Below are 72,089 nucleotides of genomic sequence, written 5' to 3'. Positions count from 1 at the left end.
CTTGCATAGTAGGTTCCTACATGTCATTGTGTGCCTCTGAGATTAGATGTCAAATTTTGTGTTTGGAACCTTTGAGTTAGTATACTTTTAGGATTCCTAGACTTATAGAGATATGTGCTATGTGATTTTGATAGCTTTTTTTGGACTTGAGATTATCTCCTTAGCACGGTGGGAGTGGACCACTTAGGTACCACGAGGTCGGGTGGTAGTGTATTTTTCACTCTTATCATTTGAGATTCATTGAGACATTATGGCTGATGCATCCTTCATGATGGTGGATATGTATCCTTTTTCATTGATGATTAGCATATGTTAGATGATGTTATCTTATGCTTTTATTTGCATGTTAGATTACTTCTACATATGATGTTGTATTTATTAGGAGTGACATTCCTACTATGTAGTACCGATGATCTCTTCAGTGATTTGGAATTTTACGCACGAAGGGATGGCTAGGATCCACGATGGTCTAATGATGTTATTGATGGTTGGGAGGAACTGTGCACTTAGTTTATTACATTTGATCTTTATGATGGATGTATATGTTCTCTATGACGTTGTATCATGTGATTATCTCTACTTTGATGTATCATGGATTAGAATAGGATGATGTACCTTATTCTATGTATGTATATTTTTGAGCTTGTCATACCCTGTGACATGTACACTGGATGAATGAGCATTTCAAATGTAATGTATAAAAATTGGACTTATCATTTCATGAGGATGTTGTACTAGATGGATTCATGTATGTAATTCAATGTTAAGGGATCTTATAGAATGTAATCTGTTATTTATGTTATGTTTACTTTCAGATGGACAATGCTATTGATTTTTTTACTGTGCATAAGTTATATGTGATGTTTACTATCAAGAAGAAAAAAATTTGTTTCTAAACTTACTGAAAATTCTAGGTTAAGTCTTTGTATCCTTTGGCGGGGCATTACATTTGGTATCAGAGCCCGAGTTTCTACATTGGGAGCTCTGGGTATTTTGGAACAACTAGGACTATGAACTATTAAGTATAACTTTCCAAACTTGAAACTAGGTGAACTAAAACAGGACTCAAACTGTTACTTGAGTATTTTTTTTTCATACTTCAACACTTAGTTTCAAAACTGGAAATTTTACTTAAACCTAGACATAGAATTGAACTTAGTACCTCGTACTGTTGTAGGATGGTATCTGGGACTAGGTCTTCTGTTAGAGGCCATGGTAGAGGTCGTGGTAGAGGTTGTGGTCATGGCAGAACTATCAGTGTCCATGAGTCTGCCCATGAGGGATCGGCCCATGTAGAGAGCAGGGAAGAGCACTCTAGTAGACAGCAGGAAGAGAGCTGTAGAGAGGACCAAGCTGAGTCTAAAGAGGTCAGTTTGAGACAAATGATGCAGACTATTCTAGAATGGCTACCTCCTATTCAAGAACAACCTAAAGTGCATCAGTCAGAACAAGAGAATAGACCCAGATCTAGAAGTCCTCAGAAGGAATGCCAGAGGTCCATTGTGTCCACTCAGATGAAGGATTTTTCAAGATCCAAGGTTAAGCGATTCAATGGGCAAGGTTCTGGTTATCTGGCCGAGCAGTGGCTTATTTCTCTTGACAGGATTTTTGCCATGTAGGAGTTTGAAAGCAATGTTAAGGCAAGGTTTGCGATGACTAATCTAGAGAATTTTTGGGCCACTTGGTGGACAATTGAGGAGAAGAAGTTGGGAATCGATATGAGCAATGTCACATGGGAATTATTCCTAGAGAGTTTCCATGAATGATTCCTACTAGAGGAATGGAAATAGGAAAGGGCTAACAAATTTCACAACCTCAGACAGTACACCTTTTCAGTGACTGAGTATGAGCATAAGTTTTATGAGCTTATGCCTTTTTTAGGGTTCAGTGAAAATTTAGCTCAGTTGACACAACATTTTATTAGGGGTTTGAATAACCGTATTATTGGGGGAGTTAAGGTATTTGAGCCAAAAACCCTCAAGGATGCAGTGCATTGAGCTATCCTTGTTGAGAAAAGTGTCAACCTTGGTCAAGGTGGTTTTGTAGGAGCGCCAGCGGCATCAGGATCTAAAAGCAACTACAATTCAGGTGGTAACAAGAAGTTTTCTTTCTCTAAGAGGAAACAATATCAACAGTAGTCTCAAAAAACACATCAATAGAAGGGCTCAAATTCTCAAGCTCAAGGTGGTGGCAAAGGTTCTAACACTAAGAACAACCGCAATGCTCAATGCAATAGACAGAATCAGACCAATCAGCCAGCTCAGAGTAGCCAGTCTTTTGTAAGCAGGAACAGTCATCAGCAATCAAATGTACCACCTATGGGAAGAGGTTCTGGCAAAAATATGAAATGCTTTTCATGTGGTCAAATTGGACATTATGTAGCTCAGTTTCCTCAGTGAGCACCTCAATTTTTAGGTCCTAGACCTACAGTTTCAGAACCTACAGTTGGTGATGCAGGTAGAGCTCATAGAGTTTTTGTAGCAATTGAGCAGCATCAAGCAGATCACCAGGGAACAGTGGTTGAGACCACAAGTTCTATTAGAGGTATATCTCTTGCAGTATTGTTTGATTCAGGAGCTACAGATTCATCTATTTCACCATCTATAGTTTCTAAGTGTAAGCTAGATGTGGTGAAGCAAGATCGTGTTTGGCAAGTGGAATTAGCCTCAGGCAATAAGGTCTTCACAGATTCTGTAGTTCATAAGTGCGAGCTTAGTTTAGGAAGCTTTGATATAGTAGTGGATCTTCAAGTCATACCCCTTGGTTCCTATGATGTGGTTTTAGGCATGGACTGGCTTGGATCTCATAGAGCTAGTATAGATTATAGGAAGAAGATTATTATACGCCAGGATGACCAAGGGAATGATGTGCAGATAGTTGGGATACCGAGGCCTATATCTCTATGGATGATTTCTGTTATGCAATGGAAGTGAATTTTTCATAAGGGATGTCAAATATTTGCTATTATGGTAAATTATCTTGATGAGGAAGACTTTGGATCACCCGATTTTACAGGAGTACACAGATGTTTTTCCAAGTGAGATTCTAGGCATGCCTCTGAAGAGAGACATTGACTTTAGTATTGATCTGATTCTTGGAGCGAAGCCTATTTCTAAAGCTCCTTATTTCATGACTACTCAAGAATTGGGTGAGCTACATCTTCAGCTAGAGGAACTTCTGGCCAAAGGGAGCATTCAACCTAGTGTATCACCATGGGGAGCTCCAGTGCTCTTTGTGAAGAAGAAAGATGATTCTTTGTGCCTTTGCATTGACTATAGATAGTTGAATAAGGTGACTATTAAGAATAGGTATCCTTTACCTAGGATTGATGACTTATTTGATCAGATCAAGGGAGCTACAGTATTCTCCAAGATTGATCTTAAGTCAGGATACCACCAGCTTTGCATTAAGGAAGCAGATATTCACAAGACTGCTTTTCGAACTCATTATGGGCATTATGAGTTCACAGTGGTACCTTTTGGATTGACTAATGCTCCATCAGTTTTCATGAGTTTGATGAATGGTGTGCTCCAATATTATCTGGACAGGTTTGTACTCATGTTTCTTGATGATATATTAATATATTCTAAGACTCAGAAGGAGCATGAGGAACACCTGCAGTTGGTATTGTAGTCTTTAAGGGACAATCAACTTTATGCTAATGCAGCTAAGTGTGAATTCTTCAAATTAGAGATTTAGTATTTAGGGCATGTTATTTCAGGTGATGGTATTTCAGTGGATCCTACAAAGATTTAGGCAATAATAGATTGGTCGACACTGACTAATGTGTTAAAGATTCATAGTTTCATGGGTTTAGCTGGTTATTATTGCAGATTTGTCCAGAACTTCTCCAGGATAGCACATCCTATCACTTCTCTTCAAAGGAAAGGAAAGAAGTTCATATGGACAGAGAAATGTGAGGAAGCTTTTCAGAAGCTCAAGGAGCTTTTGACCAGTGCACCGATTCTAGCTGTACCTGATCTAGAAGGTGATTTCATGGTATGTACAGATGCTTCTCTTAAAGGGATTGGGGAAGTGTTAATGCAGAATGGACGGGTGATTGCATATGAATCACACAAGCTCAAGGATTATGAGTTAAATTATCCTATACATGATCTTGAGTTAGCAGTAGTAGTTCATGCTTTGACAAGGTGGAGACATTTCTTGTTGGGGCACAGATTTGAGCTACATAGCGATCATCATAGTCTTCAGTACATTTTTACTCAGCCTAATTTGAATGCTCGCCAGAGGCGATGGATGGAGTTTCTATGCGAGTATGATTTCAAGGTTAAGTACATTTAGGGTAAGGAGAATGTGGTAGCGGATGCTTTGAGTCGTAGGAGACATTTGTTATGATCGATGACTCTTAGTGTGGATTTGAGGAGTTGGATTCTTCAGGCACTTCCTACAGATTCTTGGTATCAAGAAGTGTGCAGAGAGATAGATTCAGGAAGATCTTTGGAAGATAAGTTTATAGGTTACGTTCAAGAGTTAGATGGTCTTTTGCGACATTTGGGCAGGATTTATGTGCCATTTTTGGATGAGCTTCACACCTTGATACTAGTAGAAGCCCATCGTACACCTTACTCAGCACATCTAGGTGTCAAGAAGATGCATGCTGATTTGAAATGTTTGTTCTTTTGGTCTGGGATGAAGCGAGATATTTCTTGTTTTGTGGCTAGGTGCCTTGAGTGTCAGAGAGTTAAGGCAGAACATCAGCACTCGGGTGGACTTTTGTAGCCTAATCTCATTCCTTCTTGGAAGTGGGATATCATCTCCATGGATTTCATTGTGGGATTACCTATGATAGTTCGACGTCATGATGCTATCATGGTCACCGTTGATCGGTTGACTAAGGTGGCACATTTTTCATCAATTAGGTCTTCCTACATAGAAACTTCTATAGCTAATGTCTTTATGCGTGATATTGTGAGATTAAATGGTATTCCTAGAAAGATCATTTCTGACAGGGATCCTATATTCACATCTACATTCTGGACATTGCTGCAGGATGAGCTTGGAGTGTAGTTAAACTTCAGTTTGACATATCATCCAGAGACTGATGGTCAAACAGAGAGGGTGAATCAATTTTTGGAGGATATGTTATGGATGTATGTGATGGATAGGCAGACACATTGGGAGGATTATCTCTACCTAGTGGAGTTTTCTTACGAAAATGGATATCATAGTTCTATTGGTATGGATCCATTTCAAGCATTATATGGATATCCTTTTCGTACACCATTGAGTTGGGATAGTCTTGAGGATCGCATCCTGCTGGGTCCTGAGATGCTTCGTGATATGGAGCAACAGGTAGTGCGTATCCATGAGCATTTGACTATGGCACAAGATACGCAGAGGAAGTATGTCGATGCTCATAGGATTGATAAGCAGTTTTCCTTGGGTGATAAGGTTTTCTTGAGAGTGCGACCATGAAAGAGTCTGATTCGATATGGAAAGGGTTTTAAGCTAGCACCTCATTTTGTGGAACCATTTGAGATTCTAGAGAGGATTGGCCCAATTGCTTACTGTCTTGCTCTACCACCTAGCCTAGCTTGCATTCATGATGTTTTCCATGTTTCAGTGCTTTGGCAGTATATTTTTGATATTGTACATGTTCTTGATTGGAATGCATTGCAGGTAGAGGACGGGCAGCTGGCTTTGGAGCCGGTTCGTATTTTGGAGTAGCGGGAGTTGACCCTAAGGGGTCGAACCATCAAGTAGGTAAGGGTCCAATGTGACCCTACTAATGGTTCTTTAGCTACTTGGGAGGATGTAGCTAGATTGAGGGAGTTATATCCCTACTTGTTTGCAGGCTTCTAGGAGTAAGCATAACCCAAGGGGTGGTGGAAGTAGTGCCTACCCTCGTTCACATCTTTTCTAGACATTGTTGTTATTATCAAACTTTAATAGACTAGTTTTATGTTGATGGATTAGTGGTATTGTTTTGACACTATCAGACATTATGTTATGGATTCAGTGGTTATATGATGAGATCATTTAGATTTTACATTTCATGCATACATGATGATCATTATACAGTTTTCAGTTATTATTGATGATTAGATGGTTGGTTTATTATCTTATGTGTTTTATTATGGATACTTACCCCATACTTGCATGTGTATGGTGTGCGTGTTCTCTTATTGTATGGCATTTCTGATGTGGTTAAGGAAGGGAGTTGTAGTCAGCTACTTAGTCGAGATCTACACGATGCACCACTTCTTTCCATTGTCTGTTTAGCTTAGCATTATAAATATATTGTATGTACATGCATGGTTTTTTTGTAAGTTGCAAGTACCGGGTATCGACTTGCCTGAATTGCTAGGATGAGCGTACCCTATTATACTATCTCAATGATAAGAGAAGGGAGAAAAATTCTCAAGTCCAAATCCCAAACCTTTAAACCAATTGTCCTAGTGAGGTAGGACAAGTATCTGGATATTTTACCCACTGAATGTGTCGGATGACATGATTCGTGATTTTTAACCCTTTAGACTGATTTTGAGTGATTTTCTCTATGATGGGTTTTCATATTTTATCTTGGAGGTCTATGGTGAATTGTCTATTAATTAAGTCTTAATAAATGGATTTAATTAATAAATTAATTATTTCAGAAAATTAATATAAAATATCATGTTATTTGATATTTTTATTGTAATAAATTAAATGTGAATTATTGAGGAAAAAGAATTAAAAGAAAATTAGAAATTAAAATTAATAATAATAATAAAACAATAATAAAGTAATAAATAAATAATAATAATAAAAGTTATAAAAATTAAAACGAAAGTTATAAATATTTAAATGGAAATTATATAAAAAGTGAATTGGAGTTATAAGCTTTCATGAGAATTAACACACTTTTCTATTTTTCATGTGTCAACAACACAGAGGTTAGTGCATCAATTAAGCACATGGTGTCTACTACCCTATGGCTCATAAAAAAGGTTGGAGAAGACCCATGCTTAGTTGGTGACACCTTCTAGCTTTTTCTAGAAGCATTCTAGATGTTTCTTGAAAGCTCTTTATATTCAGGCATTCCTAGAAGCTTAGTCATAGCATTTGGAGTGCAATTGGAGCATTGGAGGATTCGAGAATTCTGAAAAAGGGAGCTTTCTTTGCGGGTTTTTTGAGGAAGAGCGATTTAGCATCAGAATCTGGGTAGATTCTTGTGTTTTTACTTATGCTATTTCCGCATCATGCATTTCTTCTCTTCTTCGTGTCTTCCATATGTCTTCTGAAGAATTTCATAATTTACTGTGCATTCTCAATATTGGTAGATTAATTTATTTGAGAGTTTTTATATGGATGGATCTAAAAAAAAAAAAAAAAAGACGGGGCTAGGGTTGAAATTTATAGTCAAACCCAGTAGATTAATTATTGGAAATTTTTGGAGATTAAAGGTCTATGGAGGAATTCTGAAAATTGAAGTTTGTATTCATATATTGTCAATTTGTTTATACATACATACATACATAAATACATATATATATATATATATATATATGTGTGTGTGTGTGTGTGTGTGTATATACGCTCATATGCTGTGATATTTTAATTCTATATATATATATATATACATACATATATATATACATATACCCTTATATATATATATATATATATATATATATATATATATATATATATACATACGTACATATGTATATGATATATATATATGTTTGTTAAAAAACCAGATAACATACCCGTGGGCGGAAATGTTTTAATAAACATTTTTCGCAAATGAAAATTGCATAGCGATTGTTAAAAGAATAAACATTTTTAAGCATTGAGTCGGGGTGGGACAAGACCCGCACCCCACTACGGACGCATCGTACGCCGTCGCAGGTACTACGATGGCAGTTGTACGTAGTACCACTGATGCCGCAGGCCCTGCAACCGAGGGTCCTTTGTATTGGCGGTTATATTAATAATGTGTGTGTTGTTTTTTAAAAAAAAAATGTTTGCCATTTTCAATTTGGCATTAATCGAATTTGATTAAATCGATTTTGTTAAATGATAAATAATTTATATATTCATATATGTATATATATATATATATATATATATGTTTTATAATTATGAATTTGTTAATTGGTATATATCAAAGGCTCATTAAAAATGGATTTGGAAGGGGAACATTTGGATTGAAATTATAATTAAAGAATGGATTTGTATTCATATATAAATGTTCCTTCAAATTCTTTCTCTTAACTTGGAAACCTAAATGGAGATCTCTACATTTAAATTCAAGTTGTAAACTTAGCCAAACCAGAACGTGTGTTTACATTGTGTATTCTTAATGCTATTGTTTTGGGTTTTGGGTTGACTAGTGTTGACCAGTATAGGACGTTTACCAAAGGCTTGGGGGTTATGTGATTGTGGTGACATGATGATGTTTTAATCTCGATCTTTATAAACCCAACCATGGTTATGTCATGGAATGCTCTATGCATTGGTTGTGATTACTGATTGTTATAGTTGAGATTCTTATGTATGAGATACTTGACTTAACCATTATTTTGGTCATCGATCAGTTATCCTTGGTTATTTTTCTAGTCGCCATGATGGAACTGTAATGTGGATTTATTTTGATGATGTCATGATGTGACATGTTTGACTCAACCATTTTTGGAGTCTTCGATCAGTATGATTGAGATATATATATTTTTTGGTTATTGAGAACCATTGGATATTTGATTATCAGTGATACTTCAGTTGCCAATAGAGAGCTGTTGTGTTCATTATTTTCTATGGATGTTAGCTCATGGAGATTTGATGCTTTTATGCATATTTGATGATTTTATGGATTATCTTTTGTAATTTTGAGATTTATGAGTCCATGAGCATTAGGGTAGGATATCTGCATGTAGTGACGGGAACTGGCTTGCAATGGGGGTTGGGGCCCTAAGATGCTACTAGGGTAACTCATTGTAAGTTCATTTAATAAGTGATAACATTCACACCTAATACTAACTGAATGAACCTAAAAAGATAAATGTTTTGTTCTTCCCCATGCCTTGAGTGCTTGTACGGGCTAGGATGGGAGTAGTGAGATGCATGGTTGTGACCTTGCATTCTGTAGTATGCCTCATCAGTATGAGAGGATACTAGTGGCCGCATGAAATCAGTATGGACCCGTGGAGTTTAGCTAACTGCCAGGGTAACTTGTACGTGATAATTGCGATGACACTTTCCTGCTTGCATAGTAGGTTCCTACATGTCATTGTGTGCCTCTGAGATTAGATGTCAGAATTTGTGTTTGGAACCTTTGAGTTAGTATACTTTTAGGATTCTTGGACTTATAGAGATATGTGCTATGTGATTTTGATAGATTGTTTGGGATTTGAGATTATCTCCTCAGCACAGTGGGAGTGGACCACTTAGGTACCACACGGTCGGGTGGTAGTGTGTTTTCCACTCTTATCATTTGAGATTCATTGAGACATCATGGCTAATGCGTCTTTCATGATGGTGGATATGTATCCTTTTTCATTGATGATTAGCATCTGTTAGATGATGTTATCTTATGCTTTTATTTGCATGTTATATTACTTCTACATATGATGTTGTATTTATTAGGAGTGACATTCCTACAATGTAATACCGATGATCTCTTCGGTGATTTGGAATGTTACGCACGAAGGGATGGCTAGGATCCATGATGGTCTAATGATGCTATTCATGGTTGGGAGGAACCGTGCACTTAGTTTATTGTGTTTGATCTTTATGATGGATGTATGTGTTCTCTATGATGTTGTATCATGTGATTATCTCTACTTTGACGTATCATGGATTAGAATAGGATGATGTACCTTATTCTATGTATGTATATTTTTGAGCTTGTCATACCCTGTGACATGTACATTGGATGAATGAGCATTTGAAATGTAATGTATAAACATTGGACTTATCATTTCATGAGGATGTTTTACTACATGGATTCATGTATTTAATTCAATGTTAAGTGATCTTAAAGAATGTAATATGTTATTTATGTTATGTTTACTTTCAGATGGACAATGCTATTGCTTCTGTTATTGTGCATAAGTTATATGTGATGTTTACTATCAAGAAATTTTTTTTTTTTCTAAAATTAGTGAAAATTCTAGGTTAATTCTTTGGATCCTTTGGCAGGGCATTACATCTTATTCTTCCTCCTCGGCACCCTCTCCCAACTTAGCTTGTAACTTCTTCACTATCTTTTCATTTTTCTTCAAAGTTGAAGCAGTCCTCAAATTCATAGTAATATTTGACTTTACCATCTCATAATTTCCAAAAAACTTTTTTTGTTTTATCTACCTCTTCTACTAGTAAAGTCAGTATAGCTATAAAGACTTCATCCACAATTATTTTGTACCCTAAAGGTCTTAACCATCTTACCCTTAGTGTCACAACTTCTACAACTGTGTAATTAGCATCTATAAGAAAACATACATCATTATAATGTTTCTCAACTAAAGATATTGGAATTCTTAGTCTTTCCTTCACTTCTTGAATTCTTCAAACTAATAGTTCATCAAAGATTCAAAGTTCTCTCCTAACTGCTTAATATATTCACCAATCTGTACATCTATTGATCGATTTGTTTTCTATCCCACAGTACTAAATGAGGGGAATGTGTTTTTCACATAAAAGAGATTAAAAATAATATAGAGATAAATTTGCATTGTGCACTCTTAGTTTTCTTGATTGTTCCAAGGTTCTCCATCAATTGGTCCAACTGTAGATCTACTAGATCATATGTATGATATTTCTTGACAATCTTGTATCCAACATCCATATCTATATAGGGTATGCTATTCAATATATGGGATTGAGAGGACTTGTGTGACATAACCATTACAGAAAATTTTATTAGAGGATCAGTGATTGTGTCTATTGTCATGTCTCTCTTGTTCCAGAAAGCTCCAATATTCCTTTCAATCACTTCCTTTCAATCACTTCTTAGTGTCTTAAGAAAATCTAGGGTTTGGTAACCAGTAACCCTATGGATTATTCTCTTAGTAATTCTAATAGGTCCATTGTGTAGCTATAATGAACCATCATGAATTTAGCTAAGCACTATCATGACCCATTCTATCTTGAATACATTCAAAAAATCTAGGGCTCATATTAATCCCTTCCTCTCAATGATTTTGAATTCTTCTTTCATAACACCATTATCATAAAGTTTTTTGCATGCTTCCCTAATTTCCATGTCTTCAATGCTTCCTATCTTTTAGTTGTAGCATTTTCTCACATCTTGTATCATTGTCACATTTGATGGAATCATCAAAAATGCACCAAAAGGTTCTTTCTTATAAGAAATGTTAGGAATAGCTTTGAAAGTGAGCCACTTGACTTCATTACTTACTAACTAAACATTCAAAACTTCCTTTCCCTCTACATTCTTCAAACTTGATGCCATAATGTAAAACTAGTGATTAAAAAATTTTAAACTACGTAGCTCAAATCTTCATAAATATCTTGTGAAATCTGATTAATGGGTGTCAGATCGTTGCTAGAATATTTTGAAACTGCTTGGAATTGATTTATAGATCACCTTCTTCTTTGCTTGTTATTTCTCAAATTTGAAATGATGAAGAATGAGATAAAATTGATCAAATACCCTTTGAAAGCCCTACAATTAATATTGAGTGCTTACACAACTGTAAGCTCAACATCAACCAATTTTAGGCTCACTCCACATCCACTGAAATTTCCATCACTCAGTAACCACTATGAGCTTGACATCAACTACCTGGTTTGATATCTCAACATATTCTAACATTTGACTCCGCACACATAGGAAACTTTTCATTCTTGGCAACATTCCTAGCAAAATCTTGCATCTTTATTTATGCTAATATACCCTTTCTGTACTAGAATATTTTGAAACTACTATATGATATAACTTTTAGATATAAGTCCCATATACCTTTTGATTGCTTGGTTTGATGAGGTGTGACCACCTGACCCATTGGGTGAAGTGATCCCTTCTCCATTTGATGTGTTGCAATCATCTTTCCTTTTCCATGTCTTGTTCATCTCATCTCTGATGTGTTCAATATTTACCTTGCATTTTCCTTTATCAAATTCACAACTTGGTGCCTTTGACTTTGTTGGACAATAGCTACTGATGTGACTAGTCTTCAAGTAGCCAAAACATGTTGTTTAACTCAACCACCTTTGGTAGTAGCCACTGAAGTGTGTCCTATTACAATTTTTAGGAACATGTCAATATTCTTCACAACAATGACAACTATCTCTTGTATAATAATCCTAGTTATAAGAGTAGCCATTTTTCCTTACCTTTGCTTGCCTGTTTGATGACCACATAGGTTTAGATCTGCATTCAAAAGCTCTACGTCCATGCTTATGACATTTGTAATAATATCCTTCAAATCTTTGTGTATGCATGGCCTTGGTTCTACATTCACATGCTTGATGACCTTTCTTATTGTACTTGTAACAATGAATTGGCCTTAACATTCTAATTTGTAGTCTTTCTCCTACACACATTAGCAATATGTCCTTTCTTACCACAATTATGACAAGTAGGTTTGGAGTTCTTACCTTTTTTGTTCCTTCCTTGTACACTTATGGATAATTCTCCTTCTTTAGTATTTGTATATCTAAGTCCAAATGTGTCATTATTGGATCTAGGGGATCTTAATAATTGCTCAAAGTATTTGATGTATTCATTAGGCTTGTTAATTTTTTTAGCAAATTCCTTTTCTCTCTTTAGATCACTCTGCACTTGTTTGTTCTACAACTTCAATGTAGTTATCTCAACATCCTTACATTTAACTCATAGTTGGCATTCATCATTTGACTTAGATTACCCAATTTCTAGTTGGAATTCTTGGTTATCTCTATTGACTTCTCTTCTAATTTCTTGGCCAAAATTCTTTTGTCTTCTTCAATCACGGCTTTTTCTTCCATAGCTTTCTTCTTTTGTTTAGTTACCTTACATAGTAGTATGGCTTGTGATTCTTGCTCTAATTTGAGATTTTTGATTTCCTCAACTTGGACTCTACTCTTTTCAATTAGATTCACAATTGTTGCATCAAATTCATTAGATTCACCATTGAGAAATAGCTTGGTAGTGTCAATCTCTTTATATTGTGTGTCATTTTCTACAATAGAAATTTATTTCCTTCTCTTCAAGGACTTCATTAGTTATCTTGCCTCATCTAATTGATGTAGAATGAGTTTTTATCTCAATTCCCTAATTCTCAATAGTTTTTACCAATTTTTAGACTTCCATTTTAATATCTTTCTTGAATTTGTAGACTAATTGTTGGAATTACAATAAGAAAATTAAACTTCTAAGGGGGGCTGAATTAGTATTTTAAACTTGGACCCATAAAAATTTCACCACCCATACATCTCATGCATTCAATGAATAACATATAAAATATTTATGTCTAAATCATGTAAACACAAATAAGTAATCAAACACATATGACACTAGATATGATTACCCAGAAACCCTCCAAGTGAGAGGGTAGAACTAGGGTAGGGATGACACCCACAAATCTTCACTACCATAGAAATAAAGTGTATACAGTGAAGGTTACAATGTTTTGATAATGAAGCATGATCTACCCTATTAAAGGCCTACAAAGACTATTAGGTCTCACCTTATTAGAGGATTTCAACACCCTATTAGAAGTGTGCCTGATTAAAGGACTTTAACTTACAACTAAGTGAGAACCCTATTAAAGGATTCCATGCAACCTATTAGGATGTCTCAGCATAGATCCTATGGTTGATACTTGCTTGCCTGATAACATATCACCTCTAAACAATGTCTTCTTGATCCTTCTTGATCTAATGTCTCTTTCCTATGTTCTTTTCTCTATCATTTATTCTGCTTTATCTAATTCTGCAATGTAGTTTCACTTCATAACTTCTAAGCCACCATGAATAATCTATTTTCACATGTAAATTATCCTATTTTTTAAGTCAACACACCCTTATAAAGTTTAGGTTTTCATCCTCCTTAAGAAGATGTTGGTGGCTTAGAGTTAGGTATGAATCTATGGCTAAGATTCATCCATTTTTCTACTTAATCATTCCTATGTTCTGATTGGTTTCATGTAATTGAATAGGGAATCCAACTATCCTTATCTCCAAAATATCAAAATTCAATCTTAAGTTGGCTCAAAAATGGTTTACATGGTTTTTTGTGCCTTTACAAACAAATATGTCAAATTTGTCTTGCTCGACATCTGAAGCCTCTGATCCTTAGCATAGACTAATCTTTCTATTGTGACTTGGCAAGTGTATTGTTTAGCATCCACCATTTACTCAGCTCCTCTATCACTTAGCATATACTATTTGCTCTACACTTGAGTGACTTGGCACATGAGTGGCTCGACACTCACTATGACTTGGCATAGTCTATTATTTACATGTTGTGCTTGGCATGTACTACTAGTTTGACATGTACTAAGTAAATGGCTTAAGTGTGTTGACACTCACTTGTCAAAACCAATGTGAGATCAATAGATAATGTCCTTAAGAAACCCTTTTCATTTCATCAAATTGAAATGAAAAGTAATTTTTTCCATATCACCACTTTTTGGCCCATTGTGATCCTGCACATGCCTATATGCAACCTTAATAAGGTTGGCTCATAGAAGATCTCATTTTAGAAGAGTAAATATTTTTAGGTTGTTAGTCCCAGGTGTTTTTTCCATTCATAGGTTTTTCACTTTATAATCATGGTGTCATGTGTGTAAATGTTATTTGTGTTCCAAGTGATATTATATTGAAACTTGGTAATAAATAATAATCACTAGGTAATAACTAAAAAGTTTACTATCACTCGATAATGTCAGGAAAAATTAGTTAATAGTTTGCATGGACATGAATCAAAGAGTTAAGTTTTAAGTTGAATGGTTACACTAAGTGATGGTTGATAATATTTTTCTAGTACTATAATATTTGAAGGGACTTTATGATAACTAGACATAACTAATTTCCTCCCCTCCTCTTGACCTCCTAGTTATCTAACAATTCATATCAAAGTGAAATGCTTGGAGAAAGAAGAGAATGAATATACTACCCATATTGGTCCCCTAACTATGGAACAAATGAATGAGAAAAGGAATCATAATAGCTTGGTGATTAAGATTGTATCTTCTTTGAATGATGATTAGTTTGATGATGTGACACCTCACCCAGACTATCATGGTATAGATGACACATTTGCATTATGATACTTATAATTCTATGTTTTGATACACTTTTGAGACTATAGTGTGATGCCATTTTAATATCTGCATTTTGATGATTCACACTTATGTCTGCATATTAGGAGTCAATTGATATATTTAATGATTTCATTTCATGTTCTAAATTATTTCAATTGCTTGATGGAAATTGAATTGTAGAAATACTTGAATGTCAAATTGTAATGTCCTAATGAAAATTAGTGCCAAATGATAGATTTAGATATGCAAATGAACCCAACTCACATGCCTTGTAACTTAATAGTCATGAATTCCATATTTCATCACTATGATAGAAAATAGATTATGAGTTTGCTCAGAATGTTAATCTAACCATGCTACATAAGAATCAATGTAATATGTAGGGATTTGTATTTTAATCTTTTGATTGTTTTATAGAAAAATGATTAAAATAGGGAAGGTTAATTGGAAATGATAGAATATGCAACCCTAATGTTGAATATGAAAGTGATTTATTGAACTTATTTATATATTGCTTATATGATTTCTTGGACTACTGATGCTCAAGTTTATTATGTAGGAATTTGACCATGGGATTTAACGAGGGACCAAGGCTCAAACCTATGTGAAAAATGACATGGGCAAGGTTGGATCTGTGAAAGGGTTCATACCTCTTTGTAATGTGTTTTATTTGATAATGTGAATGGTATATGGGTGATAGTTGAATGCCTAATTTATTATAGACAAGTCTTTTTAAATGTAATATGTTGTGTTTGTGTCACTTGACACTTATTTTGTCCACCTGGAGACAACTTGGAATTTAGGGTTTTGGGGAAGTAACCTGACCGAAACATAACTCCAGCATATTATCCAAGGTAACCCCACATTAAGAAGTGCTAGGATAAGTCCATATCCATTAAATTTCGAATTCCAACTTTCCATTAACTTTTAGGGACCAAAAATTGGTCCTAGGGGATTACCATGGTGAAAAATAAGTGCCCACATGATAATAGTATGGGTTGGGGATCTAAATATAACCTTTAGTAGGCCTGGGTAACCTTGGTAACCCTCCAAACATGTAAAATTCTTAGAATTTCGAAATTGAAGAGTTCACATGTTTCCTTTCTCTTGGTCAAGGTACAATTTTAGAAAGGGGCAAGGATGTAAGAAAAGGGAGGCTTCTTGTTTGAGCCATTTTAAGCTGAGTGAGAAGTTGAAGGATGTCATGCCAAAAATATGGGGCAAAAACACACAATTTTTTTAAAAGGAAGATTAATAAAACTAATAATTTCATTAAGGGGTTTTGAAAAAGTTTACTGTGTTTGATTTACAAGATAGACTATGGGACACATTGCAAAACAGATAATTGTACCCTTATCAGAACCTAAGATCTACATCACAATTTTAAAATTTCATAAATAAACCAAATAATTTATTTAAACAATTCAATTTCCATTTATTAAAAGATTTAACACATCATCACCCTTAAAAAAATATTATTAAATAATATATTAAATTATTTGAATAATAATTTATAATTTAAATAAGATAAGATAATAAATCTATCTAGTCATTAATTACTTTATCAATATGTCAAACTAATAATGAGACTAACTTACCTAGCATACAATTAGACATTAAATTATTCAAACTAAATTATAGGATAACAACTAACTAAAACTTTAATATACAAACTTCAATTAAAGACAATAAAATCGGTTAACAATAGAATATTCTAAAACTTAAAACATGTCAATTTTATTACAAAAGAAAAGATAATTAAAACTAATTACTATTTAAACTACACTTTAAGATTTGCTACCTATACACAACCATAAAATAATAAGCAATACTAATCATCTAATAACATATAAATTAAAAGCACTATCAATTTTTAAAAAACTAACTAATGTTTAAACTAAAAATAATTTAATAAAAACTAACAATGACTTGCTAATTATTAATCCTAAATTAACATACTAATCCTGAATAATAAAACTAGACTAACTTTGAAACTTTATCTAAAATACTACTAACCTACCTCGACTAACCATCTAACTTAATTCCTTTACTAATTAAATTTCCACTCCCATCCTACCCATGTGGGCACGTGGCTCTAAAAATAACCCCATGATCTCCAAGCATACCCCTTACAATGCATGACAGGACCCTCAAAATGGGTGCTCCAAAAAGCTATGAGGTGGAAGAAGGAAAGGTCAGAAAAGGAGTGCTATAAAGAATATCTAAAAATATTCATTTACATTGGTCCTAACCTCCACCAAACTCCAAGATTCCTCTCAAGAGGGTCAGCACATGATCCAATCAAAACAATTATTTATTGTCAAGACGATTTCCAAGCAAGGAATAATTCAAAAAGACTTTTGTCAAACATCTAGTATGACTTGCCTTTTTCTTTAAAAAAATTTACTCGACTTCCTCTCTAGGTGTCAAGTGTACTACATGCAGTAGAGGTGGGTTTCACGTTGTCCAAGGAGATTGGGTAGCAGATTTATGGAAGGTGAGTAGAAGTTTTTGTTTTTGTTTTTAAAACTTTTAATTCAATTGCACACAACCTAAACTCTTCCCTCCTACACTTTGCATGCCATGTCATTCCAAAGGTAGCAAGGATAATGAATGGAGGGGAAATTAATGTTAAAAGGCCTTTCTCAAAACAAGTTGGGCAAGTTTATCTTATCATGCAATAAAGACATAAAGCTTTATACTCCAATCTCCTCCACAAAACAAGTTGATGCCCACTACTTTGACTTGATAATCCAACTGACAACTCATTAATGACAATAAAAACTAGCATAGTCCTAGGAAGGATTGAATTCCATGCACTCAAAATAGAAGTAGTTATCTTTAAAAGTTTGTTTAGTGAGGTCTTAGGGTAGGAGATATTTTTATTTATGAATTTATTTATTTGTTTAAAATTCCTTTTTTGATATTCAAAGAATTTAGCATTAGATTTTCAAACAGAATCAAATAAGAATATTCTCTGACACTCCAAGGATTAAAAGTTTTCCCTCATACAAAATTCAGAGGGCCTTTTACTCTAGGATGTCTTTTTTTTTTTTCTAAGTGTTATTTTTATCTAAGTGTTAGTTTTTTTTCAATGCAATTATTATTTTTCTTCAAGGGGTTTTTTTTTTTTTAAATTTATTTATATAGTGGATGTAATTGTAATGCTTGAACACTTGAAAATGAGCATTATGCCCCAAAAACTTATGAACTTTATGAAATGAAGAACCAATCGTATAATCAAAATTCATTAACATATTTTGACATTTTTAAATGCAAATTATACATCATCATTTTATCTAATTTACAATACACACATGCAAAAATAGAAATACTAAATGATTTAAATGTAAGAATATTATTCAATCTCTTTTTAAATTAAACCACCTTATTCAAAGACTCCACCAGGAAAGAACTAGTAGGAAAACCCAAAAGTGTTACCACTTCAATAATGAGTTTAAAATACATTTTACATAGGATTTCAATCCTGAGGAGAAATCTCCTCAACATAATTGAATTTCAATAAAACCTTGAATTTTCTTCTTGGCCCTTAACAAGGGATCCATTTTGAATTCTAAAATACATCATAGTGATCATGGAGAGAATGAAAACTAACCAGGAGACAACCAATCATAACATAAAGACAAAATCAGACATTCACTCCCATACTAGGTTTTCATAATAGGTTCGACATTGAACCAAACTAGGGAGAAGGTGGATTTTTCCTATAGGAGATATCAGACACAACACCAAAATAGGTGCCCTATCAGGGCTATAAAATCAAAAACTTTCATTCTTCCATTCTTACATTCCAAAACTCATACATGGTTTGCACTGATGAGTAGGGGCCCATAACACCCTACCCTCTATCCCTCTTCTTGTCCTAAGAAGAGACTCTACACTATTGGAGTCAAACTAAAGACCTTCCCCTATACATGGCCACTTATGCTATATATGAGGGTAAGGAATGCTAATACACCCATACAATCCCTTCAAAAATTCAAAACAAAACATAAAGGAAAGGCGTCTAAGAAAACTAGTTTCCCATCCCTCCCAAACATACTGAACACACACATACACACACACATAAATATGCAATAAAACTGAAGCATGAAACACAACATGAACAAAATGAGATGAAGTATTCCTACCTTCAAAAATTAGGTTATGGCAATTGAACAAGTTTGAGATTATCTTGCTTTCCTATCCCTCTCCTTCAATTCTAAAATCCACTCTAAAACTAGAGGTTGGGTGAACACCCAAAACCCTCTCAAAATTGCCTCTAAATAAGATCCTACACACAACCACCTCTAAAAGAAATAACTCCCCCACTTGGCCTAAAACTCTAGAGGCTTTTGACACAACTAGACTTAATGCTAATCTCCAGGTGAAGTTAAAGTCATTCAACTCATGATGAAAACTATCACTTTTTGCAATAAAACAAAAATTAGGTTTTCAAGTGTACATAAAAGTCAACAAAAGGGGCTAAGGGGAGGTCAAAAATTACCCCAACCCATACCCCTACCCCTTGGGTACTTAGATTTGATGTTTTTAGGCCTTTAGGATTAATTAGGGACCTATAATTTAAGCTAGGAAATTTTATGACTATCTAACAACCTTCAAAATGTAGATTAAACACTAATTTGAATTAGGGGTAATTAATCTCAATTATAAGATAATTAGCAAAAATTTCACTATCTTAGTTTGAATTAGGTCTTTAGGTTACTCGGCTAACCCTAACTATCATGCTGGAGTGCATATACAATTCATGAGTGTCAAGCGACACTATAAAAACACTGTTACAAAATATTAACATTTACTAATTACAAGATGATACATTCATACATCTCATGATAAATAAAATATTAAAAAATAGGGATTCCAAAATGGTACATAGGGTTTAGATTCATTTCTCCATTAGATTTCTCAGCTAAAATATCCTACACACTCATTGCACACATCAGTAGCTCAAGAAAATCACACGTATTTATGTATATGATGTATGAGGGAAATCACATAAATTAAAACCTCTATCTTTAAAATAATCAATTGTTTGTCTCATTCTACTCATATTCTCAATCATTAAAATTGGATAATCACAGTGTTAATTTTGCATTCACTTACTTCATCAATATACATGTTCATAAAGCATTAAATGATGAAATAAAAAATATGAAAGTAAAACATCACACAACATGAAATAATATAATATCTTTAGTGTATCTGATAGTGTCTCAACACATCAAGTCATGAGTATCAAAATAATAATGTATCAACTATCCTATGATGGGTTGGGGTGAGGGCTCACATCCTTCCCCACTAGGCATGAACTTCCTCCTAGAGTTCATCAAAAAGATAAGGGTACTGAGATTGTATCTATGTTGCATCTTCCCATGAAGCAATGACCTTATCATAACAATACCACTAGACTGTAACTTGGTCTAGGTCTTGACCTCAAAGAGCTAGGGTTTGTCAAGCAATAATACGGATGGGCTCCAGCGCTAGCTACCCGTCTGACTCCACCTGCAAAGCATCCCAATCTATAATATGAGACTTGAAATAAATATATCCTCTAAGTACTGAAATGTGAAACACATTGTGGATGTGTGACAAGCTAGGTGGCAAAGCTAAATGGTATGCAACTAGTACTATTCTCTCTAGGATCTTGAATGGTCCAACGAATTCGAGTGCCAACTTAGAGCCCCTTTCAAATCAAATCAAACTCTTGTGTAGTTGCACCCTCAAAAAATCTCTATCACCAACCTAATACTCTTGATCTATCCTCTTCACATTAGCATACTTCTTCTGCCTCTCTCAGGCACTATCTAATTAGGGTCACCTATTACTCCACCTCCTTTACTAACTGAGAGCTAACAGATACTTGATCCTTGATCCTTGATCCTATCCCAACTCAAGGGTATCTTGCAAGGTCTTCCATACAAGGCCTCATAAGGTGGCATACCTATGGAGGAATGGTGTCCATTGTTATAAGAAAACTTGACAAGATGTAGGTATTATTCTCATTTGACCTGATGGTCCATCATGTATGTACGTAACATGTCCTCCAAAAAATAATTCACTCACTCGGTCTAACCATCGGTCTAAGGATGGTACATTGTACTGAAATTGAGCCTAGTGCCCAAAGTTTCCTGCAACTCTCTCCAAAAAGATGAAGTGAACAATGAGTCTCTATTAGAGATGATCTTATAGGGAATGCCATGAAGTCTGGCAATGTCTTGCAAGAACACCTGAGCTATCTCTCATACTATGTATGTAACATGAATGGGTGAGAAATGGGCAACCTTGGTCAACGTGTCAATAGTCACCAAAATGGCATCATGGTGGTGAGATGACATGGGGAGACCAATAATAAAATCCATAGATATAGCATCCCACTTCCACTCTACAATGGTGCTCTACCTTCACCCTCTAAAACTCGAGGCATCTCGCAACAATGCTAGCAATCTACTGCCAGTGATATAACTATCTTAAATCTACATGTAACTTCTTAACACCGGGGTGCACTAAATACAGTGCTCTATGAGTCTCAAGTATAATAAGCTCGTGCGAACCCCCAATGAAAGGTACATACATATGTCCTCTATGACACAAAAGTCCATCAAAATCCAAAGAATAATCTGAATACTTCCCTTCCAAGGGCCTCTAAGAATGCACTATATGACTAACCTCTACATAAATCTCATGTGCTGGCAAGTGCTATAGGATCCGCTCTCTCAAGTCAGTGCAAGTAGTCATAGATGAAAGCTCATGATGCCTTCTACTTAAGGCATCTACAACCACATTCTCCTTTCCCTTGATGTAATGAACATCAAAATTATACTCACAAAGAAACTCCATCCACCTTATTTTCCTAGCATTAAGGTTTGGCTAAGTAAATATGTACTACAAGCTCTAGTGGTTAGAATGAAGCTTGAATCTATGACCTAGAAGGAAGTGTCACCACCTCACTAAAGAATGAACCACTACTGCAAGCTCTAGGTCATAATTAGGGTAATTGAGTTCATTGGTCTTCAACGTCCTAGACTTGAATGAAATAGGTCATTCTTCCTACATAAGGACTACCCCTATACCATCCAAACATGCATCGGTGCACACCACAAAATCCATAGAAGGATCTGGCACTGCAAGAATTAGTGCACTCATGAGGGCTCTCTTGAGCTCTTGAAAAGCTCTATCACACTTCTCTATCCACGCATACTTCTTCCCCTTCTTCTGAAGAGATGTGATTGTGTGTGCCAATCTAGAGAATCCCACAATGAAGCATTGATGGTATCTTACTAGTCCTATAAATCTCCTCACTTCAATGAGACTAGTGGGTGCTAGCCAATCCATGATGGCCCCAATCTTTGATGGGTCTATTGATACATCATTTCCTAATATGACATGACCCAAATAATGTATCTCAAGTATATAGAATGCACACTTCAACAAGCTACCAAAAAAATGGTTCTCTCTCAACTTCTGCAATACTTGTCTTAGGTGCTCCTCAAGCTCTTTCTCATCATGAGAATAAATTAGAATGTCATCAAGGAAAAAACCACAAACTTATACAAACAGGTATAGAATACTCCATTCATAAGGCTCATGAATATAGCTAGAGCATTCATGAGGCCAAATGGTACCATAGTGAACTCATAGTGACCATACCTAGTACAAAATGCATTCTTGGAGATATCACTATCCATAATCCTCAACTAATGATAACCCAACTTCAGATCAATCTTTGAAAATAATTGGGCACCTTATAACTGATCAAAGAGATCATCAATTCTAGGAAGAGGATATCAGTTCTTGATGGTTACTTTGTTTAACTACTGATAATCAATACACAACCTTAGTGATCTATCTTTCTTCTTTATGAAGATCACTGGTGCACCCTAAGGTGACACACTAGGTTGAATATTCCCTTCTCTAAGAGTTCCTCCAACTAAGTCTTTAGCTCACTAAGCTCATGAGTAGTCATCCTATATGGTGCTCTCGATACAGGCTTGGCTCCTAGCACAAGGTCAATATGAAAATCCACTACTCTAGCTGGAGGCATACTAGGGAGCTCTGGAGGAAACACATCTACAAACTCCTGTAGGATTAAAAAATCATTGAGGGATGGCTCTCCCTCTAAATCTTCCCCTCTGTCACTAATGGTGATAGCAAACAACTGACATCTCTTTCACATGCACTGTCTAAGCTACATAGTGGAAATCATACGAAGGGATACAAGTCTCTTTACTCTAAAGATCTCTTTAGAGTTATTATCTTCATCCACACTTTCCACCCTCTTCTATTGAAAATCCATCTTGGCAATGTGGGCATAAAACCAATCCATGCCAAGAAAAACATCATAAGAAACTAGAGGGGTAATGCATAGATCAAACATTGTGGACATCTCTCCAATCTAAATTGGGCAATTATGTACCATGGAACTAACTGATACTCTAGCTCCTGAGGCTAACTCTACTTCCCAACTGGAATCATATCTAACTGCCACTAGCCTACAAGGCTCCACTACATATGGAGATATAAAAGAGTTAGTAGCTCCAAAATCAAATAAAACAACAACCATACTACCTTGTATAATACTTGTAGCCTCGATAACTTTGGCCTAATGCTCAGCTTGGCTATTATAACCTACTGCAAAAACTCTATGGGATCTACCCATGTCACCAATTGTCAGCTCTAAAAAAGCCCCTCTCTAACCACCAGATGACTATCCCTGTGGAAAATCTCTAGCTATATGACCCATGCCACCACAAGTGTATAATGGTCCTTAGGTATAAGATCATTCCCCCTATGATCTAGACTATTGTGGGCCTCCTAACCTACTAGATCCATTGTATCCACCCCTGGAAGACTGTTGAGTCTTCACTGAGTAAGACTCTGGGGTATGTACCTTCTAATCTTATTTGGGACCCTATGTCTACCACTACTTGGGCTTGGAGCCTTGATAACCCTATGAAGGTTTCTACTAGTGTTCCTGCTCCAATTTCTACTACTGAGACTATTGGCCCTTAGAGGACCATGCTAAATAGTTTTGATTCCCTTTCTAAGGGGGTTTCTGCTGGGTAAATTTTTAGTTCTATGACTAATCTCATGACTCCTATCTACCTTGAGTATCCTCACCAACTAGTGCTATCTCAACTACCTATTTTAAGGTAGTAGGGAAGGCCAAATGAGCTAGACCCTAGAGTGAGAAATTTAGTCCCATGATAAAGTGATGTACTCATAGTTTCTCATCCTTCATGTATTCAACATAAGGAAGGAGCTCGAGAAACGTTCTCTCATATTGAGCTACTATGAGGCCCCTCTGATATAGAGAATGAAATTCCTCTATCTACTTTAGTCTGAAGTGCTCAGATAGGTACCTCTCTCAAAATCTCTCAAAAAATGACTCCCATGTGAGGGTCTCTATCCTCACTCTCCTATAGTCTCCTCTTGATGCCACCAATTGGAGGCATCTCCTCTAAGCTGATGGACTACTAGACATGCCTTTAGATTACTCTGATAAGGACATAATCCAAAGCATCACGTTAGACCTATAACTAGGCCTCTACTACTATTCCCTCTATGGAACTAGTAATGAATGGTGCCCCAAGTCATATCAACTCCCCGATATCATCTAGAATATTCCTAGGAGGTCTATCGAGTGGTGGTCTTCTCTGATGTATTGACTCAACCTCATGCTCACCCTATCCCTCTACTTGCCTTGGTGGGGGACTCCTACTCCTCTCTCTACCATTGGCCTGACTTCCTTCGGGTCTGTTTGCTTCCACTTCAACAATCTGTTGCCTTGGCTATACTACAGGTAGCATCCTCTACTAGACTACACCAATCAATGTCTAAAGGGCATCCAAAATATCCTAATTTAGATTCGATGGTAGTGGTGGTTGTGGATGTGGTGGCCCATCCTCCTATTTTGCTCAACCACCTCTCGCCCTATGACCTCTACCTCATTAGTTGCTTTGAGTAATAGGAGGCATCCTTCACAAATTAAAGTTTAACTTAAGTTTCAAAGAATAATGGTTTTAGGTTCCTAGTGTTGAAACAAGGGCTCTGATATCAAAATGTTGTGCCCAAAATATGGGGCAAAAGTACACAATTTTTTTTAAAGGAAGATTAATAAATCTAATAAGTTCGTTAATGGGTTTTGAAAAAGTTTACTATGTTTGATTTACCAGATAGACTATGGGAAACATTGCAAGATAGATAATTGTTCCCTTATCAAAACCTAAGACCTACATCTCAATTTTAAACTTTCATAAATAAACCAAATAATTTATTTAAACAATTCAATTTCCATTTATTAAAAGATTTAACACATTGTCACCCTTACTTAAAAAAATATTATTGAATAATACAGTAAACTATTCGAATAACAATTTACAATTTAAATAAGATAAGATAATAAATCTATCTAGTCATTAATAACTTTATCAATATGTTAAACTAATAATGACACTAACTTACCTAACACACAATTTAACATTAAATTATTCAAACTAAATTATAGGATAACAACTAACTAAAACTTTAATATACAAACTTCAATTAAAGACAACAAAATCACTTAACAATAGAATATTCTAAAACTTAAAACATGTCAATTTTATTACAAAAGAAAAGAGAATTAAAACTAATTACTATTTAAACTACACTTTAAGATTTACTACCTATACACAACCATAAAATAATAAGCAATACTAATCATCTAAAAACATATAAATTAAAAATACTAACAATTTAAATACAATCAAACTAATGTTTAAACTAATTTTTTTTAATAAAAACTAACAATGACTTGCTAATTATTAATACTAAATTAACATGTACTAATCCTAATGATAAAACTAAACTAACTTTGAAACTTTATCTAAAATACTACTAACCTACCCCCACTAACCATCTAACTTAATTCCTTTACTAATTAAATTTTCCCTCCCATCCTACCCACATGGGCATGTGGCTCTAAAATTGAACCCCCGCTGTCCAAGCATACCCCTTACTGCACATGATAAGACCCTCAAAATGGGTGCTCCAAAAAGGTACGAGGTGGAAGAAGGAAAGGTAAGAAAAGGAGTGCTAGAAAGAATATCTAAAAACATGCATTTACATTGGTCCTAATCTCCACCAAACTCCAAGATGCATCCCAAGATGGTCAGCATGTGACCCAATCAAAACAATTGTTTGTTGTCAAGAAAATTCTCAGGCAGAGAATGATTTAAAAAGATTTTGGCAGACTTCTAGTATGACTTGCCCTTTTTAAAAAACATTTATTCCACTTCCTCTCTAGGCCTTAGGTGTACTACATGTAGCAGAGGTGGGTTTTACGTGCTCTGAGATTCGGTAGCAAATTTATGGAAGGTGAGTAGAAGGTTTTTTTTAATTTTTATATCTTTTAATTCAATTGCACACAACCTAAACTCTTCCCTCCTACACTTTGCATAAATCTTTATACTCCAATCTCCTCCACAAAACAAGCTAACGCCTAATATTTTGACTTGCTAATCCAACTGACAAGTCAGTCCCCTTTAATGGCAATAAAAACTAGTAGAGTCCTAGGAAGGATTGAATTCTATGTGCTCAACATTGTAGTTATGTTAAAAAGTTTTTTTGGTGAGCTCTTAGGGTAGGAGATATTTTTATTTATGAATTTTTATTTATTTTTTAAAATCCTTTTTTGATATTAAAAGAATTTAACTTTACATTTTCAAAGAGAATCAAATAAGAAAATTCTATGTTACTCCAAGGATTAAAACTTTTCTCTCATACAAAATCCAGAGGGCTTTTTACTCTAGGATGCTTTTTTTTTTCCTAAGTGTTATTTTTATCTAAGTGTTAGTTTTTTTTTCAATGCAATTAATTTTTTTCTTCAAGGGTTTTTTTATTTTAAATTTGATTGATAAAGTGGATGTAATTGTAATGCTTGAACACTTGAAAATGAGCATAATGGCCCCCAACACTTACGAACTTTATGAAATGAAAAGCCAATCATATTATTGAAATTCTTTAACATATTTTGACCTTTTTAAATGAAAATTATACATCATCATTTTATCTAATTTACAATACACACGTGCATAAATAGAAATACTAAATGACTCAAATGCAAGAATATTATTCAATCTCTTTTTCAATTAAACCACCTAATTCAAAGGCTCCACTAGGAAAGAACTAATAAGAAAACCTGACTTCATTGCCAGTTCAACAATGAGTTTAAAATACATTAAATTTTAATTTGAGGAGAAATTTACTCAACATAATTGAATTTCAATAGAAAATTGAATTTCCTTCTTGGCCCTTAACAAGGGATCCATTTCGAATTTTGCAATACATCACAATGATCATGGAGAAAAGAAAAAATGACCAAGAGATAACCAATCATAACGTGAAGACAAACTTAAACATTCACTCCCATACCAGGTTTTCACAACAGGTTTTACATTGAACCAAACTAGGGAGAAGGTGGATTTTTCCAATAGGAGACATTAGACACAATACCAAAATAGGTGCCCTGTTGGGGCTATAAACTCAGGAACTTATTCTTCCATTCTTGCATTCCAAAATTTATATGTGGTTTGTGCTGACAAGTAGGGTCCCATAACACCCTACCCTCTCTCTCTCTCTTCTCATCCTAAGAAGAGACTCTACACTATTGGAGTCCAACTAAAGACCTTCCACGATACATGGCCACTTTTTCCCTATCAAAGGGTGAGTAATGCCAATACACCCATACAATCCCTTCAAAAATTCAAAACAAAACACAAAGGAAAGGCATCTAAGAAAACTAGTCTCCCATCCCTCCCAAACATACTCAACACACACACATACATACATATCTAATAAAACTAAAACATGAAACACAACATGAAAAAAATGAGATGAAGTATTCCTACCTTCAAAAATTAGGTTATGGCAATTCAACAAGTTTGAGATGATCTTGCTGTCCTATCCCTCTCCTTCAATTCTAAAATCCACTCTAAAACTAGAGGTTGGGTGAACACCCAAAACCCTCTCAAAATTGCATCTACATAAGATCCTACACACAACCACCTCTAAAAGCAATAACTCCCCCACTTGGCCAAAATTTCTAGAGGCTTCTGACACAACTAGACTTAATGCTAATCTCAAGGTGGAGTTAAAGTCATTCAACTCATGATGAAAACTATCAAATTTTGCAATAAAGAAAAAATTGGGTTTTTTATTGACCATAAAAGTCAACAAAAGGGGCTACGTGGGTGGAAAATGCCACCAAACCATAGCCATACCCCTTGGGTAGTTAGCTTTCATGTTTTTAGGCCTTTAGGATTAATTAGGGAGTTATCAAAAGCTACGAAATTTTATGACTATCTGACAACCTTCAAAATGCAGATTAAACACTAATCTGAATTAGGAGTAATTAATTTCAATTATAAGCTAATTAGCAAAAAGGTTACTAACTTAGTCTGACTTAGGTCTTTAGGTTACTCGGTCAAGCCTAACTATCATGCTGGAGTGTATATATAATTCACAAGTGTCAAGTGACACTATAAAAACATTGTTACGAAACATTAACATTTACTGATTATAGAATGATACATTCATATATCTCAAAATAAATAAAATATGAAAAATCAGGTTTCCACAATGGTTCATAGGGTTCAGTTTCATTTCTTCGTTAGATTTCTCGGCTAAAATATCCTGCACACTCATTACACACATTAGTAGCTCAAGAAAATCACATGCATATATGATATAACATATTAGGGAAATCACATAAATTAAAACCTCCATCTTTCAAATAATAAGTTGTTTATCTCGTTCTACTCATATTCTTAATCATTAAAATTGCATAATCATAGGTTAATTCTACATTCACTTACTTCATCAATATACATATTCATAACGCATTAAATGATGAAATCAAATATCTAAAAGTAAAACATCACACAACATGAAATAACATAATATTTTTAGTGTATCTAATAGTTTCTTGACACATCGAGTCATGAGTGTCAAAATAATAATGTATCAACTATGCTATGATGGGGTGGGGTGAGGCCTCATAGAGGATTTTTAGAGAGCTTGGGAGAAATTAGTGGTTTTCCTACCTACTATCTAACTTTAGAGACTCTTAGGGTTGGTAAGCTTTGGAGGGAGCTATTCTACAACCATTCATTACCATTTTGCAAAAGGAATCAAGGTTGGTCTCTTCTTACCCATGTATTATTTCTCTTCAAACTTCCATGATAGTATTGCATTCATGAACATGTGGGTTGTGAGTTCATATTGTGAGTAGATTCCATGACATTGTATTGTGATGTAGTATTCATGTAAATGTTTAAATGGTGTTCTTACCATGTAGATAGTTTGATTCCATTTGAAATTGAATCTTGGTATTGCATTCATGAGTATGTAGGCAAGGAGAGTGTCATTGTGAGAAGGAATATGTGATATCTTCTTGTAGCTTGTTGTGTTGTATTGTGTTGTGATGAGCATGGAGTTTGGATTTTAATTTTTCTCTTGTTTTTCTTTTTTTTTTGAGTTTCCATGATTTGTGCATGAGTGTTGTTATGGGTGTGAGGGCTTCACTCACCCTTAGGGAAGGGAAGAGAAGTCTAGGGTGAAGGGCATGGTTGGGCTTGAAAATGTATTTGAAAACCTTGGAGTATGGGCTCTATTGTATGCCATTATCAATCATATCTTGCTGGGGGTGATAAGGGAAGTATAGTGTGGAGAGGAACTTTTATGGAGTATGGGTTTCCAAGGAAGCTACAGCTGATGGTTGTGTGTATGGAGGATGATTTGTGAAGGCCTCAAAAGGGCATGAAATTTGTTGATTTACTATAGCCCAGAAAGGGCATGAACCTTGTTGATTTACGATAGCCCCAAAAGGGCATGAAAATTGTTTATTGCAGATATAGTTTGATATGAAAAATATCCATTTTTGAAGTACACCTTCTCCTTATGTTTATGGATCCCTTGGTGAACCATTGTGTAATATCCTTGGGAAGGAATTGTTCAAGTTTTAAAATGTAATGTTTTTGCAAGTTGTATATAAATCCCAATTTTAGCCTTGTTCCCTTAGTGTGGGGTTGGTCTCCTTAGAGGCCTATGGTTGGGTGGAAAGAACTCATGCTCCTTTGTTTTATTGTGATGAATTTGTAGATTTTGTGCTCAAAGATTTCATGGGAAAAGCTCAGAGTTGGCTATTGTGATGATGTTACATGAAGGAGAACTTGTCTTTTGTGTATTTCATAGTATGTAGGGATCTCCATCTTAATTGTATTGTTATAGTATTATTTCATATTAGAAATATAAGGATTGTGAAGGTATAGATGGGATCATTTTGTTGAGATGAAAAATTTGTATGTAATAACATGAAGAGCCAAATGTCCTTAAGGATGCAGTTGTAATTTAAGATAATTTATTTCCACTAGATAGTTTAATGGTTTATCCCTAATAGAAAGTGTCAAACATTGCTTGAGTAATGTTCATTCTTGAGTCATAGATGGAAAGTGTATTTAGTTATGATTTCTCATAAAAGGAGCTCCATTATGTAAATATGTGAATTCGTTTAATATTTCATTATAAGGATTGTTCTAACAGATGTGATTAGATGGATCCTATTTAATGTAATAGATAAAAATGATGGAGTCTATCAAGTAACTTGTATGAACAAACTTAAGGATGTAAGCTTATATTCCAAAGATTTCAAGTAAATTTAATAGCTTTGTCAACCTTAACATACTCACTAGAATGATAGATAATAACATCAAACTAATCATCAAAACCATGATTTGAATAGAGGAAATAAATCTAATAATCCTATGATAGGAACTCATCACTAAAACTCTAATCCTATATGTGCATAATACCTCTCTAGATTTTGTATGGGGATGTAAATATAGTCCAGACCTATTACAGACAAAGAATATCCTTAGCATCTAATCTCACAAACAAGAATTGACTTAATATTAAGCATAAAGAAAAAAAAGAAAGTCATATCACCTAGCCTAATAATAATAGTCAAACAAGATACTCTAGCACCCCGTGACTATATCTAAGTCGCCATATATATATATATAGTCCTTGCACAAAGACCACTCAATAATATATAATTAAAAGTGCCTTATTAATAAAATTAAACCCTAGGAGATGAATAGGCCATGCGAATAATTGAGGGGAAAGACCTTTTTAGAGATCAAAGAAATAAATTTTTTTTTTTAAATGGGGAAGTGGTCCATGATCAATGACCACTCCCCATCATCTATCAGACATGAAGATGGCCAATAACCAGTGGTGAGAATCATCCTCATGTCCCACACCAAACCTGTCACCTCCTCACTACCTGAGCCATGGGAAAAGATGCCACCTCACATCCCATGGGGCATGTGAAGGAATGGGGATGATGGGTGCCTAGAAGAAAGCACATAAGGTAAAGGGAGGAAAGTAGAACTTAAAATAAAAAAAAAACAAGAAGCAAAAAAAATTACATAAATATGTGGTGGCATGCTTAGCTAGGATGTGGTGGCATTCTTAGCTAGGCATAGACAGTCTTCAAAGCAATGCGGCATCATTCTCCATGCAAGGAAAAAGGTGCCTCCTTAGGTGCAAGACATGTTCGATTAGGGAACCACATTTTGGAACGGCAAAGTAGGTAGTGTTTAAGGCAAGAAGGTTAGAAATAAAATTAGTACCTAGATAGAGTTTGTCAAAGTATAGTTAGGAGATTTGAATTGTAGCATAGGTAGTATGCATAGAGTATCTACTAAGTGGATTAGTTAGGGATAAAAAAAATTTTAAAATTAAAAGAAAAATAAACTAAAGTGGGTTAGCAAGTATTACAAAGAACTTTAGAATTAATTTAATTTGAGTAAGTTATATATATATATATATATATAATAAAGTTAGTCAGTAGAAATTAGTAGTATTATAGTTAAGGGGTGAAGTATTATCATGGAACTATTATTTTTTAAGTATATCATGATATAAAAAATGACATGTATAATAAGAATATTTTAGATTTGATTTGCTATATGAATGTTATAATATAGTAAAAGCATATATGTAGGCTAATATATACATATACACGTTATGTCATGTGATTTGATACATATATAATTAGGTCACATAATTTGATACATATATAATTAGGTCACGTAATTATAATCCCTCTAAATAGATCTAGGTGATCTTGAATTAGCATTTTATGTTGAAAGAAGTTGATCAAAATGAAGCTTTATATGTTGAATAATATAAGAGAAGGGTTATATGTTAGAGGTTTGTCATTACAAGGAATTAAATGAAGTGTAGGTACTTAAAAGGGTTATTTTCTAAGTCCATTAAGTTAATAGTCAATGTTTTAGAATTCGGTTAGTAAATTGGGAGAACAAAATATGGATATCTTGGAACTTAAGATAACCCCATTAATCTATGTGTTTAGTTTTTTTTTTTAAAAAGAGTGAGTATTAGTAAGGGGGAGTTTAATGGTGAAGATGTAGATAGTTAGTTAGAGGTGGATTATCTAGTACATATTTTATGGATGGAATAGCTTAAGTATTATGGGTAGTTCCATATATCTATATCGATATATCATAATGAAAGCTTTACACATATATATGTATGCTAATATTGAAAACTTTAAGAATCGGATTTTCTTTTAATAGCGTATAATGCCCCCAAAGCCTCCCCTAACCTCTAGTACCAATTTAGGATGCACCTTTGACCAGCTTAGTATGGACTGCCTGGTGAGGGGTTTAATTGTATGTTACAAACACCATAAGCATAACATCTATATACATTTACATCTCCAATGGTAGTACCCTTTTCATCGTAGCCTTACCCTCAATGCACGATCAAGTTCACACAAAGTGTACGCCATGACTTGATAGCTAGTAATACCTAATATATAAAGTAACATTGAGAGCATAGAGGAGATTGATTTTGTTTCTTAGAACCATGATGATGTATCTATAAAACTACTCCCTTATTTTTTGATGCAAAGTAGAGATGAACCTTCATTCTACCTAGCAAGGATCACTTCAGTTAGGAAATGGTAAGTAAGTTAGAAACCTATGAAGAGGAATGTTAGATATTTTGTACTCTTGGTCAATTAGTAACCTAGTTGGCAATGTATAGTCCTTGTCAGAGACTCTTAAGAATTACATTTCAAAAAAAAATGTAGTTGTTTTTTACCCTAAATTTTGGGCATGACAGATGATATCAATAAGTATGAAAATACTAAAAAACGGTGTGATAAATTGAAACTAGTACATGTTGGAGCTGATAGTGTAAGGAGAGCCAAAGTGAAAAGCTTGAAAGATAAGTATGACAATATGACAATGAAAGAAGGTGGGGATGTTGCACACTATGTGAACTAAATCAAGCATGTTCTAAGTGTAATTAGAGTTGTTGAAGGAGATATAATTGATTGTGAAATTGTTAAAGCTCTTAGAACTCTTCTACATGTTTATGCTATCAAATCTTTACTAAAATTATAGAAGTAAGAGATATGCTTGAAAATTATTTGATAGTTGATGATCTAGTTGGTTTTTTGACTACATTTGGTTTGAGAAATTATAATAATAGTACAGGTATAATGGGAAATTCATTTAAGTATTCACAAACCATCAATAATTAAAAGAAGAGAGAAAAGTAAAGATGAAAGTATGTCTAAAATTGAATATAATTTGGGAAATATTGGATCATTTCTTTCAAGAAGATTATCAAGAGGTAAACTTATATTCAAAAGTAAACAACCCTTGATCTATTTCAAATGTATTGAGGTTGGTCACTTTGCTACAATATGTCCTAATGGAAACATGTTTGATAAAAATGATGCAAATGAAAAGAAAGATTTCAAGTACAGGAATAAAAAACATTACAAAGACAAAGGCAAGAAGTCATGCTGCAATTTTTAGGAAGAGCATACTATTTCTAGTGCTAATGATGATAAGGAAGTACTTGAAATGGTTTATATTGTAATGAAGGAAAATAAAAATGGTGAAATGTATGAAATTTAAACTACTTTTATTGCACATGTTAGTAAGAATGATTCATGGATTATTAATAGTAGTTTCCCACATCATGTAACTTGTGATCTAAGTTAGTTTAATAAATTTGAAGAAGTTGATGATGATGGAATACTCAATCTCTACAATGATATTCCATACCTGGTGAAAGGTAAAGGATCAGTAATATTGAATGGTAAGATCAGATGTGATGATGCATATTGTATTCAAGGACATAAATATAATCTTTTGAGTTTTTCCCAACTAAATAACTTAGGCCACAAGCTAGAATTTGAGAAAAGAGATGTCAAGATATTTGATGATGAAGGTAATATGATTAGAATAGGAATGGAAACAAAAAGTAACTTTGATACATGAGCATCCTGGGTGTGAGGTCAATCTTGCATCACCAAAATGTTTTTTTTCATTTTCAATCTTTTCTATTTCAATCAACACTAGTAGAAAGGAGGTTACTATTTCTGTGAACTAACTATTTTTAGTAAGTTTTTCATACGAGCTTGAGATGTCCTAATTTTAGAGGTGGATATTCATCTTGGATATATCACCTACCAGTTGAGGCTCAGTCTCATATCATGTATAGTCATGTATTTATTGAGGATTTTTGGTTTGCAATTTTGCTACATAAATATCAAGCTCATTGTTGGAGGCCTAAAAGTGGCCAGATGAGGCCTGCAAACTCAAAGGATGGGTGATTGCACCAATCCAAACTTGTTGATAAGGACTTGGGATTTTCAAAAAGTGGTTATTGATGGGGACACAACAGAAGAACAGAATGGACACAACAGAAAAGGGAAATTGTATTAAGTTAAAAATAAGCTAGTACATTCAGTCAATAGAAAATAAACTTCAAAACATGCCCTAAGGTCTTACAATAGCATAAATGTGGAGATAATTTCTCCTTTCAGTACCTCCTCTCAAACTCCACTCCGAACTGCCTTTTACAATGCCAGAAATCTCCCTAAATAGACCCCGAAGGGTTAAGGACTAGGAGTACATTCTAGAAAGTGCTAGTAGGCATCCACTGACCAAATAGAAGGTTCCAAAAGCAGCATTGGAAGTTGACACAAATCTAGAAGAATCCAAAAACGGTAACCAAACTTCTGGGAGGCATAACTTTTGAACCATAGCTTTGATTAATGAACCGTTTACATTTTCAAAAAGCTCTTGAATTGCTCTATAGCCCTATGGACTAGCTTCACTTGTCCCCCATTTTTTGACCCTTTTTGAGGTCATTTAATGTCCCTAACCTAACTTTGAAGAATTCTTAGGAGGTCTCCACAACCCAAAAAACTACAATAACTCTCAAACCGTGGGGCCTTTTGACCTGATTATTTTTTTGGAATGCTCTAAATTACAATTACATTCATCTAGCCAATTTACACCTCCTAGTTCACCAAAATGATGGCTCATTTACATACTCCTATTTTTTTGGGATTTACACAAACACTGATAGTGGAACTATGAGAGTTGGAACCTTTATTTGACCCAAATGGGTATCCAAAACTAAAAACACATGAAACAGAAACTAAGTCTAAGTATATTTTTTTGGTTGACATCGGATTTCCCTTATACCTCTGGATGCTCCTGGATCAGACACCCAGGGTAGATTGAAAAGTGACCCTGTCACTTTATGAATGGTAGAGGAAATCCCAAATGGGAAACCTTAGCTGCTGAAATCCAAGTTGAGTCCTTGATCCGTCGTCCTTTCCATTTGACCAAATACTCTTCATACTGCCTATTTCTGGTACTCCTACCCACATGATGATCTAGAATGTCTTTTATCTCCTCCTTCTTAGAAATAGGAATTGGACATGGCTCTAACACTAGCTCCTCATCTACACCATCATCATGATATTCTGTTAAATCTACAATGTTGAAAATGGGAGAAATGTGAATACCATCTGGCAGCTCCACTTCATATGCATTTCCTGAGTCATGTTTCTTCAAAATTTTGCAGGGGCAAAATTTCTTCATTTTCAGCTTGTTGTAAGTACCAGCTGGAAATCTTTCTTTTCGTAAGTGCACCATGACTAGATCCCCTACTTGGAATTCCTTATGTCTTCTCCTTTGATCAGCCCTAGCTTTATACTCTTGATTCATCTTGGTAATGTGTGCTTGAACCTCCTCATGTAGTCGCTTGATATGTTCAACAAATTCCTTAGCTTCAACACTTGTCCTCTCCCCTTGTTCTATCTTCTTTAGCTCTGGTGCAGTCCTTGGGCTACTCCCATATACAATTTGGAGTGGTGATTTTCTAGTACTCCTATTTACAGAGTTATTATAAGCAAACTCCACCTATGGTAGAATCAAATCCCATCCCTTGGGCTTATCCCCAACTAAACATCTCAGCAAATTGCCCAGACTTCTTTTTACCACTTTTGTTTGGCCATCAGTCTGCGAGTGATGCGTGGAACTGAATTTTAGGTCTGTTCTCAACTTCTTCCACAATGTACTCTAGAAATACCCCACAAATTTAGCATCATGAGTTTTGTGGCATGGAATGAAATGTGCCATTTTGGAGAACCTATCAACCACCACAAATACTGAGTCATTACCCCTTTGTGTCCTCGGCAATCCAAGAACAAAATCCATACTTATGTCCTCCCATGGCTTTGATGGAATAGGCAATGGCTGATATAGTCCAGTATTGTGGCTAAATCCCTTAGCAACTTGACAAACTTGACAAATCTGTACAAACCTTTTCACATCCTATGACATTTGAGGCCAAAAATAATGTTCTCTCAGAATGGCAATGGTCTTATCTCGACCAAAATGTCTGACCATCCCTCCACTATGTTTCTCCTTAATCAAATTTTGCCTCATGGAACTCCTTGGAATGCACAATTGAGTACCTTTGAACGACATGCCATCTTGAATCAAATAGTCTAACCACTTGGTTCTATCTACATCAACAGGTTCTTTACAAGCTTTCCATGCTTCAGCAAAATTAGGATCCTCAGGGTACAAATTCTTGAGTTCATCAAACCCAACTACTTCAACCTGCATTACTGTAAGCAACAACTGTTTCCTACTTAGTGCATCTACAACCATGTTAGATTTTCCACTTCTATGCTTCAACACAATTGTATAGCTCTGCAAGAACTCTACCCACTTCATATGCCTCTGATTCAATTTACCTTGGCTATTTAGGTACTGTAATGCCTGATGATTATTATACAAAACAAATTCCTTTGGCAATAAATAATGCCTCCATTTCTTTAAGGCATAGAACTCTTGATCATAAACAGAATGCTTCTTCTTTGTATCATTCAATTTTTCACTAAAATATGCAATAGGCTTACTTTCTTGGCTTAATACAACCCCAATAGCACTGCCACTAGCATCACAATCCACTTGGAACACTTTTCTAAAATCTGGAAGTGCCAACATGGGCTATTCTATCACCTTCTTCTTTAGCAATTCAAAACTTCTCGTAGCTGCTACAGTCCATTTGAACTCTTTTCTATCCCCTCTTATTGTATCAGTTAGGGGTGCACATATGCCACTGAAATTCTTAATAAACTTCCTGTAGAAACTAACTAGACCATGAAATGATCTTACCATTCCATGATGGCTTTTACCTTCTCTAGATCCATTTTGAGACCTTCAGGTGCTATAACAAACCCCAAATAGACTAACTCCCTTTTTGCAAAGATACACTTCTTCAGATTAATTAACAATTTCTCTTCCCTTAGCCTTTCAAGGACACTATGAATATGCAGTAAATGTTCTTCCAAAGTCTTGCTGAATATTAGAATATCATCCAAATAGACGATAAATTTTTTTCCCAAGAACTTCTTAAGTACCTCATTCATGAGCCGCATGAAGGTGCTTGGGGCATTTGTCAATCCAAAGGGCATGACTAACCACTCATAAAGACCCTCCTTGGTCTTGAAGGCTGTTTTCCACTCATCTCCTTCTTGAATCCATATCTGGTGATAACCACTCTTCAGATCTATCTTTGTGAAGTACCGAGGTCCAGTCAAGTAGTCCATAAGATCATCCATCCTTGGAAAAGGAAACCAGTACTTGATGGTTATCCTATTTATATCTCAAGAATTTGTACACATTCTCCACTCTCCATCCTTCTTTGGTGCGAGTACTACACATGGACTTAGGCTCTCTCAAATCAAGCCCTTCCTCAACAGCTCCTGAACCTGTCTATTTAGCTCCTCTGTTTCAATAGGAGTCATCCTGTGAGCAGCCTTGTTAGGCAAACTAGCTCCTGGAATTAGATCTATCTGATGACTAATTTGCCTTATTGGTGGCAATCCATCTGAAACATTATCAGAGATAATATCTCCAAATTTGCCTAGTAAATCTGAAACTTCAAGTGGTATTTCACTACTACCTTCTTTATCTTTCCTAGGAATCAAAGCATAGCGCATATGCTGATGTTTCATGCCATCTAAAAACTTCCTTCTATCAACAAGACAAATCCTAGCACTGCTACATACCTTTTCACCTTCCTTTTTCATGGGCTTCAATTTATGGCAAACTCCATCCTTTGTCAGAGAGTATGTGTATGCATGCCCATCATGTACTGTATGTCTATCAAACTGCCATGGTCTACCCAACAATAGATGGAAAACATCCATCGAATAACATCACAAAGAACTTCATCATGGTAACTCCCAATTTTGAATTTCACTAAACATTGTTCACTTACCAGGACCTTATGATCATCTTTTACCCAAGAAAATAGGGCTAGGGATGTTTCTCCCTCTTGACCTTCAGCTTAGAGACCATCTCTTTTGAAACCAAGTTATCAGTGCTACCACCATCAATGATCACGTCACAACATTTATCCTCACACTTGCATCTGGTATGGAACAAACTCCTCCATTGTCCTGGTTCAATCCCACGACTTAGTAGGACTCTTTCATTTACCAAGGTCTCTCCTCTTTTTGCATCCTCTGAATGTGATGATTGTGCATCCTCATCCACATGAGAAACCCTAGCTTGGCCCTCAGCTCTCCTATTTTTCCTTCCTTATCATTTATGGCATTCAAAGGCACGATGACCTTATTCATTGCAATGGAAATAGGTACCACGGAAGCCTTCTCTTCCTTGTCCACATCCTCTACCTCTTCCTCTCTAATTTCCAAAGTCTTGATCATGGGAGCGGTTAAAACCCTCATTCCTCTAGTTCCTGCTAGTACCCACATCTTCATTTTTCTTTTGGGTTTCATTATGGCCTCCAGGTGATCTACCACTTCCCCTTCCTCCTTGACCATGCCCTCTTTGTCTTCCCTCAAACCTTTTATTTAGATTTTCTTCAACTCGTAGGGAAAATTGGTATGCCTCTTCAACGCTGGTCATTCTTACCAGACTTAATTCCTCCTGGATGCTAGGTCACAGCCCACTGATATAACGAGCAACCTTCTCCTTATTTGCTTCTGCATGCCCCACTCTAATAAAGAGTCGGTAAAATTCCTCTGTATATTCTTGGACTGATCTTCCTGGTTGCTTTAACCCATGCATCTTCTTAAACCAATCAAGCTCATAGTCTATAGGAATGATCTGCTTCTTCAATTTGTCCACCATGCGATCCCATCTTGTGATCTTCTCCTTTCCTCTTCTATTTCTTTCCAATTGGACCTCTTGCCACCAGATTTTGGCATGGCCTTTTAGTTTAGCCTTTGCAAACTTAACCCTATCTAGGTCCTTGATATCCTCATACTCAAAGTATTCTTCCAGTTCATTGATCCAATCGATCAACTCATCTGGTTTCAGATTTCCTGAAAATACATCCACTTCAATTGTAGGTCTTTTCCAAAACTTGGTAATGGCCCTAAAAAACCTTTCCTCTGCATGTTTCATAACTTCCCCATCAAATTCCCCTTCTATTCCAATTTCATCTCTTTCGTTGTCATCTTCACTTTTATCACCTGCGGCCATAGTTGCTCCTTTAGGGAGCTCCTTCTGCAATGCTTGTACCTATCTTTGGAGGGCTCTAACCTCCTCAAGATTAATAGCTCTAGCCATTCCACCACACTCTCTTCATGGAGGCATCTTCTTAACTCAAACCCACAACCACACAATCCCAGTGCAAACTGCCTGATAGTCGGCACTCTGTCTACACACTTAGGAAAACCGGCTCTAATACCACTTGATGGGGACACAACAGAAGAAAAGAATGGACGCAAAAAAAAAGGGAAATTGTATTAACTGAAAAATAAGCTAGTACATTCAATACATAGAAAATAAACTTCAAAACATGCCCTAAGGGCTTACAATAGCATAAATGTGGAGATAATTTCTCCTTTCAGTACCTCCTCTCAAACTCCACTCTGAACTGCCTTTTACAATGCCAGAAATCTCCTTAAATAGACCTCGGAGGGTTAAGGACTAGGAGTACATTCTAGAAAGTGCTAGTAGGAATCCATCGACCAAATACAAGGTTCTAGAAGCAGCGTTGGAAGTCGACGCAAATCTAGAAGAATCCAGAAACGGTAACTGAACTTTTGGGAGGCATAACTTTTGAATCGTAGCTCCGATTGATGAACTATTTACATTTTTAGAAAGCTCTCGGAGTGCTCTATAGCCCTATGAACCAGTTTTTCTCGTCCCCCATTTTTTGACCCTTTTTGAGGTCATTTAATTCCCCTAACCTAACTTTGAAGCATTCTCAAGAGGTCTCCACAACTCGAAAAACTGCAATAACTCTCAAACCATGGGGCCTTTTGACCTGATTATTTTTTTGGAATGCTCTAAATTACAATTACATTTATCTAGCCGATTTACACCTCCTAGTTCACCAAAATGATGGCTCAATTACATACTCCTATTTTTTTGGTATTTACACAAACACTGATAGTAGAACTGTGAGAGTTGGAACCTTTATTTGACCCAAATGGGTATCCAAAAATGAAAACACATGAAACATAAACTAAGTCTAAGTATATTTTTTTGGTTGACACAAGATTGCTCTTATACCTCTGGATGCTCCTGCATAAGTTATAATAGCCAATTAGAGCAACAATTTGAGAGTTATGGTCTTCCAAAGTTGGGCCAATCAAAATGTCCATAATAAATGTCAAAAATGTATTTGGATGACTTTATATGTAGTGTTAGGGTCTATCAACCCTAAATACTAAGCCTAAATGTCTAGAGCCTTCTTAGGAGGCATAAAATTGCATATTTAAGAAATGCGTGAACATTGTCTATGACAACTCTAGGTGATAGTTCACAGGTTTGTCTTGCAAATTACTATAATGAAAGCACCCATGTGGATTAGAATATTATAATTATGAATTCTATAATTCTTCATTTGTAGTGATAATAAGAAGCCCATATTTTGTTCTCACAATTAATGTTGTTTCTTTGTTTCTATTATGTGTTTATGGTATCAAGGGAATTACTCTTCATCAAGAGGTATTAAAGCTAGAGTTCCTCAGTATGTGGATAAATTGTCGATTATGAGGTAGTTCATACTAGACTCATGGTTTGGGTTGAGCATGTAGAAATATTACCAATTGTGAGGTAGTTTGAATTAGAGTTTTAGTGGAAGAATGAAAATGCCTTCACAAAGAGAGCATGGTGGAAGAGTCGAAGGTGTTACACTTCAGGATTTTAGAACCCTCTAGAGGAAAATGCAAGAAATTAAAGAATAGATGTGCAAAGAAATGAATCTTGCTAAAAGAGATGATGAAAAAGAGGATGAAAGACAAGAAGAAGAATAAAATATGGACCCAGTCATAGTAGAGGAAGTTGTTAACCTAGAGGAGGCAAACCTTTTTAAGGCCATTTCTAGTACTAGAAAGAAAAACCTAAGTTTGATGTTCCCACTTTTTTGGGAAATCTCAAACTAGAGGAATTGATCTACTAGATTAATGAACTGGAAGAGTACTTTGAATATGAAGATATTAAAGATCCTAATAGGGTCAAGTTTGTGAAGGCCAAACTAAAGGGTCATGCAAAGATCTTGTGGCAAGAGATCTAGTTGGATCAAAATAAAACAAGAAAGGACAAACTCACTAGATGGGATTGGATGGTAGCTAAAACAAAGTGACAATTGATTTCTATGGATTTGAACTTGATCTATTAAAGAAAATGTAGGAGCTAAAGCAAGCAGAAAAATTAGTTCAAGAGTATATCATAGATTTTTACCAAGTTTTCATTAGAACCAACCTTGCAAAAGATACAAAGGAGAAAATAGGATGTTATCTTAATGTGTTAAAGTCAAGCATTCAAGATGAGTTGAGTCTAGTTCAAATGAACAGTATTGAGGATACATACCATTTTCCCCTAAGAGTTGAGGAGAAACTAAGAAAAAATCTTGACAACAAGAATAGTGGAAGAGGTCGTGGTAGAAGATCTGGTGAACAATCTCATGGAGGCCAAAATGAACATATGAAAAAAAAGGACGAGGATATAAGTAGTAGTCAGAACTAGAGGGGAAACAATTTTAATTATTTCCATGATCAAAATAGTATAGATCAAAGGGGAAGATGCTGAGGATAAGGATCTGGAAGAGGAGACATTCGTGGGAATTTTTTTTTCTATGGAGAGGAAGGGCATAGAGAATTTGAATGTTCCTAGCACCAAGGAAGGAAATATTATAGAATAGAAGGCTAGGTTAGAGTTTTACATGTCAATGAAGATGTTAGATCATCACATTTTGAAGATGTTGAAAGAGGAGAAGTCCCAGTTAATAGAAGAGTTCTACTCAATGGTGAAAATGAACTTTATTAAAGGAGTTTGTTTCTCACATAGTGCAAATGGTAGGACAAGTCCACCCCCCCTAGAATTTTATGGATAAGGAAGGGCATGCCCGTGCAGAGGGGCCCTAATCTATGGCCTTTTCTCCATAGATAGCCCTACTATCTTTAGGCACCCGAAGCCCCTACTATTCATAGGCACCTAGTTCTGACTAGAATCCTCCCACCCCAGGTGGGGTAGGTGGTAGTTCTAGATTTTGATGGGAATGAATGGTCAAGTGAGCGATAGATCAGAGGCGGGCCACCCCTCTCCATGCAATTCATTCTCTATTCGCGGATGGAGGGCCCTAAAATTCTATAGGCAAACAATGGCCAGACCCCTATCCAAGAGGGAATGTGACTCATCACCACCCCTGATGCAGTGCCCCCCCCCCCCTTTCCACCCCAAGCTATAGTGTTGGGTAGCCCAGGGTTGGTGTAGAGGAAGGGAATATTATTGCGAAGCGAGAAAAGATACCAACCATCTTTCCCATTTCCCTATAGATTGTAAGGCACTCAAATTGGCTTTTCTATAATAGATAGGGATACAGAGGATTAAAGAACCATCCCTGAGTCCACTCCCTGGGAAAAGAACCAACCATGCATTATTCGATGACCGAAATAGAAGAGACAAGATGAGATAGATGGTCGGTGGTGAATGAAGCACCTTAGTCTATTGGCTTCCTTATAAATAGTAGGGTACAGGTGCTCTCCCCTCAAACTAGTCAGTCTACAATTCTATGGAGCAGATCCATTAGGGCCCTACTCTTCTATGCATTTAGGTTGGTTTGGGTTAGGGATCTGATGATTTAGGATTCTACAGAGGGGCTCACCTCTCTCCCTATCGCTCACTCCTCTCTCCCTAACTAGCCTACTATATAAAGGGGTGTAGGGGTGTCCTGGTGCAGGGGAATGTTTAGTATAGAATATGCCTACCTAGAGTTTTTCAGGTAGGTCAGAAGCTAGTTTCCCACCCCTCGGTTGATGATTATAGGGCTATTCATCTACTCTCCTCATGCCATAGAATAGTAGGGGCCATATGCGCTGGATTGAGAATGTTCAAATACTACTTCCTTTCCAGTTTAGGTTCTCTAAGGTCATGAGTGAGGCATGATCCATCCCTTCTATGTCCTTGTTGATCGAGTTACAAAGGCAAATCCACTCATTGGAGATGCTCACTATAGTTGGGCCGTCTAGCAGTAGATTGGGACAGATCAAAACGCAGTGGCTCACCCGGTATGGGTATGGAGTTGAATGAGACACAAAGCATGAAATCCCGACTTTGGTTCTTTTGTATAGAGGGTTGGAAGCACATGAGATATACTAGTTTATAGGCAGGCACCTAGGTCATCTTTACCTAGAACCGGATCTATCACATAGGGTCTGCTCGGGATCAACGAGGTGTTGTATCTTTATTAATGAATGGCCTATAGATAGTAAAGGCCTTACCTCCTTGCCCTAAAATTTTATGTTCTAGATTATTGTAGGGCCCCTGCCACCTAACTACTTTATTACTTAGCCGCAGGTGACCTTCTTAGTCAACGAAGTCTAGAATTGGTCATAATGTTAGTGCAGGTTCAATGGATGGCCTTATAATAGTAGGGGTCACTGATGTTATTGCCCCTTAGAAATTAGGTTGTGCTACCACCCTTGCTTCTACTACCCATCAAATATAGGCTAGTGGTTCTCTGCCATGCTGAAAAATTGGCTTTGCCTCTATGACCTATGCCCACGCTAGTGCTTAAGCCGTGGGGTCATTTACTGGTGATAGGTAAAGTGATTCATTAGGGCTTTCTACTTTGAGTTATGAATCAGACACATATAGATCAGTGTATGGAGGCCCTACAATAATCTATAAGGCAACTGCACCCACCTCAGCTGTTGCTTCTGCTCCTGCCTCCCCCGATGCTCTCTATCACTGGTGGTGCCTATGACGCTATAGTGGGCTATGTTTTCTCTGGTGACTTTAGAAGTTCATAGGGTTGGTCTCGGTGCATGCCTCTACTCCTAGAAAAGTGTATCCCTTCCCCTTTCAATATAGGGCAACTTGCCTTCCCTTGCTACCTACATGGGCTTGCACATAGATCGTAATGAGCTAATGTACTTATGCCTACTATTAGGGGTTTAGTCTAAATCTTCTATATCCAGTGATGTTCCACCAATCCCCCACCATTCTATAGGAAAAGAAGTCATGTTCTAGTCCTCGCTTCATTTCCTTCATAGAGCAACCCCCTAAGCTAATAGAATCAGTTGCTTACGCCCAACCCATTTAATAGTCTGTTATTGAGCTACCCCCTGACCAAAGTTCCATGTCAACAACTTATTGGATTGGGATTCGGGACTAGCTACATTTTGTCCAATCAATCCAAAACTAGCAGCCTAAAATTTGATAGGGCAAGCCCTATCTTTATAATGGGGGAAGGAGCAGTCTAACCAGCAAAGGTCCTAAAATTCTATGGGCCACATTTTAGTAAGCATACCATATTCCACCTCACCCTCGATCCCTTATATAACAACTAGTCACATCCACATGCATCAGCAAAGAAAGAAGCAAAGAAGATAATGGAGCCCGAGCAGTACCATAGTGCAATGAAGTTTACCTAGAATATTATTCGATTGCATAGTCAGTTGACTCCGTACTGTATTGACCCGCTGGTTTGATCGGTGTCAAAGGAGGTAGCACCCATCTGTTTACCTATCATTGCATCTGACACCAATTCACTCTCGCTCCACTCTTGCTGCCCTACTATCTATAAGGATTTGTTGCTATTCAAAGTCTACCAAGTTGCTTGTGCATCGAAAGCCCAAAAATTTTTAGGCCCATCCATAAAACAAACATGATCCTTATAGATAGTAGGGCAATGTGAGCCTGCCCTGGCCCCTTTCAATAGTAGGGGCAAGCGACTCCCTAGACATACCTAATATTGCGGAGGTACACCCACCCGGTGCAGTATTCACACTACATTCTCTTCATGCTGCTGATTAAGAGGTGTTAGTCATTCAACTTGGTCCCTACTATTCTAAGGGGAGGTAGACTTGACACCATAGAAAAAAATATGGCAGGCTTGATAGGACTTGATGCATGCATAGGGGGCTTTTTCAGTACTAGAAAATCGAATTGCTAGTGGGGACGGATGTCCCGTTAGGTCGAAGCAAGGAACAAAGAATACATACTGGGTATGAGGCACTAGCCCACAATTTTATAGGGAGGAGATAGAATACTTTGTTGACTCATAAGTAGTATAAGATCGAGCACCCCCACCTCACCCATTAGAATAGTAGGGCTGAACAATGCCGATTCGTGCCCTATAATTCATTGAGGTTGATCCTGTTGGTCTGACTTTTTCTGCAGTAAAAATTCTTCAGTTAAACCATAGAAAAGTCAGAAGTTCTATGTCTAAGTGAAGTATAAGGTTTTGGATAAACCATCTATAAGAAATATTCGCCTTGTAAGCCTTACATTCATCTCTATTTATAAATGGTCAGGCGCGAAAATTTTCAAAATTCAAAAGAAGCGAATATGCTTTCGTATTCCTTTTCCTCTCTCCCAGGTTACCTTTCTTACTGTTTGTCCCAACCGTCAGATCTGATTAGATCTACCGCTGGTGTTATCTCGCTATTGAAAGTTACATGCTCATTAAGTATAGCGAGATAGCGAGTCTCGAGTTTTTTAAGCGGTGGGACCATGAAGTGAACGTGCGGCGATCGAAGATTTGCTATTTAATTGCTTTATTGTGCAGGTACACTTAGCAATTCGCCATAAAAAGGGGGAAAAGGACCCACTAGAATATCTGACTTCAGAGCCGGAATGTTGATATTTTTCCGGAAGTACCGCCACCTCGCTATCGGAAAATTCAGGCACGTCACCGTTAGCGAAGTAGCGAGGCCACGTGAAGATCTGAAAATGATGACATTGCATCTTGCTTGTGTCATAATTACACCAGGTGGCATGACCTGTCATAAATACTGTTGTCAGAATCAGTTTTAATTAAACAGAAGTAATTACCGGGTACCCCCTTGCTTTTTCTGGCACGGAATCCTTTAAAGTGCCGAAGCTCGCTACCTCGCTATCGGAAAATTGAGGTGCTTCACCGTTAGCGAGTTAGCGAGGCCCCGTAAAATGGTAAAAGATCGGCAAGATCTATGATGACGTGTAATGACAGGTGACTGATAAAATTTGACATGTGCTAGCTATGCAGAGATCCGATTCTCATTAATGCCTACCTGACTAAATGTACAAGAAATCTGGAATGTCAGTTTGAAGTGAATCAACGGAGCTCACTATCTCGTTATGAAGAGTTGCAAGGAAGATAATTATAGCGACATAGCGATATGGGCCCACCGCCTTCTTTCTTAAGAAGTCCTGTAGCGTATCGTTCGATCATTTCTTGGTCCGATCAACGGCTGTCGCCGCCTCGTGATGGCAAGGTGCTAGTTCTTTATGCATAACGAAGTAGCGACATGCTGACATGTGTTCTCCGTCGTCAGTGGGTTTAAAGGTAAGCGCCATCAAAAGAAAGAATTATGTACGTGGCAAGCTCTCATTGGGTAATATAACTGACATGGCAAGTATAACTCCTAGTTGTTCTCTGTGTACCGCATGATCGTAGGATCTTTGAAGATCAACGGCGCAGTTTTAAATAAAAAATGTAGTGCCACTCTCTGTATTAATTAGACAAGAAAGCTTCGTCCATGAGAAAAAATAGAGTATAATACAAAGAGATTGCATCAGTTTCATTTCACGCGAGAAAAGATTTGAAGCCATTCTAGTGCAGAAGCTATTACTGAAAGAAAAGTGTGCCAAGGTTGATAAGAAATTGTCAAGTTATCTGTTCATTGAAATTTTGCAGGAATTCAGAGGAGATTTGAGACAGAATTCAAGTAAGTAAAACTGCCATCATCTCTATGAGCTTTTAAGTTTTAAAGAGGATAGCTCAAGATGCCTCCTAAGAAGGGATTTACAGGAGCAGTAAACTACCTGGATAGAAATGTGCATGATGATTTGCTTGAGTTACTTCCTGAGTCCACTGTAGAAACGGTGCAAGTTAAGAGGTTGACCTCACTCAATCCTAGGCTTAGGATAGTTGATGGATTGTATGATAAGGGTAATTGGGTCCGGGATGCTCAAACTGCTCAGACTGGTTTGAGTTTATTCAAGAAATGGTTTGCAGAGAGAAAGTTATATGCCCCTCATGCCAACATTTGGAATTTTGATCTTGGGAAGCTTGTTGTTCCCAGCGTGTTCATGGATTTTGACCTGCTTGAAGCCATAGCAAAAAACTATGACCAAGCCACTAAGGTAGTGAGGAGAATAGATGGTGAGGCTTTAGTTACCATCAGTCCCGAGGAGATTAGGAAGGTATTCAGTCTGGGACCCCTCACCATGTATCATGTGCCCATTAATCTGATAGATTTAGAAAAAGAATATATATCCAAGAGGGATGTAGTTAGACAGGGTGCACTGAAAGCCCACATAGGCCGAATTGGAGGCCTCCCAACCATAACATCATCTTCTAAAGAGCCCTTCAAGAAATCATGTTTTAATGCCAGGGCAGTGGAGATATATAGGACCCTGTGCAGAGTCTTCGGAGAGGGCGAAGAAGACTTTATTCCGGTGAGCTTCATGTATATGATCACCCAAATCTCTTCTTTTGGTGTGGAAATAATTTTTGATTTTGCATCTTACTTGGCAAATGAGATCCATCATGGATTGGTGGGGATTGCACAGGGCAAGGTGGAAAAGGTTTGGGGTCAGTATTCCTTACTGATGCATATGTTTCTTTTTAAAGGGGCCACTTATTTTGGTAAAGAAATGGTTTTAAATAGAGAACAAGAAGGGGAAGCACTACCAGTCCAATTATGGAGTGCAGACATGACCTGGGAAGCAAAAAATGCTAGCTTCGTCAGATTTGATAGGCACTTTGCCTCCAAACTAAGGTGCCTCTTATTGAGTGATAATCCCAGAATCCCTAAGGCATTAATGCACCTTATCAGGCCTATGGACAAAACCCACAATCTAAAGGTTTCACATAATTGGGGAGATATTATCCCATATTCAGTCTCAACGGTCATCAGGGTCTATGGTTTCAAAGGAACACCCCATGTGTTACCCTATCAGGTACCCTTGAAGGTAGGGATAGCTGAATTTTTGTGGCAGTTGGGAGGAGTGGAGGAGGCCTTTTTGCACAAAAGGGGGACAGGATCAATTTTTCCTACTTGTACTATAGCCCACCAATTTGTGATAACTAAAGAAGGGTGGGCCTTTCTCCATAAATTTTTGGATCAATACAAAATGGCAGTGTCTCACTCTCGTTTTTGTGATATAGAAGGTTTCTTTAACTCTGCCCTTAGATTGAGAATCAAGCTGCGTCCAGTTCAGCATGAATTCTATTTTCCAGAAGATGTAATAAGAAATGAATATTCTCTCCATGAGCAAGAAATAAAGAAAGAAAAATGGAGAGTCTATTCAAAAGTTTTGGAATTCATTAATTGTTTTGATAAAAATTTCAGTCCTCTTAGTAATGCTGCAAACAATGCAGATAAAGTACATAAGCTCATGAGTAATTTCTCTGAGATAATGGAGGTAATGAATGAGAAGAAACATCATTTTATTAATTCTTTTCCAGATAAAGCCAGAGAAATTATGAGAAAATTGGGTTTCACTCCCAACATTGGAGTAGGTCCACTGGTGGTACGGAAGAAAACAGGATATACTATTGTCCGACAGCAGGTGCCCGTTGTGCATAAAGAAAAACAGATTGTTGGATCTTCCAGCACTGTCTTAGAAGAAGGACCCCCCGAACCTTCCCCCAAATGAAGAAGAATAATAAGGGAGGAAGAATCCCCTGATGAAAGTGGCTCACCTTCTCAAACCCCAATGAGAGTTGAGGAAGAACAACTCACCAGTGAGCAATTTGAACCAATGGGGTCACAAGGAGAAATTTTTGTTACACAAGAAGAGATTGATGAAGGCAACCCTCAGGAAACCCCTGTACCAAGTTTTGAATTAACTACAGAAGATTTCAGAGGAAGGGAATTGGACCCTGTTTTGGAACAAGCCAGTCAGCATTTTTTCTCTGATAACAATTTTGTAAGATCTAGGGCTTTCCATCAGTTTGCGTGGAGAGTAAACATGCACATTTTTGAGCAAAGGTGCAATAATATGAGAATAGAACATCTAGAAATGGATGAGACCTCCATTCAAAATACAATAAAGGAACAAATGGTTCAAGAGTTCCAAAATATAACCCCTGATGAGGGAAGATAGATGGTAAAAAATGCTAATGTTTTATTATTGCCCAATTGGGACATTGCTGACGCATTAGTTTTTAATTCTGTTTCAAATAATTTAGGACTCCAGGATCCAAATAAAGAGGAATTCTTGGGTACAGCATTCAGCAATGATCAAGCTGCCCTTGTTATGTGGTCCCTGAGAAGAGGATCCAGAGTTACTTCATCACAGCCTGATGACTCAGGATTGACAGGGAGTATCATTGTAAGAAGAGTTGCTGACACTTCAAATGTACAGGCAGCCCACATGAATGTGGATTATTCTAAATTTTCCCTGGCTACTGCGGAAAGAGAAGAGAGGGAAATGATGGATATGCATAATAAATATGAAGTAGTGGTAGAAGCCTATAATCAAGAGGTAAAAAGGAGAATTGAGTTAGAAAACAGGGTATCTCAATTAGAAAAGGTACTTGGAAAGAGAAAAATAGGAGAATCCAGTACATTAAGAATTGCATATCCCCCACAGTCATCTGTGGGATTAAACCCTATTATTGAGATACCTGACACCCCTGAAAGACCCCAATTCTATACTGCAGAGGAATTTGAAGCAGAAAAAACCAAATTACATGAGTGGCAGATAGAATTTAGAAATCAGCAGGAAGAGAAATGGAGGCAGGGCGTGACATACTTGAGGGATAAAATACAATGGTCAAATTTTTATGACCAGTTGACAAGGATTGTAACCCTCATAGATGAGTTAAATAAAGAAAAGAATGGACTAGACTCCCTTGCACAGAAGTGGAGACAGAGGAATAATGATGTCACGATTGTTTGTATCTCTGCAGTTCAAATGCCTTACCATCAGGTTGAAAGAATTTTTGATTTATTAAATCAATTAGATAACTTTGAAAATAAAAGAGATTCTTTACAGAGGAAATTGACACTCTGTTTTTCAAGATATCTTGCTAAAAAATTCACCCTATTCCCTTGTGCCTTAGAAACTGTTGATACAGTAAAGGAAAAGGACAAATGGAAAAAGGAAATGGATGAATTATTTGATAACAGAATAACAAACATCATCAGTGAGACTGGCTGTTGGTTTTGGGCGAAGACAAATGAAGAGCTGGTAAAGATACAATTGTATTATGCTGATATAAGAAAAGAATTCGATGAATTAGAAGATAATGCCAATTCTTTAATAAAGATACAAAGAGAAACCCTAAGTTTTGATTGGCCAGATGATGATACTTTCAACAGATGGAAAGATCAGTTTAGTGAACAGATGTCAGGAGAAGATGACGAGGAAGATGTAAGAGTAATAGTTACTCTTGTAGTCAGCAATGATGACATAGAAAATCCCCAGGTTTAAGTGATTTTGCATGCAACAGAAGATGATACATCACTTGCAGACCTTATGGATATGTACTCTGAAGATGAGGAATGATTGCAAGAACAGACCATAACAACCAAGAAGCATAACAGAAAGGGACCCGCCAAGAAGTGCTGTTGTAATCAACCTTTCTGTTATTCTTGTTTTTTGTTTTTCAAAAGAAGGACACCTGTCACCTACTGTAGCCTGAAGCTTGTTGCATCTCACATTATTTAAGTGAGATCCCAAGGCTAAAGATGGGTCCGAATTTGGTTTTCACTAAGTGTTGTGCTTAGTTCTTTTTTGGTCCAAACATTTTTGGAAAGAAATTTATAGTATGCTTTTTCTGTCAAAATCTCTGAGAGATGGATGAATGTAAAAAGAGCTGTGCTTCTTCTCTGAAGGTTTTTCTGGGTTTTTTGTAAAGGATATATCATTTTCAAAGGAAATGAATACAAGTTATGAACTGTCCCCATATCTGTTCTTCTCTGAATTTTGTCTCCTTTTTAATACTGAGTTACCTTGATGTTGTGTGAGTAAAAGCTTATGCAATTGATTGCAATTTAGTAAGACTGTACATCCATTTGTTATTGCTGTTAATTCAATGGATTAAGTAAAGGCTTTGATGAATGTGATGAGGTTGCTTGGGTGTTAATAAGGATTCTTGAATGATAAATTCTGGTAAGAATTGCTGATGAAAATTTGTTGCAAGGCAACAAATTAGATCTAAGAATTTACTTGACTCTGAATTCCCAATGGATTAGGCACTGATCAAGAGTATTTCAGCCAAAAGAGAAGTATATTATAACTAGCTTTTTCAAAATACATCATAAAATCAATTTTCATTTATCTTTCCTGTAAGATTTTCAAAGTTGGCCAGCACTTGCCTGCCTAGATTGTTTTAGCTTCATTTAGCCATTGTTGTTGGAAACATCTGCAGAGCTATAGAAGATTTCTTGGCCATATCTGTTTCAAGGGATGTGTTTGTCTGATTATTTACTTATATGTTTAAGGATTTAGAGATGAGAATCAAAATGAAACTAAGAATAATTCTCATACAATTATTCCATCTTTGAACCATCCCCGGGTGCACCCGCCCTGGTTTTACAGAGCCAAAAGAGTAGAAAACCGTCTAAGGTTTTATGGAAGTTGGATCCTAATACTTTGCATATGCAAGTGATAATGAGAATTGGCTATTCTTTAGGTTGTGTATGTACTGATATCTAGGTACTAAGCCTTTTGTCGCCTAGTAGTTTTAGTACTAGTAACATCAAAATAAAACACCAACAGATCCAGAGTTCTTGATCCACCAACTAAGAAATGATCCAGTCTACGATGAATTAAAGGAAGCCCCAATTCTATTGATTCACTGCTCGTAGGATGTCAAGAGGCAGCTAGAGCATCAAAGTTAGAAAAAGTTTCAGCCCCGTTACTACATTGTCTGATGGACCTAGTCATGTGGAGGCATCAGTGAGTGTTCCAATGAGCTTTGTTTCATCATCTACTAGTGCTCCAAATCCTATCAAAATACTAGTGTTCCAAAAAGTATAGCATAAAGCATGTTCTCGTGTTCCTACATAAAAACTATTCTCACTTCTGATTGATATCTAGATTTGGATCGTTATTTGGATCAATTACAGGTTGAAAATAGTTTTGGCCCATTTTGATGTCGCATGCATGCATGCATGCAAAGGGATGATGGAGTTTGGTAGGTTTCTAATGATCTAGAGTGATGTTCCTTCAAATAAATTCACAAGTGGCCAACAGGTAAGGGTGGGCCCCTACTATTCTATGGGAGGGCCTCTCGAGTCTATACATAATGTGCCCATGCACCCCATTTCCCCATTGCCCATTATTATAGTAGGGGTAGGGTAGGGCCAATATCTAAAGGGCCTCTGTATGCATGCATAACTCTATGAACTCCAATCCTTGGATGAACACTCAATTGCTTCTTCTAACGCGACCACCCAGCCTATTCTATATCCACATGCCATTAGTAGGGGCCTCCGCAATGCCCCATTTCAAATTGTAGGGGCAACTATTTATTCGCAATTATTTATCGCTCCACTCCTCGATATTATTTATCGCTCCGCGCCCTGCTTCACTCCCAATTATTTATTCGCTCTGCTCCCCGCTTTGCTTCTTATTGCTTCATCCAACCATTTTTTGCGAAGCTTCGACCAACCATTTTTTGCTTTGCTCCTTGCATAATAGTTGGGGCCTCCATAGAATTGTAGGGGTTGAGCCACAACTATCCTCATGTCCCTATGCATGCATGAACACTGCCATTATGGAAGCAGGGTGATAAATGGCCCCTACTATTCTAAGGCCCTAGAACCATTATAGGGCCTCATCTGCATGAATCGGGCGGGCATGCCCTACCATTCTATAGGGAGCCCTACTATTCTGTGTCGATAGGGCAGATGATGCAAATGGAGGGGGTGCAACTTGTAATCTTCATTCATGAAGCCCTATCCCTATTATGGTTCTATGGTGGCTATAGAGCGTCAAAAAGAATCGTCTACATGCACCTATAGAATGGTAGGAACTGAGAATTGTAGGGCATGTGCTAAAGCCCTATAATGGTTCTATGGCAGGGGGCAATGGGCTAGAGGTTGGGGGGCCTAATATTCTAAAGGGCATCCATAATAAATTCTAGTTAGTGCCATATCTATTAGGCCGCCAGCCTCCTCCAATTAATCAGCTTGCTAGAGTAACCCCAGTTTGGGGCCCACTACTAATCTACCTCCAAATTCTTCTAGCCCTCTGCGTATTCACATGCATAACCCCTACAATTTTAAAGGTAAGGACTAGCCCCCTACTATTCTCACCCTACTGCAGAAGTTTTCCTATAGATAGTAGGGCAAACCTTGCCCCGAACGGAGCCACCCTACATGCATAATTCTTCTCATGATTAGTTTGGAATGCAAGAGATCCTATATCCTCATGCCATAGAATAGTAGGGGTACCTATAATTTATAAGGATTGTTAATGCTGGCCTGCTGCCAGCCTACAAGCCCATAAAATAGTAGGGGGCAGATTCTATATGTAACATGCCAACCCCCTGCATACCCGCTACTATTGCCCGACACACAATTTCAAAATAGGCCTAGAAAAAAATGGGCAGATTATTCTAGGCGGGGCCATAATAGGGGGTAGGGCTATTGGAACTAAACCCCAGGCTAGGGGACCCTAGGCTACTGGTGTAGGGGGCCCTACTATTCTATGGGTTGTGCATGTGTAGTATAGAATTGAGATGCTAGCAAAGGGCATTTGCTTCACCTATCCTTGACGCTGTGCCCGTCCTAGCATTCTATAGACATGAGATGAAGCCACTGATCTCTACGTAACATTCCCACAACTATCTCCTCCCCCTACCCCTATATTTTAAGGGCTAAGGTAGGCTTAGCAGATTAATGTTCAGAAAGAGATTAACTGATTACCTTAGCCACCTTATAACACTCAGCCTCACTCCTATCATCTCAAAAGTCTAAGATTCCTTGCTTTTGTCTCCTGGTACAAATAGCAGATGAGAGAGCCCTTTTGCACTAATTGCCTGCTATGATACAGTCAAAATGGAGTACTATATGAGGCGAAAGACTAGATATATCCCAAACGACACACCGCCTATAGATAGTAGGGCTATGTTAGTCTAGTAGCTTAGATCTTGAAGGGGGAAGCACAGCCATAATAGGGTGAAGACTTATCTATTCCATTTGATCCCCCTTGCCTTCAACTTTAAGAGAGTTATAAGGAGTTGTATAATCCTCAAGATCTCCCCCTACAATAATAGGCCATAATCATCGTATAGTGATCACAAAAAGTTTGAGAGCCTCTGCAACTCCTGTAGCTGGTCGATCATCTTGCTTGCTTTCCCTCTCCTACTCTGAAACCCTAGAATTGCTCTCAAAACTAAGAACCTTTCCAATGCCTAATGCTGCTCCAGGTAATGTAATAGCTCTCACTCCAGCCCAAGCTGCTATTTTTTTTGAACCTTCGCCCAATAATCATTAAGGGGCCCAATAATCGTTAAGGGGATCGGTAGCCCAATAATCATTAAGGGGCAAGGTTCAGTCCCTAGTGCATAAGTAGAGTCTTAGAGTTCTAAAGGGAAGAGAGAGAACATTTGGGCTCAAGCTCACTCTATACCATTCACTAACTCGCCCAACCAATTTGCCCCTTCGGGCATACTACTCCCTTCAGACAAAAGAGGAGCTAAGGAAAGTTAGGTTGGTAGAACATAGAGACAAGGAAAGAACTTGATAGGGACGCAAAGAAAGTTACTTATATGAACAGATCAAACCTTTCCCCCTACTATTTATCAGAGCACTATCGAACCCACAAGAATGATTGCCCATAGAATAGTAGGGGCCCACCGAGCGATTGCCAGTTTATTAGATGATTGGCTGAGGTTGGTACAACTAGACTTCCCAACCCACCCCTAGATCGGGTGGTGGGTACATCCATTTCACCGTGGCATCTACCTACATTCTCTATTGGTTCCTTGCTTGTTGGGTTATTAGATATGAAACAAGGAGGATTGAACTGGGTGCCTTCAATATGTCTGATTGAAAGGTCAATTGATTGAAGACTTTCACTAGAGTAGTGGGGTGGGGTATCACTGAGTTAAGTCTCGATGGATCATATATGTAATATGATCGATCTCCTGATCAGTCATCAGACGTATAACATATATACTATATGCCCTATAGATAGTAGGAAGACTATCTCTAGTCTGTAGTTGGGGGGGCTTCTCCTTGTGGGTGCGATTCTATTGGTGGCTAGATGGATGAGTAGATGCCTATAGAATTCTACGGGGCTGCTTGTTGAGTGCTCGATTCTTCCATTTTTGCATGTTTGGTCTAGAAGGGGTGGGGTTTATTTGGGTGTTCAAGACAATAATCTATTTAGGGGTAGCCGTGTTGATGATTGGGCATGTTACCCCACCATTCTATAGGGAATCTGGCCACAAACAAGCAAGATCGTCGGCTATAAGAGAACGGCACTATAGTTGCCTACTCAAATAATGGGAAACAGATAGGGACTTTCAGAGATTAATTCGAGGTGGAAGAAATAATGTACTCGGCTCACTCCCACTCAGCCCCCCCTTCTTTTATTTATTGAGATATAAGCAACAAATTGGAGCTCCAGTCGCCCAATGGCAAGATCTAATATATAGGGGGAGGGGGTTCTAATCTCCAATCCGCCTGGGCGGTTATAGACCTAAAACTATAGATAGGTAGGCCTGGGTCGAGTTCTCTGATAGAATTCATTGCTCGAGAACTGTGGTTACTCCCACTCCATGAAGTGACATCTGGAGCTAAGTATTGGCTTTGAGCCCATAGCCAATTCCCCTTATAATAGTAGGCATCTAGAAAGTAGGGCAAGTAGGGGTCCAAAGAAACCCCCCAGCCACTCCTACCAGCAAAGAACACTGCCCCGATTCCCACCACCATCCCCACGGGATACTCCTCGAAGGGCAGGATCACACAAACCTTTCCCCTCTCTCCGACTATAGTTGCAGACAATATCGTCTTCTAATTTCACTCTCCACCGCATTATCCCATAGTACAGAGAGTAGGGGAGAGAAGCCCTACTACCCGATATAGTTGGATGGAGAGTGCACACACTGAACCAGACCTAGAAGACGCTTATCCCTATCCGGTCATAAACCAAGGTCGAGGTGAGTTCTATATCAAAAATATAGATAAACCTCCTTATGCATGCAGAATACTTCTCTATCTATCTCCATAATAAGCCTATTGGACTCAAGACCCCTCCGTTGTTGTTTCTTTAGGCAGCATGCCCACCACCCTGCATAAACATTCATTCTAGACAGTCAGGCTTGTCTTTCAATAGTTTTCCAGCCCCACCCCTCCCAACCGGAAGGAACCTACTATACGCCAACTAAACTATAGTGGGGCATGTTACCCCACCATTCTATAGGGAATCTAGGGCAAGTTATCAACTTGGGAGGCCCCTACCCCTACCCCCCCACTACCCTAGGGAAAACTTTTGTGGGAATGATACCCACTAGATGATATATTGATATATAAGTTCCTTGTTAGAGGATGGACCCTATTAGGAGTCAATGAGAAAATTTCGTATAGAGAGTCCCTATTAGGAGAATTTGAATCCTTGTTAGGAGATTCACCCTATTAGCAAATGTGCCAACCATATTAGGAGTTGTAGTATAGTAGATGTAAAATGACTCCACTAGCCAAACATGCACTTCCAATTACAAGAAGAGCTCGCTACCCAAATAATTAATCAAACTTCTAGAATGTAGGTATTGTAACTTATTCCTTGACTGATCTCTAATCTTCAACATGATCTCAGATCGCAAAAAATAGCTTTACAAAACATGGCATAGCACAATAGTTGTACAACTTACACATCACTTCCATTTTTATTTTGAAAGGTTTCCTTTGCATAAATACCATGCCTTTTAAAAAATTTCTGCTATGTTGGCTAAGATCACAATATATTTTTCCAACTTAGTGTAAAAATCTAGGATGTTACCCCTATTTGGACAAGTAACTATTGTTCATGTCAAATTGGTTTTGGCAAGTGAGTTTCAACACATTTAATCCATTTACATAGTTCATGTTGAACTAGTAGTACATATCAAGCACAACATGTAAGTAATATACCATGCCTAGTCATAGTCAGTGCCAAGCGACTCATGTGCCAAATCACTTAAGTGTTGATTAGATATTATATGTCAAATGATATAGGAGCCCAGTAAATAGTGGATATCAAGAAATACAGATCTCAAATCACACCAAAAATATTAGTGTATGCCAAGGAACAGAGACTTCAGATGCTGAGTGAGATAGTTTTGACATATTTTTCTGTAAAGGCACAAACAACTATGTAAACCATTTTAGAGCTGATTTAAGATTGAATTTCAATATTTTGGGGATAAGGAAAAATCTCTAGTTGGATTCCTTGTGCAATTGCATGAAACCAATTAGAAAATAGGAAGAATTAAGGGGCAAAATGGATGAATCTTAGATGTAGATTCATACCTAAACCTAAGCCACCAAAGTCTACTTAAGGAGGATGAAACCATAAACATTAGAGGAGTGTAAAGGGAGAAAAGAGGATAGTTTTCATGTGAAAGATAGAGCATTCATGGTGACTTAGAAGGGAAATTACATTGCAAAATCAGTTAGAGTAGAACAAAGAATAGAGAAAATGATATGACAAAGAGACATTTGATCAAGAAGACATTGTTTAGAAGTGATCTATTATAAGGCAAGAAAGTGTCAACTATAGGATCTATGCTAAGACATTCTAATAGGTGATTTTTGTTAAATGTCTTAACAGAGTAGGTCTAAAAGGCTATAAGAAATCCTTTAACAAGGTGCTTACTTAGTTGTAAATTGAAGTCATTTAACTAGTCACACTTCTAATAGGGTCTTGAAATCCTCTAAAAAAGTGAGACCTTACTATCTTTGTAAGCCTTTAACATGGCAAACCTTTCATAGGGTGGATCGTGTTTCATGGTCAAAAAATTGTAACCTTAATTGGATACACTTTATTGCTATAGTAGTGAATATTTGTGGGTGTCATTCCCACCCCAATTTTACCTTCTCACTTGGAGGGGTTTTGGGTAATCATATCTAGTATCATATATGTATGATTACTTATTTGTGTTTACATGATTTATATGTACATATATGTTATTGATTGAATGTATGAGATGGATTTGTGATGAAAGTTTTATGGATCCAAGTTTAAACTACTGATTCAAACATACCTCCCCCCCACCCCCAACTACAAGTTTACTTTTCTTATTTTAATTCCAATAATTAGTATCATAGCCTTCTTCTTTGAAAGAGAATATTTTTAGCTTTGAGGAAAGATCTTGAAATGGAAGTCTATAAATTGTGAAAGATTATTGAGAATTAGGGAATTGAGATACAACTCATTCTATAGTAATTGGATGAAGCAAGAGAAGAACTAAAGAAGTCCTTGGATAGAAGGAAAGAAATTGTTATTGTAGAAAATGACACACAATACAAAGATTTGATGCTACCAAGCTATTTTTAATTGGTGACTCCAATGAATTTGATGCACCAATTGTAGATCTAATGGAAAAGAATAGAGTCCAAGCTAAAGAAATAAAAAATCTCAAGTTAGAGCAAGAATCACAAGCCATAATACTATGTGAGGTAATTGAACAAAATAAGAAAGCTATGAAAGACAAATCCATGATTGAAGAGGAAAAAAGAATATTGGCTAACAGACTGGAAGAGAAGTCAACAAAGCTAACGAAGATTTTGAACATGCAATTGGACACTATAAGTCAAATCATGAATGCCAACTATGAGTTAAGTCTCAAGGACATTGAGATAACTGTATTGAAGTTGCACAATGGATAATTGTAGAGTGATCTAAAGAGAGAAAAGGAATTTTCTAGAAGTTTCAACAAGACAAATGAATCCATCAAATACTTAGAGCAATTATTGAGATGGCCTAGATCCAATAATGACACATCTAGACTAGGATATACAAGTTCTGAAGAAGGAGAATCATCTAAAAATGAAGAGTAGAGCAAAAAAAAAGGTAAGAACTCCAAACCAACTTTTCATAATTGTGTTAAGAAAGGACATACTTCTAATGTGTGTAGGATCAAGACTACAAATTAGAATGTTAAGCCCAAGAGCATGATTCATTGTCATAAGTGGAACAAGAAAGGTCATCAAGCACATGAATGCAAAACCAAGGCCATGCATACACAACTATTTGAAGGATATTTCTACAACTATCAGAAGTATGGACATAGAGCTTTTGAATGTAGATCCAAGCCCATGTGGTCATCAAACAGGCAAACAAAGCCAAGGAACAATGATAACTCTTATAACTGGGATTATACTACAAGATATAGTTGTCACTATTGTCAAGAATATGGACATGTTCCTAAAAATTGTATTAGGACACACTTCAATGGTAACTACCAAAGGTGGTTGAGTCAAACCACTTGTTTCAACTATTTCAAGACTAGTCACATTAGTAGGTATTGTCCAACAAAATCAAAGGTACCAAGTTGTGAATTTGATAAAGGCAAAGTCAAGGAAAATATTGAACACATTAGAGATGAGATGAACAAGACATGGAAAAAGAAAGATAGTTGTAGTGTGTCAAATGGAGAAGGGATCACCTCACCCAATGGGTCAGGTGATCACAACTCATCAAAATAGGCAATCTAAAGGTATGTGGGATTGATATCTAAAAGATATATCATACATTAGTTCCAAAATCTTCCAGTACTAAAAGGACTATATTAGCATAAATAAAGATGCAATATTTTGTTAAGAATTCAAGATAAATCTATGAGTTTTTCATGTTTTTTTTGAGAATGAATATTTTTCTATGTGTCTCGAGTGGAATATTAGAATATGTCAAGCTATCAAACTAGATAGTTGATGCTAAGCTTGTAGTGATTGTCAAGTAATGGAAATGTTAATGGATGTTAGTGTGAGCCTAAAATTGGTTGATGTTGAGCTTATAGCTATTTAGGCACTCAATATTAATTGCAAGGTTTTTAAAGGGTATTTGATCAATTTTAAGAAGGAATGATTAGAGTAGAAGGTGATCTAGAAATCTATTCCAAGCAGTTGTAGAAAATTCAAGCAACAATCTCAGACTCATTCATCAAATTTCATAAGGTATTTATCAAGAGCCAAGTTACATAGTTTAAAATTTCATAAACCCTAGTCTCACATTATGGCATCAAGTTCAAAAAAATAGAGGGAAGGAAGTCTTGAATGTTTAGTTAGTAAGTAATGACGTCAAGTAACCCATTTTTAAAGATATTCCTAACATTTCTTATAAGAAAGACCCTTCTGGTGGATTGTCAATGATTCCACCAAATAATGATACAAGATGTGAGAAAATGATACATGTATAAGATAGGAAGCATTGAGGACATGGAAACTAGGGAACCATCCAAAAAACTCTGTGATAATAGTGTTTTGAAAGAAGAGTTAAAAATCATTAAGAGGCAGGGATTAACACAAGCCCTAGATTTTCCAAATGTATTCAAGATAGATGGATTAGGATAGTGCTTAGGAAAATTTATGATGGTTCATTATAGCTAGAAAATGGACCTATTAAAATTACTACGAGAATAATCCATAGGGTTACTGGTTACCCAACCCTAGATTGGCTTAAGACACTGAGAAGTGATTCAGAGGAAGTGATTGAAAAGATAATTTGAGTTGTCTAGAACAAGAGGGTCATGCAATAGACATAATCACTGACCCTCTAATAAAATTTTTTGTAAGAATTATATCACACTAGTTCTATGAATCTAGTAGATTGAATAGTGTACCTTGTATAGCTATGGATGTTGGATACAAAATTGTCAAGAAAGATCATACATATGACCAAACAGAGCTACAATTGCAACAATTGATGGAGAACCTTGGAACAATTAGGAAAACTAAGAGTCCACAATGCAAATTTGGCTCTATATGGATTTCTATATTCTTTTATGTGCAAAACACATTCCCCTCATTTAGTACAGTTGGATGGAAAACAAAAAGATCAATAGTTATATAGATTGGTGAGTATATTGAGTAGTTAGAAGAGAATATTGAATCTTTGATAACAAGCTATTTTGAAGACCTCAAGAAGTCAAGGAAAGAGAGACTAAGAATACTAGTATCTTTAGTTGAGAAACATTATAAGGATGTATGTTTTCTTGTGGATGCTGATTATACATTTGTACAAGCTACCACACCAAGGTTAAGATGGTTGAGACCCTTAGTCTATCAAATAAATGTGGATGAAGCCTTTGTAGCTATAATAGCTTTACTAGTAGAAGAGGTAGATAACACTACAAAAGCTTTTTAGAAATTATGAGATGTTAAAGTCCTAGATTACCATGGATTTGAAGACTATTTCAGCTTTGAAGAAAAAGAAAAAGATAGTATGGTACTATTGTCTAACCCTAGAAAGATAAATTAGGGAGACCACATTGGCACAAGTGATTCCTAAATTAACTAAGGTTTAAATTTCTAATGCTATGAAAAAGTATACAGTTATTTTCACACCTAAACATAGAGCTTTTAACATTACAGAGGATGTTATGAAAAAGTCAACATAGATATGGAAACTCATTTATGAATTAACCATAATAAAGGAAGGAGAACCTGAACCTATTGAGGTAAAGGATGATGAAGAAAATTATGACAAAGATAATACTATTAAAGGATGAATAGAAATGGAAGTAAATTATAAGACAATGTCTAAGCTAGAGAAGCTAGAAGAACAGAGTGTGCAAGACACACAATTGTTAAATGTTAGTCCTCTGAGTGTCACAAATGAGAGTACTAAAACAATAAATTTCAAAGATGTGGTTTATCTATCATTTCATAACATTAATCCCATCACTAAAGATGATTTGAAGAAGATATTAGGACTATCTACACTACAAGCTAAACTTTGTGATAATCTTATTTTGATCAGTGTGGATCAACTACAAAAGTCTATGACTAATGTTTTAAGGGAAAAGGGAAATGCACAAGAACTACCTTCTATTAACCATCCAGTCATTAATGTACAACCTTTGATTCAAATGCTAGAAGATACATCTAACAATATTGATACAATAGCCAAGAATGACACTAAAGAGAAGAGCATAGTGGAAGTACATGTCACTACTATAAAACAACAAGAAATAGGTTAGATAGACCTATCTACACCAACAACATAAGGCAAAGGTGCAAGAAAATTCATTATGGGAGAATTGGGCAAGACTGAAGAGCGTGATATGACACCACAATTGTAGGAGCAAACTGCAATCCAAGCCCTTGTAACCTTACCAATATCTAGCACTCCATCCAATAATACCCTTTAGAAGACAAGAATAGATGCTACCCCATTGCATATCTTAGTGCCAAGCCCAAGCTCATTAAATGCTAAAAAGGTAGTTCAATATGGAGATGTGAGCCTTGAGTAATATATTGTTATACCCAAATACGATTATGATACCATGAAAATATAAAAAATAGGCATATTAGAGTGGACTTTAAAAAGAAAAAAAAATCAAGAAATTCTTAGGAGAGATCACAAACAGAAGTAGGCACTACAAGACATTAAAGAAATCTTTCTAGATGCATTTAGTTTACCAACTCCTAGTGAGACCAAGTCGTTAATGAAATAACTGATAGATATAGTAGAAAAATGCATTAATGAAGACCTAGATTAAAATGCCAAATTACTTGAATTATTAGAAAAGAAGTTCCAAAACAAGGTGAATGAGAAAATATGTAGTGATATAGCACAAATGCAAGTTGCATTGGCAAGTAAGGTTGAGGATGTGAAGAAGTTACTTGAGAACATATTCTCATTGTCCACTAAATTGTGCAATCGCTCACTCTGCACCCAAGAGACCAAAAACCATATTTTGAGTCTAGAAATTCAAATCACTACACTAGGTGCAAAACTACCAATCAATCCAGCTTAGAGTTAGAAGCATTTCAGGACATTGATTCAAACATAGAGTCAGTTAGCTATATTGACATCAGATGAGGCTAACATAAGAGCCAAAATGACTAGCATCTAGGCAACTCTCACATGGCATATCAAAATTTTGTCTAGGGAGTTAGGCTATGCTGAAACCCTACTAAAGAAAGACCCTAGTCTTTCTACTTTAGATGGTCTAGTCCACCTTGTTTCTGAGCTTTCCATCCAAATCAAGTCATTAGATGTCGCATGTGGTAACTAAGATGGAGCCCTCAAGATAATATTGAATGTCCATAAATCTTTTCTAGACAAACACACAATAAGTGTATAGCCCATTGACATAAGTGTGAAAAAGGTGGAGATCTATATTGTTAATAAAGGAGGAGACCAAGGGGGGGCGATATATTTTTGAGGGAGAAATTGAGAGCAATAGAGAAAAGGAGGAGAATGAAATAAGAGATATCAAATACATGAAGTTGAAGTGTATCATCAAAGACACATTTACTCAAAATGAGTACAGAATTATGGTTATATAATAGACTTATCAATTCAAGTGGAATTATCAAATATTGGGGTAGACAAATTATTACAAAATTTTGATATTTTGAAGTTTTGAAAATAAGCCAAGTTGAGATATGTTATGCTTGTAAGGTTAAGGATGATAATGTATACTCGGGTGTTTTTGATACTCATTTCAAAGGGGGAGATTGTTGATCTCATATTGGTTTTGACAAGTGAGTATCAACACACTTAAGCCATTTAATTAGTTCATTCTAAACTAGTAGTACATGCCAAGCACAACATGTAAAAAAATACACCATGTTGAGTCATAGTGAGTACTAAGCCATTCATGTGTCAAGTAACTCATGTGCTAAACAAATAGTATATGCTAAGTGATGCATGAGCCAAGTAAATAGTAGATGTTGAGAAATATAGGTGCTGAGTCACAACAAAAAGATTAGTGTATGTCGAGCATTAGAGACTTTAGATGTCGTGTAAGATAGTTTTGACATATTTGTTTCTAAAGGAACAAACAACTATGTAAACTATTTTTGAGCTGATTTAAAATTGAATTTTGATATTTTGGAGATAAGGATGAATCTCTAGTTAGATTTGCCATGTAATTACATGTAACCAATTAGAAAATAGGAAGGATCAAATGGAAAAATAGATGAATCTTAGCAATAGATTCATACCTAACCCTAAGCCACCAAAATATTCTTAAGGAGGAAAAAATCCTAAACTTTAGATTAGTATAGAGACAAGAAAGAAGATAGTTTGCATGTAAAAATAAAGCATTCATAGTGACTTAGAAGTTATGAAGTGAAACTACATTGCAAAATTAATTAAAGAAGAATAGGCGATAAAGAAAAGGATACAAAAAAGAGACATCTAATCAATAAGGATCAAGAAGATATTGTTTAGAGGTGATCTGTTACCAAGCAAACAAGTGCCAGTCACAAGATCTATGATGAGACATTCTAATAGGTGATTTCAGTGAAATCTCTTAATATAGTAGTCCTAATAGGCTATATGAAATCCCATAATAGGGTGCCTCCTTAGTTATAAGTTAAAGTCCTTTAACTAGGCACATTTCTAACAAGGTGTTGAAATCCTCTAATAAGGTGAGACCTAATACTCTTTGTAAGCTTTTAACAAGGTAGATCATGTTTCATGGTCAAAACATTGTAACCTTAATTGGATATAGTTTATTATTGTAGTAGTGAAGATTTGTGGGTGTGTTCCCCACCCCAATTTTACCTTCTCACTTGGAGGGTTTGTGGGTAATCATATCTGGTGTCATATGTGTGTGATTACTTATTTGTGTTTACATGATTTAGATTTACATATTTTATATGTTATTCATTTAATGTATGAGATGGATTTGTGGTGAAAGTTTTATGGGTCCAAGTTTAAACTACTGATTCACCCCCTCCCCCCCTCTTAGAAGTTTACTTTTCTTATTGTAATTCCAACGTTTATTTTGTAAACAAAATAATTCATTTCCTTAAATTCTCTTGTCATGTTTTGCTGGTAAAACATAAATATCTCTTTATAGTACAATTTGTAATGACTTCTACGGTTATACATGTCATCATCAACATGTATACTATTTCCATCTAACTTTTTTAGTCATAATATGACATTAGGAACAAGTTACATACAAAATAATACATTATTATATACTAAATTCATACTTAGACAATTTCTAAATAGCAAAAGCTAAGTATCTTTATTTCTTAGGTTTCTAGTAAGCATGTACATCATGTGTTTCCATAAATGACAATAATTACATATTTTAATTAGCCAATTGTTAGATGGCAACAAAATAGGGAAAATTGGCTAAGTATCAAAAATTTGTCAAAAACAATAAAGTAACACTATATTAATCATCTATTACAACTTGTTCGTCTTACATATGCTCCCCCTTACATCATGTTTTCATACTTTGCAATACTATTTTATCCTCTTTACCTAATTTAAAAATTTTCTTATGTAGTTCTACCCCTTTGACATTAATGGAATTGGTTAAAATGTCAAAAGTTATCAAAAACTATCCATCTACTATCAAAATCCCTAACAGATAGTATCTTCATGGAACCATCAAAAGTTTCCTTAATATTTCTCATACCTTTTGTCCATGTATCCTTTTTTTATTTAGTAGAGGAGAGAATTGCACAAGAACATATGATGCAATCTCAACTACATTGAGGTCAGAGTATAAAAAGTCAAAATAAATGTCCTTGGCCTTGACACATTCCTCTAACTATTTCTCAAGAATAGATATTTTCAGAGCAATAGACTCTCTAAAATCTGATACTCTTTTCAAAAAAAATTCCTTCTAAATTTCTACCTTCCTGACATCATAATGAATAATAGCCATTTATCCTTCAAAATCATTGATTTTATTAGTGGGATGTTGTAACTAGCTAGATAGAGCCTCTAGCTCATTCATCTTTCCTCTAATCTGAATATCAATATATTTAGTTAGCTTGTGAGATAGAGTACACTTGATATACAATATGTTACCATCCTATTGACATTTTCGAAGTTGCTTGATACAAGTATCAAGACTTATCAAATATTTCTTAATATTCTGACAAATAGTGCTAACCAATTTAGCATCATGTGAGATCTATGCCTTTGTTTTTGCAACATTCGACAAATTTTTTAGTTCTTCATCAAAGGATTTTAGTACTACATATGCCCTCTATTTGGGATCCACCTCTATATGTTGCACTGCCAGAGTACTATGTAATTTATTAGTAACCTCCATTAGGGTTCTATGTAGACTCTTTACTATCCTATTCTTCTGAATAAGTTTTGAAAAAGATGAGACCAAGTCAGTTTGATCATCATCATCAATTGTCAAGCTAGTAAGTGAAAGTGGAGTAGATGGACTAGAAGGTTTAGTGTCAACTTTCCCTTGCTTCTTTTCTGCTCTTTGACTCTTCTTTCTTCTTCCTCTTTCTCATCTCTTTCATTTCTTTCTTTTCCTCTCATTTCTTCCTCTTCTAATCTCTTATTACTATCTTCCTCTATTTTCCTTTTCATTTCCTCTTCAACGAATCTTTTCTTTTCTTCCTTTACTTTTGTTTTCATCTCATCTTCAGGCAATTTCTACTTGCTCTCTTTTATTTTCCTCTTCTCTTCTTATATTAGTTTCTACCTTCTTGTGAGATGATTTATCCAAGGAGGCTTGATGAGTTGATTGGGTAATCTCATCATAAGTTATAAATCTTTATTCAGCTTGGTCCTCTAATTTCAACAATAAATCAATTTTTCCAACTACTATTTCATTACTCAATTCATAACCTAAGAGATTAATAAATTTTTCTTGAGGTTCTAATGCTTGAATATAAGTAAAACCTATATCAGTCATAACACAAAGATATTCTTTTAATCTATCTTCAATTATAAGTGCAATTCTAAATCTCATTCTAAAATGTTTTCATTATCAAGTTTCCACTATCCAATATTTTATCTACTGGATGTCTTCTACATACATCTTTGATTTTCTCCATTGTACAACTCTCACTGCTCATAATATCTATGATTAACAAATATGGAAATCTCTTAAGTACATGAAAAAGTAAATGATTGATCAACGAATGAAATCTAAACACACCATTCTTAGGTCTCTTGATCTTCTCTAGGTTCTCAAGAAGTTGCATTCTTAGAATTTCATGAAGTTTAACTTATTCCTTCTCAATACATATCTCGTAAGCTGCATAGATGAATCTGGATGACAATTCATCAACTTGGAACTTGCACATACATAGTAGGCAATGATTCTACTTAGGAAACCTACATCATCTTGTTTAATGGTGCTGATCACCATGGCCTTTCCATTATACACCACCTTTGTGTAACTCTAAAGTTTCTTTTTAACCAATTTCTCACCTATAGGTACACTGCCATGTTTATTAACACTAGCTATCTCATGAATAATATTGGCTGAAATATCAACTACACTATCTTCCATCGATACTTTTTCATCATATATTTTAATTAGTATGATCTGTGTCCAATTCTTGGTAAAATGATATTTGAATAGGTCTAGTTCCTTCAAGTGTTCAAATTTAGATTTCATAGTCATATCATTATTAAAGACTAATTCCATATCCTTGTTCATATACTTCCAATAGATTCAAACTTACTAGTAAGATAACTTCCTATATCTTCCAAATACACTACATTGTTCAGAGTAATGGATAATGATGACTTATGGTTTCCTTCTATGGGTTTCACAAAAATAACCTTCAATTTTAGTCTATTCTCAACATTGTGAACTATTGACATATCCATAATTCTATCAAATATAAACTTTTATCCAATAAATTTTGTGGAAAAATGATAAAATGCCTTTTTTTATTGAAAATACGGTTTGCTTCAAAATTGTCTTGTCAAGTCGCTTATGAGTGCTCTATGCTTCTAATTTTTTGGGTGTTTGAAGTAGTCTAATGAAACACTACACCATTGTTGCATGTTGTAGGGAGACCTCTACATCAAGTGGTCTCAGAGCAACCTATGATCCCTTAGGGTAAGAAATTTGACAACACCATGGAAGGAGAAGATGAAAGAGGGTTATCTTCAAGGATGACCAATGCAAATATTGTGAAATACTTGAGAGACTAGAAAGTAAGGCAAGATGAACAAAGGTACAAAGAGATGTAGTTGATAAGGCAAGAGATGGATACACTTAAAGAAGAGCTTCATAATAGAAGTAGTGAAAACTATGAATAACTTAGACAATGGAGTGATCAAGAACCCTTGAGCAAAAGGAAGAAGAATGTCCTACCGACTGGAGGCTACTTGTGGGGACTTTGAAATCTATGGAGAGGAGAACCATGAATGCTAAGCTTTACTTTCCCACATACAATAAGAAGATGGACCTAGAGGCTATAATGGATTGGGTAGATTCCCTAACTAGTTTCTTTGATTGTGAAGACATCCCTAAGATCAAAAACATGAATATTGCCAAGACTATACTCAAGGGCTCTGCACTCACATGGTGAAACTTCACTCAAGATTGTAGGGTGAAGAATGAAAAGAATTTAGTCACCACATGGAAGAAAATGGTGACTCCACTCAAAGAGATAGGTATATCCCTTAGGATTATGAAGTTCAACTTTATAAGAAGAGAATGAATTTGAGGTAGAAGGAGATGGACATCTCCACCTACATTGAGGAATTAAAAAAATTGGTGATGAAATCCATACTAGTTGAACCTAAGAATGTGAAACTTGCTAGTTGTATGCAAGGAATAAGGCTTGCCATACAAGATGAATTAAGTTTGACAAGACCTACCACTATATACTAGTGTTATCAATTGGTACTTAAGGTTGAAGAGAAGTTTGGGAAAAGGAATGAACAAAATGGTAGAAATAAAGGAAAGAATGGTAGAGGAAGAGGAAACTATGCGAGTAAAGAAACAAAAGGAAATAGACCTTAACGAGATTTTAAAAGGGAGAACACTCAAGGTGAGAATAGTTCAAGAGGTGGAAATGAGAGAGACTAAAATGGTGGAAGAAACAATGGGTAGGTCAAATGCTACAATTATAACCAGATTGGCCACTATACAAACAAATTTCTTGAGAAGAAGTACAATTAGTGGGAAAGAAGAAATAATGTTTTTCAAGAGGATGATGATGATGAAAGTATCAAAAACTATACTAGTGAAGAAGGTACTACTCTCATGATGAAGAGGACATTGATCCAAGAACCCATATCAGTAGAGCCTCCACCAAGGAAGAATTTCTTCAAGACCAACTACAAAAGCCATGTAAATTTCATTATTAATTCTAGTATGATTGAAAACCTTGTCTCTAAAGAAATGGTAGATAAGTTGAAACTAGAAAGAATATCCCACCTAAATCCCTCCCATGTATCTTGGCTGACTAAGGGCAACAAACACTGATAAATGAATTGGGTTGGGTGGACTTGTCCATAAAAGATTATAAGGATAGGGTCCTTTGTGACATTGTAGACATGGACATTTGCAACCTTTTACTAGGTTTTCCATGGAAGTATGACCTTAAGGCCAAACATGATGGTGTCATTAACAAGTACCAAATCACCAAAGATGGTCTTAAATACAATCTTCTTCCCAACCTTGACCCTCTCCAAGAGAAAACCAAAGAACAATTAGTTGCCATGGTAGGTAAACAAGAGATGTTGAATACCAACCAAGACTCTCAAATATGGTATGTGCTAGTCCTCAAATCTAAGAGGAATGTAGTCACCAAAGAAGTGTAGAAAGAAGTAAATGATCTACTATAGAAGTGTAAAGGGATACTTGTAGGAGACACTCTAGATGAACTCCCACCATTGAGGGACATATCACACTAGATTGACTTCATACTAGGTGCTTCTCTTTCCAGAATGCTTGCATATAAACTTACCCCTGATCAGAATGTAGAGTTATCAAAATAGATCAGTGATTTGTTATCCAAAGAACTCATTCAAAAGAGTCTCAGCCCTTGTGTTGTTCCTAGTGTTCTAGTCCCTAAATAGGATAAAAAATAGATACTCTACACTTGTTGGCCTAGTTTTTCAACACCCTTGTTTTGGTGTATTCAACAGTGAAAAACCCTAAATGTGCACTCCAAGTAATTTGAAATTTTTTCAAAAAACCCTAGGCAAAAAAATCAGCAAATAACCTTATGCCTTGCTTTACTTGGCCCTAGCCTTTGAAAACTTTAGAAAGTATTATTTCAAATAAATTTTGGTGGGACATTTTTTATCCTAAAGGTTTTTTTACATAAGAATGAACTTTTAATATTTTGATAAACCTTATAAAGTTCTCCTTAATTGCATTATTTTATTTGAAAAGGTCCTATGTAATACAGATTTTGTGCGACTGTTGATCTTGATCATATCAGTGGCCATCACATGCCCGCAATATGGAGCTGGAAGGTCTTTACATATTGTGAGAAAGCGCCTTTTCAACACATAGCCCTTGTTGATATTTCAGCCTTAGTGTGCCGCAAAAGGTTCGTGGTTGTCAGAGCTAGTCAGACCTTCTTGCAGAGATATCAGTGTTCTTGTGCACATTTTGAAATTCTTGCAATATCATTAGCTTGTTCTTTAATGAATGTATTATTCTATAGTTTGGAGTTTCTGATCATTGATCTTGAAAAGAATCAAGGGCTAGTGCATGCCCGCAATAATAAAGTGCATGAATGTTATACATTGGGAGGAAGCACCAATGCGACACATGGCATAGTGTGACATCATGGGCTTGCCTTTCTCAAAAGGTAATAACAACTTGTCTTATTTGGTACTTGTCAGATGAGTTGAAGTATAGAGAAAACATCTCATTGGTCTAAGTAGCTAACTAGATATTACAGTCACAAGATTTTTTTGATCACTGTTGATCTGAATAAGATCTAGGTTTAGTGCTTACCCGCAATATGGACTTGATCAACATTTAAATAATGTAGGAAAGTGGGCATAGAGGGACCAAGACTTAAAGGGAATGATGAGTGATGACATGCTAGAAAGGTAAAATGAAGCAAAGTGCACTCATTGGTGGAATATGACAGGTATGCCAAGTTGGAAGCAGTGA

This window comes from Cupressus sempervirens, chromosome 8, assembly GCF_028749045.1.
Source record: "Cupressus sempervirens isolate cs-2001-9-10 chromosome 8, ASM2874904v1, whole genome shotgun sequence".
Classification (NCBI taxonomy): Eukaryota; Viridiplantae; Streptophyta; class Pinopsida; order Cupressales; family Cupressaceae; genus Cupressus; species Cupressus sempervirens.
Note: the sequence above shows the minus strand (reverse complement) of the source record.